The sequence below is a fragment of the Nyctereutes procyonoides genome, unplaced genomic scaffold (genome assembly GCF_905146905.1).
Source record: "Nyctereutes procyonoides isolate TBG_1078 unplaced genomic scaffold, NYPRO_anot_genome, whole genome shotgun sequence".
In the NCBI taxonomy this organism is placed as follows: Eukaryota; Metazoa; Chordata; class Mammalia; order Carnivora; family Canidae; genus Nyctereutes; species Nyctereutes procyonoides.
Window position 1 is genome coordinate 5,534,005 of NW_026575119.1, and position 72,089 is coordinate 5,606,093.

General features: G+C 38.7%; 1 protein-coding gene across 3 annotated transcripts; it reads right to left on the minus strand.

Moving 5' to 3' along the window:
* Window positions 1–5,830: 5,830 nt before the first annotated feature.
* Window positions 5,831–29,707, minus strand: AADAT (aminoadipate aminotransferase). 3 transcript variants are annotated; one of them, XM_055334553.1, is made up of 14 exons: window positions 29,347–29,705; window positions 27,918–28,155; window positions 27,485–27,653; window positions 26,166–26,298; window positions 22,650–22,724; window positions 17,886–18,095; window positions 15,985–16,050; window positions 14,508–14,590; window positions 13,947–14,043; window positions 12,668–12,729; window positions 12,105–12,169; window positions 10,473–10,579; window positions 7,154–7,255; window positions 5,831–6,201 (listed from the first exon to the last, which is right to left on the minus strand). In XM_055334553.1, exons 3-14 carry the CDS (start codon window positions 27,634–27,636, stop codon window positions 6,160–6,162), a joined length of 1,194 nt encoding a protein of 397 aa, XP_055190528.1. In that variant the 5' UTR covers window positions 27,637–27,653; window positions 27,918–28,155; window positions 29,347–29,705; the 3' UTR covers window positions 5,831–6,159. The 3 variants fall into 3 exon arrangements, with proteins under 3 accessions (XP_055190528.1, XP_055190525.1, XP_055190527.1); XM_055334550.1 differs by lacking the exon at window positions 27,918–28,155 and having other exon boundaries at window positions 29,347–29,704; XM_055334552.1 differs by lacking the exons at window positions 15,985–16,050; window positions 27,918–28,155 and having other exon boundaries at window positions 29,347–29,707.
* Between the last annotated feature and the right edge of the window lie 42,382 nt (window positions 29,708–72,089).

The following is a 72,089-nucleotide window of genomic DNA, read 5'->3' on the forward strand; positions in this document are numbered from 1 at the left end:
ATTCTTCCAATCCATGAGCATGGAATATTTTTCCATCTTTTTGTGTCTTTCTCAATTTCTTTCAGAAGTGTTCTGTAGTTTTTAGGGTATAGACCCTTTACCTCTTTGGTTCAGTTTATTCCTAGGTATCTTATGCTTTTGGGTGCAATTGTAAATGGTATTGACTCCTCAGTTTCTCTTTCTTCAGTCTCATTGTTAGTGTATGGAAATGCCACTGATTTCTGGGCATTGATTTTGTATCCTGCCACACTGCCGAATTGCCGTATGAGTTCTAGCAATCTTGGGGTGGAGGCTTTTGGGTTTTCTATGTACAGTATCATGTTATCTGTGAAGAGGGAGAGTTTGACTTCTTCTTTACTAATTTGAATGCCTTTTATTTCTCTTTGTTGTCTGATTGCTGAGGCTAGGACTTTAGTACTGTGTTGAATAGCAGTGGTGAGAGTGGACATCCCTGTTGTGTTCCTGATCTTAGGGGGAAGGCTCCCAGTGCTTCCCCATTGAGAATGATATTTGCTGTGGGCTTTTCATAGATGGCTTTTAAGATGCTGAGTAATGTTCCCTCCATCCTTATACTCTCAAGAGTTTTAATCAGGAATGGATGCTGTATTTTGTCAAATGCTTTCTCTGAATCTATTGAGGGGATCATAGGGTTCTTGTTTTTTCTCTTGTTGATATGATCTATCACATTGATTGTTTTACAAGTGTTGAACCAACCTTGCATCCCAGGGATAAATCCCACTTGGTCATGGTGAATAATCTTCTTAATGTATTGTTGGATTCTACTGGCTAGTATCTTGTTGAGAATTTTTGCATCTGTGTTCATCAGGGAGATTGGTCTATAATTCTACTTTTTGGTGGGGTCTTTGTCTGGTTTTGGAATTAAGGTGATGCTGGCCTCATAGAATGAGTTTGGAAGTATTCTGTCCCTTTCTATCTTTTGGAACAGGTTTAGTAGAATAGGTATTGTTTCTTCTTTAAACATTTGATAGAATTCCCCTGGAAAGCCATCTGGCCCTGGATTTTTGTGTCTTGGGAGGTTTTTGATGACTGCTTCAATTTCCTCCCTGGTTATTGGCCTATTCAGGTTTTCTTTTCTTTTTTTTTTTTTTTATTCAGGTTTTCTATTTCTTCCTGTTCTAGTTTTGGTAGTTTGTGGTTTTCCAGAAATGTGTCTATTTCTTCTAGATTGCCTATTTTATTGGCATATAGCTGCTCATAATACGTTCTTAAAATCATTATATTTGCTTGGTATTGGTTGTGATCTCTCCTTTTTCATTTGTGATTTTATTGAGTCTTTTCTCTTTTGTTTTTAATAAGGCTGGCTAATGGGTTATCTATCTTATGAATCTTTCAAAGAACCAACTCCTGGTTTTGTTGATCTGTTCTACAGTTCTTCTGGTCTCTATTTCATTGAGTTCTGCTCAAATCTTTATTAACTCTCTTTTGCTTGGTGTAGGTTATTTGCTGTTCTTTCTCCAATTCCTTTCGGTGCAAAGTTAGCTTGTGTATTTGAGTTTTTTTCCAGTTTTTTGAGGGATGCTTGTATTGTGCTGTATTTCCCTCTTTGGACTGCTTTTGCTATATCCCAAAGATTTTGAATAGTTGTATCTTCATTCTTATTAGTTTCCATGAATCTTCTTAATTCTTCTCTAATTTCGTGGTTGACCCTTTCATCTTTTAGCAGGAATGTCTTTAACCTCCACGTTTGAGTTTCTTCCAAATTTCTTCTTGTGATTGAGTTCTAGTTTCAAAGCACTGTGGGATGAAAATAGGCAGGGGACAATATCAATATTTTGGTATTGGTTGAGACCTGATTTGTGACCCAGTATGTCGTCGATACTGGAGAAAGTTCCATGTGCACTTGAGAAGAATGTGTATTCCGTTGTGTTCGGATGCAAAGTTCTGTAAATATCTGTGAAATCCATCTGGTCCAGTGTATCATTTAAAGCTCTTGTTTCTTTGGTGATGTTGTGCTTAGCATATCTGTCATTTGCAGAAAATGCCATGTTGAAGTCTCCTACTATTAGTATATTATCTAAGTATGACTTTGCTTTGGTTATTAATTGATTGATATACTTGGCAGCTGCCACATTAGGGGCATAAATATTCATGATTGTTAGGTCTTCTTGTTGAATAGACCCTTTAAGTATGATATAGTGTCCCTCTTCATCTCTTACTACAGTCTTTGGTAAAAACTTTATCTGATATGAGGATTGCTACCCCTTTCTTTAGAGGACCATTTGAATGGTAAATGGTTCTCCAACCTTTCATTTTCAGGCTGAAGGTGTCCTTAGGTCTAAAGTGAGTCTCTTGTAGATAGCAAATAGATGGGTCTTGCTTTTTTATCCAGTCTGAAACCCTGATTCTTTTGATGGGATCATTTTGCCCATTTACGTTCAGAGCTACTATTGAAAGATATGAATTTAGGGTCATCATAATACCTATTCAGTCCCTGTTTTTGTGGATTATTTCTTTGGGCTTCCTCTTTCTTTTACAGAGTTCTCCTTAATATTTCCTCCAGAGTTGGTTTGGTGGTCATGTATTCTTTCAGTTTCTGCCTATCTTGGAAGGTCTTTATCTCTCCTTCTATTCTGAATGAGAGCCTTGCTGGATAAAGTATTCTTGGCTGCATGTTCTTCTCATTTAGTGCTTTGACTATATCCTGCCAGCCCTTTCTGGCCTGCCTGGTCTCTGTGAAGAGGTCTGCTGTTAATCTAATATTTCTCCCCATATAAGTTAGGGATCTCTTGTCTCTCGCTGCTTTAAGGATTTTCTCTTTATCTTCGGGAATTTGTATGTTTCACTATTAAATGTTGAGGCGTTGAACAGTTTTTATTGATTTTTTTTGGGAGGGGACCTCCCTATCTCCTGGATCTGAATGCCTATTTCTCTCCTCAAATTAGGGAAGTTCTCAGCTATGATTTGTTCAAATATGTTTTCCGGCCCTCTGGCTTTCTCAGCGCCCTCTGGAACCCCACTTATACGTAGATTTTTCCTTCTGAGGCTATAATTTATTTCCCTTAAACTTTCCTCATGGTCTTTTTTTTCTTTTTTCCTCAGCTTCCTTCCTTGCCATCAACTTGTCTTCTATGTTGCTCACTCTTTCTTTCTTCCACCTCATTAATCCTCGTTAGGACCTCCAGTTTGGATTACATCGCATTTAATTGATATTTAATTTCGGTCTGATTAGATCTAAATTCTGCAGTAATGAAGTCTCTTGAATTCTTTATGCTTTTTCCCAGAGCCACCAGTAGCTTTATAATTGTGCTTTTGAATTGGCTTTCTGACATCGAATTGTAATCCAAATTCTGTAACTCTGTGGCAGAGAGTACTGTTTCTGATTCTTTCTTTTGTGGTGGGTTCTTCCTTCTAGTCATTTTGCTCAGTGCAGACTGGCTGTATGAGTGGGCTGAGTTCAGACCTAAGTAAATTTTACCCTAGATGATTGTGTAAGTAAATGACCTAAGTAAATTTTACCCTAGATGATTGTGTCGAGGTCAGAGACCAGAAATTGAAAAGAAAGATCAGAATGAAATAAAACAAAAGGTCCAGTGAAGTGAAAAACAATTTTAAGACAAATTAGTAAAAAATAGGTGGCCAAGAATCCCAAAGAAAAATAAAAAAGAAAAAAGAAGAGAAAAAAAGCAAAAATAAAGAGGAAAAAAGAGAAAAAGGGAAAAGAAAAGAAAGGAGAAGAGAAAAAAAGGGGGTGGGCTGGGAGATGGTGGTGGTGACAAAGTTGTAGTGGAGGGAGAAAATAGTCTACCTGACGGGTCCTAGAGGGTGATCCTCTTGGTTCTGAGTATATTAAGTTCTGTATGTTAGAAGATGAAAGCTGGGGATTATAAATCAATCTATAAGCCAACTACTCTGTTAGTGATTTTAAAAAAATGCAAGGCAAAATTTATACATTGATGGCAAAGAAATTTGGTATCTGGAACTATTGAATAAAGTAAGCAGAAGGCTTATTTTGTTTTTACTTTTATAAATCTAATATATACTTTTCATCTCATGGGAGTGGAATTGTTAGGTTCATCTTAGTGCTCACCCAGGCCCCATGTCTTCCCAGTCTCTCCTAAATAACTACCACTGGTTGTCTTAAACATAAGGACTTGGGCTTGGGCCAGCTGAGGTGAGCTTTGAGGTGAGAATTTTGCTCAATAAATTTAGCTGCTGGAAGATGTGACATCTCGTTTGTAACTATGGTGGGTATGCTTATACAGGCATACATTTTATTGTGCTTTGCAGATAGTGCATTTTTACACATTGAAGGCTTGTGGCAACCCTGCATCAAGCAAGTCTATCAGCACCATTTTTCCAACAGCATTTGGTCACTCACATTTTGCTATATCTCGTAATATTTTAAACTTTTATTATAATTGTTAGGATCTGTGATTAGTGATTACTACTTGCTGAAAGCTCTGATGGTGGTTAGCATTTTTAGAAATAAAGTATTTTTTAAAATTTAAATTCAATTAGCCTACATATAGTGCCTCCTTAGTTTCAGATGTAGAGTTCAGTAATTCATCAGTTGTAAAATAAAGTATTTTTAAATTAAGGCATGTTCATTGTTTTTTAGACATAAAGCTATTGCATACTTAATAGACTATGGTATCATGTAAACATAACTTGTATATGCACTGGGAAACAAAAAAAAATTTGTTTGACTCACTTTATGACAATATTTGCTTTTTTGGAGTGGTCTGGAACCGAACCCACAATATCTCTGAGGTATGCCTATACATGTAAAGGATGTCATAAGTGAAAGTGACTTCCTAATTTCTTTTTTTTTTTTAAATTTATTTGTGATAGTCACAGAGAGAGAAAGAGAGAGAGGCAGAGACATAGGCAGAGGCAGAAGCAGGCTCCATGCACCGGGAGCCCGATGTGGGATTCGATCCCGGGTCTCCAGGATCGCTCCCTGGGCCAAAGGCAGGCGCCAAAACGCTGCACCACCCAGGGATCCCGACTTCCTAATTTCTTAAAGGAACTTATAACTTTATAATTACTGGATCTTGAAATACTGTAGTAATTTGTTACAGACCACTAGAAAGCAAATATAAGGTATTTATGATACATGGTCATAATGAGATCCTACTCTTTTACATATAACATGCACATGCATAGAAAAACATCTAAAAGGATGGATGATAAATGCTGACAGCAGTTATCACTGGGGATGAGATAATGAGGTAGCTTTTACTTTATCGCTTATACTGACTGTATTGTTTGAAAAATTTTAAATAAGCATACATTAATAATCAGATGAGAAAAATATGTTAAAAAGTGAGAAAGTCATTAAAGAGTATTGCCTAAGTACCTCAAAGGGGTGTAGTAGATTTAAGTAATGGATAAGAATGTGTTTTTGTAAATTGTGTAGTATTATGAAAATACAGTGTAGCAAATTCTTCTAAGTCTCTTATCTCTCTTCCTTATTTAGAATTAATAGGCCTAATGCCTTTAGGTATGCTTAATTTCAGAATTTTATTTTAAAAGGATTCTATGGCACAACATAATGTTTGTGGTACTCTTACTGATAATCATTTATAATGGTCAAATTCTAACAAATTTTCCAGTAAGATTTCATTAAATTTTCCTAAAAATAGAAAAAGTTCACATTATATACCATTCTGAATTTATTTTCTTACATTTTCAAAATAATTTATTGTAAAATGTTAGTTTCAAGGAAAGTTTTTTTTTTAATAAATTAATTTTTATTGGTGTTCAATTTACCAACATACAGAATAACACCCAGTGCTCATCCCGTCAAGTGTCCCCCACAGTGCCCATCACCCATTCACCCCCACCCCCCACCCTCCTCCCCTTCCACCACCCCTAGTTCGTTTCCCAGAGTTAGGAGTCTTTATGTTCTGTCTCCTCAAGGAAAGTTTATGGGAAATCAGAAAGCAATTAGAGTTATTTATAATAAAATCCAGGATAAAAATAATTTTTGCAGAGTGAAAATTTATCAAAAGGTATAAGTGGATTATATTTTGTCAATCTGATGAATTTAAGGGCACAATTACTACAGATATGACATGATTGTTGAAATCCAATCTGTAAGTCTAATGCCAATAATCATTTCTTCTTGCTAAAACATAAAAATAATTTATCTGAAAAATTCATGAAAGAGTTTGATTTTTTCATAGTTTGATTTCTTCATAAAGATTCTTTAACAAGTTGGGCTAATCTCTGGAAGGCCTGAAATAGAAAAGAGATAAAAATGAATGAAATTAGGATGCTACTTAGGAAAAGTTTGCGATAATTTAAAAAATTCAAACAGAGTATTCATCTTAGGTTAAGATAAGGCAATGAAAAGTCAAATTTAACATCATTTTAATCTGAGGAGGATGCCATCAATGTCCACTAATATATGTAGCTATAAGCATATCAGATTCCCAGGACTTTATTTGTTCTTAAAGCCTTTAAGATCATTATTTTCCATTTTTCCCACAACACTAATTATTTTCTCATATAATCATTCACCTGCATATGCATTCTGTATGTTTCAATTGTCTAGCTCTCCTCATATGTAAAAGTAGAGATAACTTATGAAAAGCATATTTAATGAGATGAGAAAGCAAGTAAATAAAGAACATCAAGAACCAGTCCATCTGCAAGGGCAAGTATAGACTCTTCTCGAGGTTAATGGTGTTGTTCAATTTATGATTCTTCTATTTGGAGTCCCAGACATGCAGTCCTTAGGAACTTGTTTCTTTGCTTCTTGTTATTTTGGCTAAACCCAGACTATAATTAATTTAAGAATATTATTGCATTTGACCCTTGCTGATATATTTTTCTTCAGAGAAAGAGATTAATGGCTTTCATGAATTTGTACTGAATTTAGCTCATATTAATTCCAGGAAGGAAGGAAAGAAGTTTTCTTATATGTCAGTAATCTTCCCATACTGTTCAGCAAGTCTGAAAACAGTTCATGAAGACAATAAAATTTAACTCCAACTTGGTCTCATGCATTTGTCTATTTGCTATCATTAAAATATGTCTTTAATAGTAATTCATGACTTCTCACTTGATACTTATTTTTCAGAAAATTAAGAGGACATTAAATAATGTTATAACTCACAAAATGAACACATGCACCCCAAAAAAGAATTGGTACCTAGTGTTACTCTAAAGAGAATATTGTACTCACCATATCCATCTGTTCTGGAGAAGCTGAAGAGAAGGATGCTCTGAAGTAAGGACTAGGAGCTGAGTTATCGATGTAAAAAACATTTCCAGGAAGCATTAATACCTAAGAAAGTTTATCGAAAATAAGTGAATAAGCATTAAATAAAAACTAGAAGAAAATGTAGGTATATCCAATCTCAGACTGGGAAAAGACTTTTTACATTTAAAAACAACTTAAAAAATCATGAGAAAAATAATTTTATGTAAAATGTCTCTATGTCCTAAAATAAAAGCACAGAATCTGGAAAAAATTACTGTTTATAGTAAATATGGAAGTGCTTCATCTTCTTCATATAAATAATATACAGAAACTGAGAAGAAAAACACTAATATTCTAGCTTTGATGGGCAAAGGACAGCTTATAAAAGAAATAGAGAGGGTAATAAACATGAATAAATGGTTAGCCAACTAGGAAAGTAATATAAAGTCAAACAATGAGAGACCATTTTTAAGTTATCATATTTGGAAGTGGCTTTAAGCTGGGACTTGGATAATAAGTAGGTGTTGACCGAGCCAAAAGTGGGTGAAGAGTATTTTAGGGAGAAGATAGTGTAAAAGGCCTTGAGAGGGGAAGAAAATTGGTCTAGTTGAAGAACTAAAAGGAGGTAAATTTGATACATAACGTGAATGAATAAAAATGTTATGTAAGTATGTCAAGACAGAGTAGTGGGAACAACTGCTATTCTTGATGTGAGCACTATGGCAGATGACTCACTGATTGTGAACCCCATTTCCTCTGTTTCTTGGGTGTATGAATATTTTCTGTTTTCCAGCTTTTTTCTTGTTATGTGTGGCAATATGACCAAATCCTAGCCAATGGATGTGAAGTGATGCATGCAACTTCTAGGCCTTGCCCATAAAAATCTCCCCAAGTGTGACCCATCATCAGCTTTTCCCATTTTGTAGCCATTGTGGCATCCATGCATTGAAGACCAAATAGCAACAAGAAGGAAGGAACGAGAGTCTCTGATCCACTGGTTGGAGCAGATTTGCCTGCAGATCACATCTTTGGAAGTTTTATGTGAGTCAGAAATAAACTTTGGTTGTGTTAGGTCTTTGAGATTATAATTTAGTGTGATCATGATATTCAAAAGTATTCATTCTTGTTATGTGGTATAAATCTGGGCACTGTCCACTAAAAGAAGGTGAGTTGGGAGTGAAATGACTTGGGGCATTCTGGGGGAAGAGATTTCAAAGCAGAAGATGGGTTTCTGTCCTGATGCACAATAAAATGAAAACTATCACTTCTCCCAATATAGTAGAAAATATTGGGGGTGCACTACAAGCAAGGAGCTGTGAGAGAAGGAAGGGTAGTGATAACCTCTTTATAAGATGACCAGAATTGGGCTAAGGTTGTAGTTGTAAAGTGGAGATTATTTAGAAAAAGTTAAGGTTACATGCAAGAGGATACATGGGCTAGATTGAGTACACCAAAAAAATACAAGAAAGTCTAAAAGTCTATATCCTTAGTACCTACCTCAGAGATCCATACAAGTAACCACTTATCAAATGATCCTGATGATAATGGCATTGACAGAAAAGCAAAGAAAATGTAAAATTGACTTACTATACTAAAATGTATTTTTTTTTGACATAAGTATTTACTAAGTACCTACAATGTAGAATTGGTAGGATTAGAACAATGAATAAAGCATGATTCCTGCCCTCAAGTAAGGTGGTTAGAGAGGACACATGACGGCCTCCAGGTCTGACCTCCAGACATCAGTTTTATAGCATCCACACAATCTCATTTCTTGTGCTCTAGCATGGTCCTGTGCCAGCATCAACACAATCTGTTCCCTCATACTTACTGCTTCAAAACAAAGTGACCCTAGAACCAGATTTCAGTGTTTATAAAAGACTGGCAAATGTGACAAAAGAATTAATTCATGGAGAAAGGATACTCCACTAGGTAAATTGGACAGCTATACACCTACACAGAAAAAATATTTAGATTTCCCATCTTAATCAATGCCCTTGAATGATAACTAAGTAGATTTAAGTATGAAAGGAGAAAAAGAAAATCCTAAAAGAAATACTTACAGCCAATTTTAAGTGAAAGCAGGATACAAACTTTTCTGTGTAATTTTAACCATGAAAAATAACTGCACAGACAAAATACAACATATAGACAAGCTCTTCAAGAAAATATGCCACAGGGGGGATCCCTGGGTGGCTCAGTGGTTTAGTGCCTGCCTTTGGCCTAGGGCGTGATCCTGGAGTCCCGGGATTGAGTCCCACATTTGGCTCCCGGCATGGAGCCTGCTTCTCCCTCTGCCTGTGTCTCTCTCTGTGTCTCTCATGAATAAATAAATAAAATCTTTTTTTTAAAAAAAGCAAATATACCACAAATGGTCACAAAATCGGGGTGATGAAATGATGAGCTATTTAAAAACCTTCCATTATACTGTTATGAATTTACCAAGTTTGCTAGCATGCTTTACTTTCTTAATCAGGGAGAAAAAAAACCATCTGCTCTTAGTCACTAAACTAACCAGTAGCTGAGATGAATGACTCTATTTCTATTAATGTAGACCAGAAGAATTACTATGTAACTCAAAAAACTATTATGATTTTAAAAATGAGGTAACATAATTGGAAATGTAAGATATAGAAATATGAGATGACATCTGATATTAAACTATTATGGGTTAGGGTGGAGGGCAATGATGAACAACTCTTCATTTTTAAGTGAAAAATCATGTTAGGGGAACCTGGGTGGCTCAGAGGTTGAGCATCTGCCTTCAGCTCAGGTTGTGATCCCAAGATCCTGGGATCAAGTTCTGCATCAGGTTCCCTGCAGGGAGCCTACGTCTCCCTCTGCAGGTATCTCTGCCTCTCTCTGTGTCTCTCATGAATAAATGAATAAAATGTTTAAAAAAAAAAAAAGAAAAATCACTTTAAAGAAAAAGTATAACTCTACCCTTTTACCTCTCTTTTTTTTATAAATTTATTTTTTATTGGTGTTCAATTTGCCAACATATAGAATAACACCCAGTGCTCATCCCATCAAGTGCCTCCCTCAGTGCCCATCACCCAGTCACCCCCACCCCCTGCCCACCTCCCTTTCCACCACCACTAGTTCGTTTCCCAGAGTTAAGAGTCTCTCATGTTCTGTCTCCCTTTCTGATATTTCCCACTCATTTTTTCTCCTTTCCGCTTTATTCCCTTTCACTATTTTTTATATTCCCCTAATGAATGAGACCATATAATGTTTGTCCTTCTCCGACTGACTTATTTCACTCAGCATAATACCCTCCAGTACCATCCATGTCTTTTACCTCTTTCTCAATGGCTTTTTCTTCAATCATTTGTTTTACATCATAAATACCCTTAATTTTAACCCATAAAAACATTCCAGCAGCCGGGACATGCCATTCTGCCAAACCTACAAACCAAAGAAGAGAATAAATATCTGCTAAAGCCGTTTCTGATGACAGCAAATATACCGATTAATGACATAATCTCAGTAACTGTCAACTAGAATGTCCAAAAACATCCTTTCAGGGACAGCATTTTTAAAACACAGAATTCTATGAGCCCTGAAAATTGATGTTCTGAGTTTATTTAAAAATGAGAGGGGAGTGAAGGGAGGGAGGGAGACTCATGTTTATATTTCCAATTTCAGTCAGTCTTGGGTAGTGCAAGGAATCTAAGGCCTGTATCTATTTCTCTTAGTTAGAACCAGACCAAAGCCAACTCTGGCTCTTTCAACTACAGAAGATTCTTCGACTCCTTCTAGATTCTTCCAGTGCTTCAATAAATTCTGTCATTTATGTATTAGTTTGGAAGTCTGATGGATTAGTTTTTATAATGTGATTGATTATGAAAAGAAGTACTTAAAATTTGAGAATTTCAGATGTATTTGTAGCCTTTTTGTTTCATTGAGTATTAGGATAGAGAAGCCAAGAAGGAAAGACAATTATTTTCATTTTAATTATCTTTTAGTACTTGCTTTTGTTCAGAAACTTTTCTTTAGGGATCCCTGGGTGTCGCAGCGGTTTGGCGCCTGCCTTTGGCCCAGGGCGCGATCCTGGAGACCCGGGATCGAATCCCACATCGGGCTCCCTGCATGGAGCCTGCTTCTCCCTCTGCCTGTGTCTCTACCTCTCTCTCTCTCTATGACTATCATAAATAAATAAATTAAAAAAAAAAAAAAGAAAACAGTTTCTAAAAAAAAAAAAAAAAGAAACTTTTCTTTATCTCTGCTGTACAAAATGGAAGAATAGTACTCTTATTAAACTGGTAATTCGAAAAAAAAATAAATAAAAATAAACTGGTAATTCTATATTTACCAAGAATTTATAGGGAACAAATTATGACAGAAATAAGGAATTAGTTTTTGTTTACTATTATTTACACCAAAAACTTTTTTTAATGATATGATTAAAATCATGTAATTCATTAACAGAAAATTAAATAATCCTGCAAATTAGCAATAGGCATTATTAGATAAATGATGTTAATGATTAGAAGGCAAATAATTTGTAATGAGATAGTACTGACTTAGATAGTATTACTTTGTTTTTATGTAGTCTAATTAAAAACGGAGCATACCATTTGACAATTCCTCTGCTGTTTGGGGGAAATTCTGAAGTAACTCTAAAACCTTTTAAGTATAGGCATCATTTAGCTTAAGTTATTGCTAGTTGATTTTTAGACTAAAAGGTCTTCCCCCACCCCACCCTTTAAACCACAGATTATTTGCAGCAGACAGGCAAAATAGAGATAGAACAGTGCCATGGTTTGCAGACTGTTACTTCTGACATTACTTATAGGGTAACATTTCTTGACAAGAATACTCCTGGACTCTTGTTCCTTTTCTTGCAATATTATTAACACTATGCACTGTTTATCCCCCATTCATAAAAGTGCTAGTGACTATCACAGGATAGGATGTATGTTCCACTCACCACTTAACCATTTGTTTGCAGCTGCCAGTAATGCATCCTTCTGGTTCCTATAGAAATCAGTAACCCTAGAAGATGAAAACAATGAAAAGCATGTGTTTATTAGTTCATTGATTGAAGAAACCAGAAGGCTCTGGAGTCCAGTCTGTAAGAAACTGTTTTCTTTTTTTTTTAAGATTTTATGTATTTATTTGAGAAAGAGAGAAAGAGAGAGAGAGAGAGAGAGAGAGAGAGAGAGAGAGAGACACAACAGAGCAAGAGTGAGAGGAAGCTGACTCCCCCACTCAGCAGAGCCTGATGAAGGGCTCCATTCCAGGATCCTAGGATCATGACATGAGCCAAAGGCAGATGCTTAACTGACTGAGCCACCCAGGTACCCTAAGAATCTGCTTTCTATCTTGATTAAAATGTTGAATGATTGAAAAGGGAATAGAGCATGTTTATTTGACCTGTCTGGTGGCAAACTTTTTACCACTGCATTTTTTCCTTTATTTTGGAATAAATCTATTGAAAATTAATAAAGGGAAGTCTATTTCTAGTAAAATATGGAAACTAGCATGCAATACCTGTCTACATGAGCCAGGAAACCCTCTTCTCCCCATTGGTGTAGAAGCTGTGACACCAGAAGCTAAGAGAGAAAAGACAATAACAAATGTCATGGTTCACCCTCTTAAAATGTGTGGGTTTTTTCTGCCAAACATAAAAAGCAAATCATTCTTGATTACCTGTAAACCACCACAAGCTGAACCAAGCTTTACACAGTGATTTATAACAAATGTTAATTATTAACAATGACAATAAAATAACAAATGTTTATATAGTACTTGCTTTGTGCCAGAAACCTTTATAATACATTAGTATATTAATATTAGACTACTATTTATTTTTTACTGAAGAAACCAAGGCACAAGATTTAAATGAACATTCCCAAGGTCATACGGTTAGTCACAGACAGAGCCTGGATTTAAGTTAGACTGTCTAGCTGCAGACCCATGCCATTAGTTAGCATACTATATTGCTTCTTTAAATGTAAAAAAAAGATATGTAGTATGTAATATTTTCAGTGATTTTTCTATATAAAATAGAAGTTCTAAATGTTATAAATGGATAGCGAAGTTTTGTTGATAGGACACAAAAAATACGGGAAAAAAATCCCCAACTTGATAAAACATGGGGACATTTGTACTTTATGGAATGTACAATATCAAGTGTCCTAGCCTTAGTCTTCTTTTTCTATTGATTTTGAATTCTTAGGTAGCAATTCTACCCTTAGGATCTGATTCTTAAGATTGCATTAGGGATGGATCCAATAATTTCTCAAAGTTTGTGAGGAGTTTTATACATTCTCTAAAATTAATTTTACTTTATTGTTTATTAGCTAAAATACATAACAACTAGTGTCTTTAGCACATGTGCAATGAAGTCAAACAAGGAGTCACTAAACAGGGTTGAATCCTCATGCTCATTAGAGATTCCAGGACAATGAAGCTAAAGTTATATTACTTCGCCAAGCTCACTTCCATTTTCTTCAGTTCAACAAAGTTTTTATGGAGTTCCTGGGATAGATGCTAGGGACACAGGATGAATAAGATACCCTCCCTCTCAAGGAATTTGGTCTATGCTGCAAAGTAACACCAGGTTAATTTAATTCTCATTTGCCTTTTAGAGTAAACATCTGAGGTATCTGATCTTTTACTTCAGCCCATATTGGTACTAGAGATTCAGTATCAGTGATTTCCCTTCTTGCCACCTTCACTCAGTCTTTCTCGCTAACATCTCATACTTTTTATTTTGATATCTTAAAAAGAAACCCCAAATACCTCTTATTTCTGACATTGTCTTTACCTGTGTGAAAGTGCTAGGGTGCAGAGTTGAAACTTGTGTGTGTAAAACGACTCTCTCTATCAACGGTTTTGGACCCGTTATAAACCCTATTCGCAACCTACAAAAGAGCAAAGGCACAATACCAATACTATGTTAACAATTAATACATGTCACTTTATTGATTTCATTAGTAAGACAGGTGTGACCTGGGGACAGATGGGCCTAGACAATTAAAATATTCTAATAAAATTAGCTACTTATTATTTAAAATTCAGATTTAAATTTAAGCTTATGTTTAAAATAGAATGCAAGTCTGACCAAGTATTTCAAAATGTGTTCTTTCATATATAAAACCCAAAACCTGACCAGGCCCACTACAACTTTAGATTAATGCCCAAATATCTTTGATTACTGGAGATGGATAAAGAAAGAAAAGGCATATATTAATATTAATAATCAAACTGATGTTTTAAGGTAAGTAAGAATGTAAGTGTCTTAAATGAGAATTATTTGGACTAAAAAATACCCAGGTACAAACTATCTTTTTTAGATCTGGCCCTAAGGTAAGATACAAGGCCTTACCCAGAGGAGAGGACTTTTGAAAAGGAGTCCGCTCTGATGACTCGCCCATCGACATCCATCGAAAGAAATGTTGGTCCCCAGGGCTTGAAATGGAAAAAAAATACATATTGTTGTTTTGAGAACACTGTGAGTGACTGAAAAATTATTTTGTGTAGGAAATGGAGAGGACATAAATTCTGATAGCAGCAACACAACCATCTTTTCTGTTACCTTAGTCTTAAAATGGAATAAGAAACCGAGTTGCATGTTCTTTTATGAGCACCTGCCTATCTTCACAGTTTTTCTGTCAAAAACACACAGAAGTTTACTCATTTGCTTAAGATGCTATTACTATGAATTTAGAGAAACCTCAAATAGGCCCTCCTACACTCAAAGGTTGAGATTCAGGATTAACAGATTTAGAGGAAGGATTCAAGAAAAACTCATTTGGATTAGATCAAAATGAAGAGGGCCAGCAGTATTCTGGATTGTTTAGAGAGAGAATGCTGATCCTTAGAAGAGCTAGAAAGATAAAACAAGATGAGAAAGGTAGTCATACTGCAATATTGACTTCAATATTTACTTGAAAAGTATATGCAAAAAAAAAAAAAAAAAGAAAAAGAAAAAGAAATAAAAATAAAAATAAAAATAAAAGTATATGCACACAAGAAAAGAGGCCAGGTCATGTTGAGGGTAGGGAATAGGTAGGTAGATGTGATATTCAGCAAACCATATAGAAAAGTCCAGAGTTTTTGTTTCTTTTCAGTAGATTTAAAGGGAGCATTGAACCCAAGCATATGTTCTCTGCAGCCCTGGGAGGTGAATAAAGACAGTGTTTAGTTTTGAGAACCAGGCACAGATTCTCAGTGCCTGGTTCTTACTGCTATTAGGAGACCATGATCATGAAAAGTGGCATGCATACATAGTGAAAAAGATCCTAAAAATACATTATTCTGCTGGTAAGATCCAGGTCTTCAAAGACAGGAATGGTAAATATGTGGCATGCTGCCAGTAATGCCTTCTCTGTAATGGACATCACTAACTGAGCACGACCCTCTTTCTCTTTAAGTTCAGGCCTAGCTTTCAAATTCTTCTCAGATATCATTCCAGTCAGCCACTGCCAAGAGAGTATAGCTGATACCCAAAATAAAGCCTACTTCATATGATGTTTAATAAGCTATGAACTAGGATTTGGAGTTTGAGAAGACCATTAGCCCTGACAGACTCTGTTCACCCAAATGCATAGTATAGTGAGCCAGCTACTATTTTAAAGGTAAGTCATTTCTGGAAAGAGCAGTAATACCAGACATGAGAAGTATTAGTTCCATGATAAAACTGAAAGACTAAAGATTGAAGTGGTAGCAAATTACTAACAATTTTACTTAACTTCAATGTAAAGGCAGATTAGCTCCAACTCAGCAGCCAGGCTAAAGTCAAGTCAGTGTAATAACATACAATGTATCCTTTAATTGTGAAATAAGTTCACATCATCACTTACCTTGCTAAACTGGAGAAAATAGTAAGGATCATCTTCTATGATGAGGAAATCATATTTTCTTGCAAGCTAAAATGGTTGAAGTAGGATATTTAATTTTTAAGAACTAAGCTGAAAATCACTTGGAATCATAATTCTTTGTATTCATTCATTCATTCATTCATTCACTCAAGAAGCTACTAAGTGCCTCTTGTCCTAGACAATGAGGATAAAGAGATGAGCAAGGCATTCACTGAAGGCTCTTATTCGCATGGAACTTACATTCTAAGTTCTGGGAAAGACACTATATATAAGCTAATGGATAATGAAGACAAGAAATATTAAACAAGAGGTTTTAGGGGCTAGGCAGGGTGATAAGGGGTGATATCTGAGAGACAGAGAGGAGGACAGGGTAGTTATTTCATTGGGGAGCCCTTCCTGACAAGATAACACAAGAGCTCAGAATGACAAAATAGGTTGCAGCAAGAAGGAAGAGAAGAGACAATAAGGCTTGGGAACAGACTAGCAGGTCACATAGCTTTGTGAGGCAGATGAAGGAATTTAGATTCTAATTGCAAAGGGAAGCCACTAGAGGACTGCACCAGGAGGACCATGAGACTGGCTTCACATTTAGATTTTAGGGGCTGAAGGACATGACTGGCTACTGTGTGAAGAATGACTGGTTGGAGATTGAGAGTGGAATGTAGCAGGGGTCCATCGAGGAAGCTATCCTAGTAGACCAGTAAAGGAAGGTGGTGGCTGGGAAGATGGGTGGTGGGAAGGGCAGAGGAGAGAAATAGAGAAAGAGGTGGATTTGAATCCATTTGGCAGTGGAATCCATAGGATGGACTGGCTGTCGGGGGTGTGAGGAAGAGACAGAGAAAGAGAGGAATAAAGGGTGACTGTTCATGGACTATTTACAGAGATGGAGGGTTGGAGGTTGGGTGTGACTGGACTAAATCAAGAGTTCTATTTGGCCATTGTAGGTTGGAAATGCCCATCAGACATTCATGGTGGATGTTGGAAGGAGAAGTTGAATGGAGAAGTTGGATACAGAAGTCTAGAGTTCAGGGGAAAGGCATTTCTATTATTTAGAAGGGAATTTATAGCCATAGAACTGGATGAGACTCTAGTTGTAGGATGTAAATAAGAGAACTCAGGACAGAACTCTGGAGTATGTGAAAAATAAGACAATATTTTGACACAAATTGTGTGTGTGTGTGTGTGTGTGTACATATATACATACATGAGTGAAAGAAACTGATATCTTTATGATTCTACTGCACATTCTCTACATTTAATATGGCTTTGGTACTTATTTTTTAAGAAGCTATTTGTAGCAAAAGTCTAGGCAGCACAGTTGGTACATAAAAGAGACTTTACAAAAGGTACACTTCTCTTATTTTTCAAAGACTCTTGTATAGCTAGATATGTGTTTGATATTTTAAAAAATTGTTTATAGTGAAAAGTTTAGGCATCATAGTCAGGTACCTAAAAGAGAATTGAGAAAAGGAGCATGTCTCTTATATTGAAAAATTTCTTTGTAACCTGAAATGTTAAGGAGTAGGAAGGAAAAGAGATAAGTTGAAAATATAAATGTAAAATAATGAATCAAACCCCGTTTGATTAAATAACTGCATAAAATTTAACATTAGGTCAAAAATGCTATTTATTTTTAATGAAAATATCAATTAAAGGAAAAGAAAAATCTCATAGTTAACAAAGGATGGAGTACTTGTGTTTCAATTTATTAGGACCTTGGGCATAGATGAATTCTTTTTGTTAAAAATTATTAATAAATTCCTTTTATTAAAAATTACCTTCCTTGTAATAAAAAGAAATAAGAAAGGGAGCTTGCACAGTACTCTTCTCAAAAGTCAAAAATAAACAAGAACATAGCCGCATAACACATTCTTTTAAAATACCTCATAGATTGCCTTCTTGCGGTTACTTGTTAATGAGTTTCCTGTAGGGTTGTTGCCATTTGGGACAGTGTAAAGAAATTTGGGGGTGTTTTTCTTGGGATCCTTGGAGTCTTCTGGTTTCCATTTGGAAAGGACTTCTTTGAGGGAGTCTGGAATAATGCCGAATTCATCACTGGGAACATTAATAATGTTGCAGCCCAGGGGCTTCAGCTGTTGAGCACAAATAAAAAGAAAAGCCCAAGATTCATACAGGATTACAAAATGTGTCATTGGCTCTTCTTATACTAACCAAGAATGTTACCATTTATACCCCTTAAACATATAAATAAACCTGCACTCGTCTCTATACTTAAGAGGTTGAGGTTGTATGTTCTCATTTTATTGTTATCCTTTGGTAGATTCCATTATTGTTCAAAAATATCCCCTGTTGGTTCCCAGAGGAAGGAGTATACTTCCTTTCTCTTATATGTCAGGATTGGCCATATGTCTTGCTTTGGCTAATAAACTGTGAGCAGAAGTGATGTGTGTTTCTTCCAAGCAGAAGCTTTAAAATCCAGCTTGTGGTTCTCTATTTTCCTTTTCCCTTGACTATTGACTGGCAATGTTCCAGACAGAGGCTGCTTCTATCAGCTGGGGGCTTGGGATTGAGATGACATTGAACAGAGCAGCAGCTGCCTTTTGGTAGATATGCAGAATGTGAGAGAAAGAAACTTTCCTAGCCACAAGCCACTGAGATTTGTTACACAGCATCTCCTAACGTCTTCTGAATCATCTTTGGAATTATAATTAGAACTGGTTTACAAAGTAGATATTTATTAATTAATGCTTTTTTTTTGACAAAGTTAAACATAGAAAGAATCTGTTATGCTAATACCTAAAATAGTTACAAGCAGAGGTGACATTCAAAATATTTAACAAGTGGTATAGCATGGGCACATTAGAAACAGTTTCTAACAAGAGCAGAGTCTGGGCCCCCCCTGCATTAACTCCACATTATGAGAAGTTCAGGGTGGTCTTAGGACTGTGGTCAGGGAAGCAGGGGGTGAAGGGCATTGAGGGGAAAAGGGGCAGAAGCTTACCCAGGAGGATGGAAGTATTTCATATTTACCAAAGGCTAAGCCTGAAATCACAAGTAGTGGCCTTGTTTATGGACATACGTAAGTTTATTTTTATTTTTATTTTTGACATACGTAAGTTTATAAAAATCTTGTGGAATCTTATTCTTGGATGAACTTAAAGAAAAAAATTAGAACTTCAGAAATAACAATAATTGAGTGAGGCTCTCAGCCGAAAAATTTTTCAAAGGATAAACACTCTTTTAGCAAATGTGGAATCATGAACTAAGTGGGAATAATCCAGACAAATTTATGACAAATTTAAGAGTTCTTAGGAATTTAAGAGTTCTTAGGCTAAAAAAGTACATCCACCATGAATAAACAAATTAATACTGGGCCACAAAAAACACATAATCCTTACTAGCAAATTTCCTTATAGCCTGGCACAGAGTTTCTGTCTGGGTATGTGAAAACATTTACGTGTGTGTGTATGATGCTGTTTACACTGACAGTGGTTTTATATTCATAGGCATACAAGGAGTTTAGTAAAATAATTACTAATTAGTAACCAACCATTAAGAAAAAGGAATGATTTTACTTTAGTTTTTTATTGTGGTAAATAGATATATAACAAAAATGTTGCCTTTTTAAAAAAGATTTTATTTATTTGAGAGGGAGTGAGAGAGCACAAGGGGGAGGAGCAGAGGGAAAGGAGAAGCAGACTCCCCCACTGAGCAGAGAGCCTGCCTTGGGGCTTGATCCCAGGATCCTGGGATCATGACCTGAGCCAAAAGCAGATGCTTAATTGACTAAGCCTCCGAGGCGCCCCCAAAATTTTGCCATTTTTAAGTATACAGCTCATGGCATTAATCACATTCACAATGTGTGAATCAATCATCACTATTGATTTCCAAAATTTTTTATCACCCCAAACAGAAAATCTTTACCCATTCAGCATTAACTTTCCATCCCTCCACCCATCCCCCACCCAGGCCCTAGTAACCTCTTATTCTTTGGTTCTGAATTTGCCTGTTTGAGATTTAAGAAACAAGTAAGTGTAGTTATACAATATCTGTCCTTTTGTGTCTGGCTTCTTTCAGTTGGCCATAGTTTTCAAAGTTTATCCATGTTGTAGTGTGTGTTAAAACATTGTTCCTTTTTATAGCTGAACAATATTCCAGCATATGTATGTGCCACATTTTATATCCACTCACCTGTTGATGGACACTTGAATTGCTTCCACCTTTTGGTTATTATGAATAATGCTTTCAATAAACATTTGTGTACAATTATCTGTTTGAGCTCCAGTTTTCAGTTTTTGGGGTACAGACTTGGAGTTGAATTAATGAGTCACATGGTAATGCTATGTTCAATATTTTGAGAAACTGACAAACTTTTCCTCAGCGGCTGTACCATTTTACATTTCCACCAGCAATGTACAAGGGTTCCAATTTCTCCTCATATTCAAACTTGTTGGCTTGTTGTAAAATAACACTTGTTACTTTACATGAAAAAAATAGCTGTCCTAGTAGGTATAAGGTAGTATCTCACTGTGGTTTTGATTTGTGTTTCTCTAATGATTAATGATGATGTTGAGCATCTTTTCATGTGCTTATTCGCTACTTGTATTTCTTCTTTGTAAAAATGTCTATTCAAGTCCTTTGTCCATTTTTAAATTAGGTTTTGTTGTTGTTGTCATTGAGTTATAGCAGGTCCTTATATGTTCTGGATATTAAGTCCATATCAGATATGTGATTTACAAATATTTTCTCCCATTCTGTGGACTGTCTTTTCAGTTTCTTCATAACGTTTTTCAATGCACACAAGTTTTTAATCTTTGATGAAGTACAATTTATCTATTTTTTGTTCTTTTTGCCTGTGTTTTTGGTGTCATATCTAAGAATTTATTGCCAAGGTCATAAGGATTTGCTTTTATGTTTTCTTCTAAGATTTTGTAGTTTTAGCTCTTACATTTAGGTCTTTGATCCTTTTGAGTCAAATTTTTATGTGGCTCAAGGATCCAGTTTCTTTCTTTTGCATATGGAAATCCAGTTGTCCTAGCGCCTTATGTTGAAGAGATTTTTCTTTCTCTATTGAATGATTTTGGTACCCTTGTTGAAATAAAATGACCACAGATGCGTGGATTTATTTCTGGACCTGAATTCTATTCCACTGGTCTATAGGTCTATCCCTATACCAGTGCCACAGTATTTTGATTACTATAGCTTTGAAGTTGGTTTGGAAATTAGGAAATAGGAGTCTTCAAACTTTGTTCTTCTTTTTCAAGATTGTTTTGGCTATTTGGATTCCTTCCAATCCCATATAAATTTGATAACTGGGTTTTCTATTTCTGCAAAAAAAGTTACTGGAATTTGTTAGGGATTGTATTGAATATGTAGTTTGCTTTGGTAGTATTTTTTTTTTTTTTAGATTTTATTTATTTATTCATGAGAGACACAGAGACATAGGCAGAGAGCAGAGAGAGAAGCAGGCTCCATATGCAGGGAGCCCAATGTGGGACTCGACCCCGGGACTCCAGGATCATGTCCTGGGCTGAAGGGAGGCGCTCAACCGCTGAGCCACCCAGGCATCCTGCTTTGGTAGTATTGACATTTAAACAATAGTAAGTCTTCCAATTGATGATTAGGTGATGTTTTTCCATCTATTTGGGTCTTCTTTAATTTCTTTCAGCAGCCTTTTGTAGTTTTTGATGTACAACTCTTTTACCTCCTTTCTTAGGTTTCAGAGATTTTGTTCTTTTGGCTTTTATTATAAATGGAATTGTTTTCTTAATTTCCTTTTCATATTGTTCACAGGAAAAGCATTTTTAATGGTATCAATTTTATTTCTACTTAGTTTTGAGGAAACATGCCTTGAAGACTTATTGCTTTATATATTAATTTTTAAGATAATATTAAACTTGAAAAAAGAATCTGTGAAGTTAGAGTCAACAGAGCATAAAGTTCATCTCATTCATTCCCCTATTTTAAACTAGAATTACTTTTCTAACACTTGTGTTAATGACTACTGAGCAACTTTGAGTATCTGCAGTGATGGGCAGTGTTTTACCTTCTTAGGGAGTCAGGAGTTAGGTAAGGCTCATGGCTAGGAAGTTCTTATACGGAGTTGAAATAGTTTCCCCATAGTTTCCACCCTTTGGTGCCAGCTCTATTAACCTAAGAACATGCACATATCAGTCCATGGCAATCCTAAAGTATTGTGCCCCAAACAAACCTATAGCTCAGTGATGTGTTCTGACTAGTACACAGCAGAGCCAGATGATCACTTTCCTGATTCTGGATATTATAGTCCTATTAATACTGGAGTGGAAAGCCCTAATTATACCATATTGGTTTACAGTTATATTAAATTGACATATAACATGACTGTACTTAGACATATGGTAATAAAAGATACTTATGAAAAATAAGTTTTTGTAAACGAAGTTGCATTTCAAGTGAAATGTTAAGAAAGCTGGACGTGATTTTGTGCAGCTTCATTTCAGCACCTATAAACATAGATTTTGTAAAAGGACATGTATAAAGCAGAGGGTACATTTAACATATTTTGCTTATGCCACAAGATTTTCCTGCTTACAGATGGAAGATACAATTTTATCTTGCAGTGGACAGATAATTCTAAAGGTGTAATGTTTTCTTATTATTAATTATAAGAAAGAGGAGGCCCTTTTATAAAAATGTGTACTCACAGCTTGAAGTGTTCCTGAATAAATAGGTTCATTTAGCAGGACATTATCTCCAGGATTAATGATCATTTCAAACACCTAACAAAAGAAGCACAGATTAGTTTGGATATTATTTCCATTCTTCGAATCCCTTGTTAGTTTGAGCTCACTAGGATTCAAGAGTAGGAGTTGGCAAATTTTCTGTAAAGTGCCAGGTGGTACATATTTTGTAGGCCATAATATCTCCATTGCAACTATTTATCTCTGCCTGTATAGTGAGAAACAGCCAAAAACAATATATAAATCAGTGTGTGTGGCTGGGTTCCTATAAAACTCTATTTACAAAGTCAGGTGAGGGCTGGAATTGGCTCTCTAGCTGTAGTTTCCCAAGTTCTGTTCTAGGGTAAGATAATTGGTTTGGCTCCTAAAATTCATTTATTTCTTTGAAAATTTATTAAATATTTATTTACTATAAGCCAAGCCTATGCATGGTATGGAGACAAAATGACGAACATAGCAACATGGTTCTTATCTTCATGGAGCTACTAGTCCAATGGAAAAGCTAGATGCTAATCAAATAATCACTCAAATAAATGTATACTTAAAATAGAATGGTAAGTGCTTAAGTATAGATGCACAATGTTATAAGGGCTCATTGGAGGAGGACTTGGGCCTTCAGGGAAGCCTTCATTGAGAAGTTATGAGTTGGAATAGGCAATGACAATAGGTACAGTTTTAGAAACTGGAAGAATTCTGTGTCCTGAAAAGGAATGTAAAGAGGAGGGTGGAGTGAGATTAGACAGAAATAGGCAGAGAAATACCATGCAGGTATTCAAGCCACATGAGGACAGTTAAGAATTTTAGGTAGAGGCTGGGAAGGGGGAGTCACATTATCAGATATGCATGCTGGAAAGATCATTCTGGCTTCAATATGAAATAAAATATGAGTGAGAATATATGTGGAAAGTCTGGGAAATTTGGGGGTCACCTGGAATGTTTTTGCTGCAGTTCTGGGAAGAGATATGTGTATAGCATGACAGACAGTGATGATGGATTTGGAGAGGAGAACTGAGAGGCACTTAGGAAATCCAAACCAACAGAACACAATTATGGATTATAGGGGAATGAGGAAGAGGAGGCATGAAGAATGACTCTTAGATTTCTGGCCATGGAACTAGACAGATGGAGGGAGTGATGCTGTTCACTGAAAAACAGAACCACAAAGTTGTCTCTCCGATGGACAAGGTGATGAGTGTGTTTTGCTTTGAGATGCCTTTGAAACATCCTGTCATGGTGCCAGGTGGACAGATGGGACACATGGATTTGGAAGAAGCTTGGAAGTTACTAGCATATGATCGAGCACATGGGTGTGAGTGGAAGTATCCCGGGAAAGTATATGGGCTAAGGGGAGAAGAGTTTTGAGGACTAAGCCTTGAGGAACTCTGATAAATGATGGATGTGTAGACGAGGACACTGCAAAGGCAGGCCAATTGGGTCAATGAGGTGTTGAGAGAACCAGTGAAGAGTGTTTTAGAAAGGTTGGGAAGGTTAACAATGTTAAAGAATATTTAGAGGTTAGGTAAGACAGGCTTGACAAATCTTAGAGGAGATTCTGCAGACAACATGATCTAGGCAATAGATGCTTCTAGCCTAAATCAAATGGATCTATTATGATGACATCTTACATAATTCATGGAATCATCCTTTCTTTCCTTGTGGTGTGTCACGATCCTCAGTCTAAGGCCCCCCTTCCTATCACTTTAACAACCTTTATCTCATGACAAACAGTATGGCCATTATCAAATGAAGAAGATGTTCTTTTTTTTAAATTTTTATTTATTTATGACAGTCACAGAGAGAGAGAGAGAGAGAGAGAGAGAGAGAGAGAGGCAGAGACACAGGCAGAGGGAGAAGCAGGCTCCATGCAGGGAGCCCGATGTGGGACTTGATCCTAGGACCCCAGGATCACACCCTGGGCTGAAGGCGGCGCTAAACCGCTGAGCCACCCAGGCTCCTCTGAAGCAGATGTTCTGACTTTTGTTTCCTGATTTGGGTTAGGATGTTCCCTTCATCTTTTCCTTATGAGTTTTTGGCATTTTATAACAAATACTACGCTGCTCTGGAAAGTTTCTAAGTGATCCAGGCTTTACAGGACATCCTAGGACCAAACAAATTACTTGGGTGGCATGTTCACTGTCAATAAATTAAATGAAAACCTAATCACAGACATTTCCCATGTCAATTAAGGGACATGAAAATGTCAAATATCCTAGATGAAAAGAGGGGCTGGTTGTTATCTGGTAGCATTGTTTAATAGAGGTAGACAGAGACACAGGTGCTTAACATAATATCTATCTTGGAGAACAAAGTGGAAGGAAGAGTAAATCAGATTCCCATGAAAGCCTCTGTAATAAGCATGTCTATAAGTGCATTATTGGTGTATTTGGCCATCTATGCCATCTTCCTTTGTTATGATTGATATTGTGACAGATAAAGAAGAAACTGTCTTGAGCACTGTTCTGGAAAAAAGTTCATAGTATACCTTCTTAAGACAGAATTTAATTGAAAAAGAACTTTTTTCATATTAATCTATGGAATCACAGATGTTTCTCTTTACTCAAACAGTAGCTAATCCCCATTTTTTTCTCCAATTAAACACAGAAAGAGGGAGGAAAAATTATATTCTTATTTCAAAACCTTATTCTGTAATGATAATTTAAAATTCATTAAAGCTAACTGGACTGCAGCTTTCACATTTTCATAAAAAGAAAAACAAAACTACTTTGGCTTAAGATAAATGAGAGTCCTTTTTAGTCTAGATGGGAAGTCTGGATATAGAGAATCTTTATAGGACTATTTGTGAAAAAGAAAGGAAAAAAGAAACAGATGAAACTGAGAACCACTGGTGCAGTCTCTTGTGAGAACCCCCAGTGGTGGTTATGTCTGTCTGTGGACTCTCTGGAACCCAGGAAAGAGGTGGATGGAGTAACAGAGAGAAAGAGACACACAGAGAGTAAGAGGGAGACAACAGGAGAACTAACCCAGAGAGGTCAGAAGCAGACATACCTAGATCTACGAAGCATGTCCAAGAAGGAGACCGATGGAAGCAGTGGCAAGCAGAGATGATTACATAAGCAAGCATACAAAGGAATAATGTTTCATCTCAGGAGTTTCAGGATATACCCTCTAAAGAATTTTTTAAAAATCCCGAAATTTCGTAACTATATAAATCAAAATGTAATCTCTGAGCCAGATGAAATTAAGCAGTGCTCATTAAGCTTCTGGTAGGAGTTGAGTACTTCCTTAATAGGAATCTTGTTTTAATGACTCATAGCTCTGGGACATTAACCACATGATCTACATTTAAGAAAAATCAGGTTGGTGAATGTCTTTAAGTTCCCTGTTTAAAATTCTAGGTAAAGACAAGATAGGCTACCAGTAACTCATGAAACACGATCCTCTTGTGGTCAGGGGAGAGATGACTATATTGACCAACATACTGGATTTTTAACGTGGGGTTCCCTGTCCTTTCAGTCTTACCTTGCAAAGACCATCTTGGCTGCCAGATGTTATGCATATGTCCATTTGTCCTTGGTTGGTTGGGTAATTGATGGTGGGAGGATTATGCAATTTTACTTGTAACTGTTTTATCCAGGATAACAGCTCTGGGATTCTAAAGCATAAAATGTATTTTCAAATTTATTGTTTTAAAAATCATAATAATAATAGTAGACAAGAATTAAATGGTAGCTTTAGGCCAGTCACTTTATTCATTCAATCTAAAAAATCCTCAAAAAAAAAATCCTCAAATGCTTTTTGCCAATATTAATATCCTTATTCAAAAGACAAAGCAACAGACTTAGAGATTAAGAAATTCACATGAAGTCAATCAGTTCAGATTATGAACTGAGATATGAATCTACATCTTTCTTATTCTAAAGTCTATTCTCTTTTCCTTACACTAGAGCACTCACTGCACAATTGATTGTTCTCCTAGGAAAATTTCCATAGGCTACCTAGAAATCCAGTCTCAAGTTCTTTGTATCATGGAAAGAAAAACCTACATATATATCATTTATATACATAACGTGCTACATTTCAATACACTTTTTGGTCACAGAACAAAGAAAACTTTAATAAGGTATAATGTGTAGACACTCCATAAATTACCCTTTATCATTGGCTGAAGACCAGCTAACCAAAGTCATAAAGTATTTCAGCTTGCTTTTAAGAAATGAAAGACATCTGGGGATGTGTGGGTGGCTCAGCTGGTTAAGTGTCTGTCTTTGGCGCAGGTCATGATCTCAGGGTCCTGTGATGGAGCCCCATGTCCTGCTCCTGCTCAGTGGCGATCCTGCTTCTCCCCCTTCCTTTGCCTCTCCCCTCACTCATGCCCATGTACATGCTCTCTCCCTCTCTCAAATGAATAAATAAAATCTTAAAAAAAAAATCCAGGACATCTAAATGGAGGGACAAAGTATTTGCATAGTTGTCTGCAACTATTAAGGGAACATATTACAAAATTACTCCGCAGAATTAAAATTGCTGCTTCCTGCATTTTGCTTTTCCTCCTTCCTCCTAACCTACTTCTTCCCCTAGCTACCTCATTTTTTTCTTTTCAGTCTCAGCTCCAAGCTTCCTTGTAGAAGCCTTCTCTGAGTCTCCCCACCCATTAAGGTGCAGTCACTGGGGAGTGTTAAGCATTTAATAAACCCATTGGTCTTAATTATTCTTTAAAGACTCTTCCTCAAATCTTCCTACTTGTGGAATACCTACTTATTACATTATCAATGGGCCTTAGAATATTGCAAAAAAAAAAAAAAAAACCCAACAAAATTATGTTATCCGTTGATAACTACCCAGCACTTTGAGAATACTGAAGTGCTCTCTTCATCATCTCTTCATCAAATTGGATGGGCTTTCCATTTTCTATGGTGATAACAGCAGTCTTAAAGGGGAAGGTGTTGGGGTTTGGCATTCCAGCAGCCAAGGAGATTAATGATTTCGGCATCCTGCTCAATATCTCAGCTACAATAAATACAGAAGAGAAGAAAACACTTTCATTGAAGACTTTCATAAACAGAGATAGCTCAATATATTGCATTATGGTCAACAAAAAACTGTAAAGTTGAACAATTTCTAGTGATAGAATGCTGGTCTAAAGCACATAAAATTGCTTTTTCTGACCCTACCTCCCTGGTGGAGGAATTGAAGAATGGAGAAGGTAGAGCGATCCCAAAGGTAAAGCAGAGGGTCGCAATCACAGAAAACCCTCCTCCATTTGGCACCTACCTGCCTCTCGGGCTGCAGGGCTCACTCCTTTCTTTCCAAGTTACCAGGCCCTCCCCACTGCGCACACATTTGCACCCTGTGCCTAACATCTGCTCATCCTGCAGGGAAGAGCCCTTCTGGCAGCACAGCCTCTCTCCCCAGGACGTGTCCGCAGCAGCCCGTGTCTCTCTACTGCTGCTCCTGCTGCACTGGAGCACGGACCCCAAGTCCTCGCCTTCCTCTCCAGCCCGAGTCTGCCCTGTTTGAGGTCCGCGCGCAGAGCCGGGCTCACAGCGAAGGAGTGAAGGGAGCTCAGCGCCGCCCGCGGGCCCCGTCCCCGGAGGGCCCCAGAGAGACCCCCGCCCCGGGGGGGGGGCAAGTCCCGGGAGGGCCCCAGGGAGACCCCCGCCCCGGGGGGGGGCAAGTGCCGGGAGGGCCCCAGGGAGACCCCCGCCCCGTGGGGGGGCAAGTGCCGGGAGGGCCCCAGGGAGACCCCCGCCCCGTGGGGGGGCAAGTCCCGGGAGGGTCCCCGAGGGACCCCGGCCCCGGGGGAGGGCAAGTCCCGGAGGGCCCCAGGGAGAACCCCGCCCCGGGGGGGGGCAAGTGCCGGGAGGGCCCCAGGGAGACCCCCGCCCCGGGGGGGGAAGTGCCGGGAGGGCCCCAGGGAGACCCCCGCACCGGGGGGAAGTGCCGGGAGGGCCCCAGGGAGACCCCCGCCCCGGGGGGGGCAAGTCCCGGGAGGGTCCCCGAGAGACCCCGGCCCCGGGGGAGGGCAAGTCCCCGGAGGGCCCCAGGGAGACCCCCGCCCCGTGGGGGGGCAAGTGCCGGGAGGGCCCCAGGGAGACCCCGGCCCCGGGGGGGGCAAGTGCCGGGAGGGCCCCAGAGAGACCCCCGCCCCGGGGGGGGCAAGTCCCGGGAGGGCCCCAGAGAGACCCCGCCCCGGGGGAGGGCAAGTCCCGGGAGGGTCCCCGAGAGCCCCCGGCCCCGGGGGGGGCAAGTGCCGGGAGGGCCCCAGGGAGACCCCCGCCCCGTGGGGGGGCAAGTGCCGGGAGGGTCCCCGAGAGACCCCGGCCCCGGGGGGGGCAAGTGCCGGGAGGGCCCCAGGGAGACCCCGGCCCCGGGGGAGGGCAAGTCCCGGGAGGGTCCCCGAGAGACCCCGGCCCCGGGGGGGGCAAGTGCCGGGAGGGCCCCAGGGAGACCCCGGCCCCGGGGGGGGGCAAGTGCCGGGAGGGCCCCAGGGAGACCCCCGCCCCGGGGGGGGCAAGTCCCGGGAGGGCCCCAGAGAGACCCCGCCCCGGGGGAGGGCAAGTCCCGGGAGGGTCCCCGAGAGCCCCCGGCCCCGGGGCAGGGCAAGTCCCCGGAGGGTCCCCGAGAGCCCCCGCCCCGGGGAGGCCCTCCCCGCCCCCCTCCCCGCCCGGAGGCCCCGCGAGCCCGGCGTCCCCGCACTCACTGACGACGCGGATGGCGGACGGCTGTCTAGCTGCGCTGGCGGCGGTGACGAACCGCGCGTAGTTCATGTCTGACGGCCGAGCACCTGCGGCGGCCGCGGAAACACCGCACAGCCCCGAGGAGGACGGCTCGGAGCGCCGGGTCCCAGGCGGCCGGGGCGGGCGGCGGCGCGCTCGCGGCCCCTCGGACGCCCTCGGGGTCCCGGGGCCGGGCAGGCCCCGCCTCGCTCCCCCGCCCCGCGCCGCAGCCTATGGCCGCCCGCCGCGGCCTCCCCCACCCGGGTCAACGCCCTCGGAGCCCCCGGCCGGTGCCTGAGTCCATTTGGCAGGAGCCCAAGCCTTGACCTCGCAGCCGGAGTCGCCGCGAGGAAGAGGCCGGGTGGCCGGGCGGGTGGGCTGGAGGGTGCGGAGGGGGCGGGAGTCCGCCGCGACCCCCACGCTAGCGCGCCATCTGCTGGCCGCCGTGGTCCACTGCAGCGGGCTTCCTCTCTGCGTCCCGCCTGGAAGCCGCGCCGCGCCGCGCCGCCCCGCACCGCACCCACCGCACCGCTCCGGGCGGCCCGCGGTCCCCTCCCTCCTCCCGCGGAGCCCCTGGCGCCTTACATCCCGCAGACACTTGTGTGTCATGCTCACCTTTCATGACAGAGCTATAGGCGCATCCTAGGCCACCCAGATGATTCGCAACATCACTTTCTCCGAGATCTGAACATTTTAGAGTGAGGATGGAGTGTTGAAACACGTTTTGGGAGAATCACTGACCTCCTCAAATGTTAGTGTCTTCCCTCCCCTTGGATTTTCTGACGACTCATTATGGACTTAGGTTAGACTTAGGACTTAGACTCATCTCTGTGGGTCTATGCCCTGTTTCTCATAGTTCTCCCCACCTTCCACCTGCATGCACCCCCCTCCACCCCCAGTTTTCTCTGTGATTTCATCTTTCTGAGTCACCAAAATGGAATGCACAGTTTTCCGTGGGAGCACTTAATGAGAGAAGATATTGAGACAATTCCTCTTTTCTTATTCCTAGGTGAATAGAAAAGAGTCATTTGTTTTTAACAAATTCCAAACTGACTTCATTCATTCAGTAAACGTGTATTGAAGACTTCCTGGGTGAGAATTGACATACTGTCCAACTGCCCTCCTCTGGGCAGAAGTAGATTAGTCCAGGAGATACTTCTATCCTTATCCAGGTCCTGGCAACAAAAGAATGAGATAACCCAGTGAAATCTTTACGCCGGCAGCCAAATACCAGGAGGGAATTTCATTAGTAAAGCTGCATGAAACCCAAGAGGCGGCGGAGTTCTGGATTCAGAGACTTCAAGTGGTTTAAATCCCACTTGATGATTTTACAGCTGGATGTCTTGGGATAAGTTACATTTTTTGTGGGTTAAGTTTTCTCACAGGGCTGTTGGCAGGATTAAATGAGAGAATCCATATTAAGTGCAAAGCAGCCTGCACATTATAAAAGCACTCAATAAATGTTAGGCTCTTATTATGAATGCTTACAATGTTTTCACTAAAGTACTCAGCCTCCAAAAGTTTTTGGCTGGAGAAACGACTTGGCAATGTCTAAGGCTAGTTATGTCTTAGTTAATTCATGAATGTATGAAGGATCATTTTGAGATTGTCTGTTTTAAAAAGGGTTGCCCCTGAATGTTTTAAGAAATTAGTTCAAGAAGCTCTAAATACACCTGAATACAATGTAGACCGGGTTCATTACGAGATGTAAGTAGACTCCGGAGACTGCAGCTTCTTTTTGGCTCTAGTGAGTTCGATTCCCTCAGATACTTAACAGAAACCTAAACTTCCCTTTGATGGTAGGAAAGGATGAAAGCAGTTTGGAGTTTTGGGCCAAGAAAACACTCAAGATTAGCTTTTGGAACCACATTCATGGACAGGTCTGTGATTCTTATGACATCTATTATCTAGACATTAAAAATAGAGCAGAACTCACCCACTCCCCTGCCCCCATCAATCAGTAGAACACAATTCCAGGAAGCAAAGCTAAAGAGATGTAGGCCAACAGGTCATAAGATGCAAGTTCTCAACCTTAAACACTTTGCTGAACTTTCTTTTTTTTTTTTAAAGATTTTATTTATTTATTCATGAGAGGCACAGAGAGAGAGAGAGAGAGAGAGAGAGAGAGAGAAAGAGAGAGGCAGGGGAGAAGCAGGCTCCATGCAGGGAGCCCAACATGGGACTCGATCCCGGGTCTCCAGGATCAGGCCCTGGGCCAAAGGCAGGCGCTAAACCGCTGGGCCACCAGGGCTGCCCTGAACCTTCTTTTGGGCCTGCCCTGGAGTTGGATGGGTGAGATGGTTGAGGGTGCTGAACAGTTATAACTGGGGTGAAGATTGAGGCCAGGTACAAGGGCAGAGAATTGGCCCATGAGGGAGGACTAAATGGAATGCACAGGACCTTAGGATTATGTTCAGACAACGCAAGGAAGAAAATGGTGTGATGCGAAGGAACAGGCAAGAGTTAACTTAGGGAGAGCTTACCTGACCATCAGAAGCAGAAATCAAACAGACCAGACTCCGAATTTGTCAGGAGCAACAGCAGAAGGAATTCTCCGGAGGGAATAAGATAAATGAGGGAGATTCACAGCTCAGCACTGCCTTTTTAAAGTCTTGGCTGGTGTAGGTCTGCCTGAGGATAGAATTAAAGGGGACAGTTCTTCTGGATTCAGTCATTCTCTAAACATATACTGAGTGCTTTCTCTGTGCTAGGAACTGTAATAGATTTAAAAAGTATATATTTAAAAATATAACTGAGACACGTCTGGAAGAGCAAGTGTTTGTTGGTTGAGGGCTTAACAAATTCATATAATTCAGCATCCACAGCTGAGGTACAAGCTGCTGAGGAAAGAGAGAAGGAGGTGGTGGTTGTTTCCAATGGACTGAAGTTTTCCATTGGGTTAGAAGTGTAAGCCTTCTATTATGATCTTGGTCATGCTCATAGTCTAAGATCAAACAGGGTCACGCACAGGCTAATTGTCACCCTTTACCACTTTCACTTAAACGATAGAGGTCTTTATGGGAAGACTTGTTTCTCACTTGACATATTTATTCCATACTCTGTGAGGGAATCAAGTTTCAGAACACCAAATCTGTTCAAAGAGGTATTGCTGACATTTCTAATTTGCAGTACTTGTTGAAACAGTGGCAAATGGAAGTGGAAAAATGTGTGTGTTTGGGGGGCTGGTGTGGGAAAGTGTATTAGTATCTATTGTTGTGTGATAGGTTATTCCCAAATTTATCAGCTGGGTTGTTCTTCTGGGGTTCCCATAACAAAATACCGCAGACTGAGTGGCTTAAACAACAGATTATTTTCTCACACTTCTGGAAGCCTTGGTCAAGGCCAAGGTCAAGATGTCAGTAGAGTTGGTTTCTCTAGGGGCCCCCTCATTGGGTTCCAGATGGGCACCTTCTCCTTATGTTCTCACATGACCTTTGCTTTGTGTGTGCCCATCCCTGGTGTTGTTTCTTCTTCTTCTTCTTCTTCTTCTTCTTCTTCTTCTTCTTCTTCTTCTTCTTCTTCTTCTTCTTCTTCTTTTTAAGATTTTATTTATTTATTCATGAGAGACACACAGAGAGAGGCAGAGACATAGGCAGAGAGAGAAACAGGCTCCCTGTGGTAAGCCCAATGCGGGACTCAATCCCAGGAACCCTGGGATCGTGCCCTGAGCCAAAGGCAATGCTCAACCACTGAGCCACCCAGGTGTCTCTTGATCCTCTTCTGATAGGGGCACCAGTCATACTGAACTAGGGCCCCATCCTAACAGTGTCATTCAACCTTAATTACCTTTAAAGAGGTAATTTAAAGAGCCTTTAAAGAGGCTCTGCCTCCAAATACAGTCACTTGAGAGTTTAGGGCTTCCACATATTAATATGTGGTGGGGACACAATTCAGGCCATAACAACAGTTAAGACACCAAACACTTATAATTTCTGTGGGTCAGGAATTCAGTAGCCACTTAGCTGTCAGTTCTGGCTAGGGTTGACTCAGGAAGTGGAAGTCAAGATAATGGTTAGGACTGCAATAATCTGCAAGCTTGTCTGGAACTAGATGATCTGCTTCCAAAGTGGTTCATTCATATGATACGTTAGTTTCCTGCGGCTGCTGTAACAAAGTACCCCAAACGCTTTGGAACAACAGAAATGTATTGTCTCTGTCCTGGGGGCTAGAAGTGAATGATCAAGGTGTTGGCAGGATGGTTCTTTCAGAGAGCTGTGAGGGACAATCTCTGCCATGCCTTTCTCCAAGATTTGGGTGGTTTGCTGGCAGTCTTTCGTGTTCTATGGCTTGTACTAATATTATCTTGATCTCAGACTTCATCCTACATGCCATTTTCCCTGTGTACCCATCTCTTCCCGTTTTTTTTCTTCCCTTTTTCATAAGGACATCAGTCATACTGGATTAGGGCTCATCATAATGACTTTATTGTAACTTGATTATCTCCGTAAGAACTCTATTTTAGATAAGGTCATATTTTTAGGTACTGTGTTATGTAAGTTAAGATTCTAACTTATCTTTTAGGGGAGACATAATGGAACCATGACTATGGGCTGAAGACCTCTTGCTGGCTATTGGTAGGGGAAAGCTATTGCTTTCTACATGTACCTGTCCAAAGAGTTGCTTGAATGTCTTCATGACATGGACAGCTGGCTTCCCTCAGTTTGAGTGACCCAAGAGAGAAAGGAAGAGGCTTCAGTGCTTTCCATGATCTAGTCTTGGAAATCATACTGTCATGTTTGCTATATTCTGTTGATTAGAAGTGATTCTTTGAGTCCAGTCCACTCTCAGGGGGAGGGGAATCATGGTCTATGTTTTGAAGGACAGAATGTCATGAAATTCTTTTTTTTTTGGAAGATTTTATTTTTAAGTAATCTCTACACCCAACATGGGGCTCAAACTTACAACACCAAGACCAAGAGTCATTTGCTTTACCGACTGAGCCAGCCAGGTACCCCATGTTTTAAAACCACTACAGACGGATTGCAGGGTTAGGTCAATTAGGCAAAAATATTAGGGTAGAGGAATAAAATTAAGACAGGAATCAAGTTAGAGAGATTATAACTGTCATAAGTACTTTAGTACTTCAGCCACTGAACACTCAAAGAAGGAGGAACTGAGTAAATAGCTAAGGTTAGTTATCAGAAACTAAATAAAAGAGGTTATTATATATAAAAAGAGAAAGAATTCTTTTGAGGAAACAGTTGTACCTGCAAAGCTGCCTTTTTGATTTCAGATATTGTATTTTTCAGTTTTATAATTTCCATTCGATGCTTTAGAAAGTTTCTAGTTTTCTGTTGAGATCAACTATATTTTTCATCACTGTAAACATATTTTTGGAACATTCTAAGGCCAAGGAAAACACTAACAGTTGGTTTAGCACTGTTATTATTGTTGCTCTCAATCCTTTGTCCACTAATTGAAACATCTGGGTCATTTCCTTTGCCTTTTTTCCTGAGATGAATTCACATTCTTCTGGTCCTTCATATATTGAATATTTTTAAATTCACCTGGGCATTGTGAATGTTATGTGGAAAAGACTCTGAATTCTATTATATTCCTCTAAAAGTGTGGAGGTTTTTCTTTCAGCAGGCAGTTAACTTGGTTCAAATCAAAGTATAATTTCTATCTCTTGGGCAGTGGTTCAAATCTCAGTTCAGCGCTTTTATCTTTAGCTGGTTGCTTTGAGTTTTTTTCTGTGCATGCATGCTGCATGGTTCAAGGATTGGTCAGGGACTGGGGCAGAGAATACATAGACTTAAACACAGGATTTGTGATGTCCTCTCTCAGACTCTCTTTTCAGGGATTTTGCCCGTCATGTTTCAGTGTCTGTGGTTGCCTTGTAATCTTTTGTTCTTTAGACCAGAGAGACTGGTTTTTCCCCTGGAGCTAGCTGCCCCATGGGGTGTTGATTGTGACCTGTTCTTAGATTTACAACTGGAAGTTGCATAAATAGGAATCTCTTCTTTCAGATATAGATTCCCTCCAGATTCTGCAGGCTTTTGTTCACTCTTGAGACCCAAGTTTTCTTATTTCCCTCCCTCCCTCCATCTCTCCCTTCCTTCCTTCCTTCTCACATTTTTTTCAGAACCTAAATTTGTTATCTTCAAGAGGTTTGGGTCCCGTGGGAGCATACTTATTTTGTGTGTGTGTGTGTGTGTGTATTTTTTATTGGAGTTAGATTTGCCAACATATAGCATAATACACAGTGTTCATCCCATCAAGTGCCCCACTCAGTGCTGGTCACCCAGTCCCGCCCACCTCCCCTTCTACTACCCCTTGTTCGTTTCCCAGAGTTAGGTGTCTCTCATGGTCTGTCACCCTCTCTGATATTTCCAACTCATTTTCTCTCCTTTCCCCTTTATTCTCTTTTGCTATTTTTTATACTCCCCAAATGAATGAGACCATATGTTTGTCCTTCTCCAATTGTTTACTTCACTCAGCATAATACCCTCCAGTCCCATCCATGTCAAAGCAAATGGTGGATATTCGTTGTTTCTAATGGCTGAGTAATATTCCATTGTATACATAGATCACAGCTTCTTTTCCATTCATCTTTCGATGGACACTGAGGCCCCTTCCACAGTTTGGCTGTTGTGGACATTGCTGCTGTGAACATTGGGGTGCAGGTGTCCCGGTGTTTCACTGCATCTGTATCTTTGGGGTAAATCCCCAGCAGTGCAATTGCTGGGTATAGGGCATATCTATTTTTAACTCTTTGAGGAACCTCCACACAGTTTTCCAGAGTGGCTGCACCAGTTCACATTCCTACCAACAGTGCAAGAGGGTTCCCCTTTCTCCACATCCTCTCCAACATTTGTTGTTTCCTGTCTTGTTAATTTTCACCATTCTCGCTGGTGTGAGGTGGTATCTCATTGTGGTTTTGATTTGTATTTCCCTGATGGCAAGTGAACCGGAGGATTTTCTCATGTGCTTTTTGGCCATGTCTATGTCTTCTTTGGTGAAATTTCTGTCATGTCTTTTGCCCATTTCATGATTGGATTGTTTGTTTCTTTGCTGTTGAGTTTAATAAATTCTTTATAGATCTTGGAAACTAGCCTTTTATCTGATAGGTCATTTGCAAATATCTTCTCCCATTCTGTAGGTTGTCTTTTAGTTTTGTTGACTGTTTCTTTGGCTGTGCAGAAGCCTTTTATCTTGATGAAGTCCCAATAGTTCATTTTTGCTTTTGTTTCCCTTGCCTTCATAGGTCTATCTTGCAAGAAGTTGCTGTGGCCAAGTTCAAAAAGGGTGTTGCCTGTGTTCTCCTCTAGGATTTTGATGGATTCTTGTCTCACATTTAGATCTTTCATCCATTTTGAGTTTATCTTTGTGTATGGTGTAAGAGAATGGTCTAGTTTCATCCTTCTGCACATGCTGTCCAATTTCCCCAGGACCATTTATTGAAGAGACTGTCCTTTTTTCCAGTGGACAGTCTTTCCTGCTTTGTCGAATATTAGTTGACCATAGAGTTGAGGGGCCATTTCTGGGTTCTGTATTCTGTTCCATTGATCTATGTGTCTGTTTTTGTGCCAGTACTACCCTGTCTTGATGATCACAGCTTTGTAGTACAACTTGAAATCCAGCATTGTGATGCCCCTGGCTCTGGTTTTATTTTTCAATATTCCCCTGGCTATTCGAGGTCTTTTCTGATTCCACACAAATCTTAAGATGATTTGTTCCAACTCTCTGAAGAAAGTCCATGGTATTTTGATAGGGATTGCATTAAATGTCTAAATTGCCCTGGGTAGCATGGACATTTTCACAATATTAATTCTTCCAATCCATGAGCATGGAATATTTTTCCATCTTTTTGTGTCTTCCTCAATTTCTTTCAGAAGAGTTCTGTAGTTTTTAGGGTATAGACCCTTTACCTCTTTGGTTCAATTTATTCCTAGGTATCTTATGCTTTTGGGTGCAATTGTAAATGGGATTGACTCCTTAGTTTCTCTTTCTTCAGTCTCATTGTTAGTGTATGGAAATGCCACTGATTTCTGGGCATTGATTTTGTATCCTGCCACACTGCTGAATTGCTTTATGAGTTCTAGCAATCTTGGGGTGGAGTCTTTTGGGTTTCTATGTACAATATCATGTCATCTGCAAAGAGGGAGAGTTTGACTTCTTGTTTGCCAATGTGAATGCCTTTTATTTCTTTTTGTTGTCTTATTGCTGAGGCTAGGACTTCTAGTACTATGTTGAATAGCAGTGATGAGAGTGGACATCCCTGCCTTGTTCCTGATCTTAGGGGGAAGGCTCCCAGTGTTTCTCCATTGAGAATGATATTTACTGTGGGATTTTCATAGATGGCTTTAAAGATGTTAAGGAATGTTCCCTCTATCCCTACACTCTGAAGAGTTTTGATCAGGAATGGATGCTGTATTTTGTCAAATGCTTTCTTTGCATCTATTGTGAGGATCATAAGATTCATGTTTTTTCTTTTGCTGATATAATCTATCATGTTGATTGATTTATGAGTGTTGAACTAACCTTGCATCCCAGGGATAAATCCCACTTGGTCATTGCAAATAATCTTAATGTACATTTGGATCCTATTGGCTAGTATCTTGTTGAGAATTTTTGCATCTGTGTTCATCAGGGAGATTGGTCTATAATTCTCCTTTTTGGTTGGGTCTTTGGTTTTGGAATTAAGGTGATGCTGGCCTCATAGAATGAGTTTGGAAGTATTCTGTCCCTTTCTATATTTTGGAACAGCTTTAGTAGAATAGGTATGGTTTCTTCTTTAAACATTTGATAGAATTCCCTAGGGAAGCCATTGGCCCTGGACTTTTGTGTCTTGGGAGGTTTTTGATGACTGCTTCAATTTCCTCCCTGGTTATTGGCCTATTCACGTTTTCTGTTTCTTCCTGTTCCAGTTTTGGTAGTTTGTGGTTTTCCAGAAATGCATCAATTTCTTCTAGATTCCCTAATTTATTGGCATATAGCTGCTCATAATATGTTTTTTTTAAAGATTTTATTTATTTATTCATGACAGACATAGGGAGAGAGAGAGAGAGGCAGAGACACAGGCAGAGGGTGAAGCAGGCTCCATGCCAGGAGCCCGATGCGGGACTCTATCCTGGGACTCCAGGATTGCGCCCTGGGCCAAAGGCAGGCACCAAACCGCTGAGCCACCCAGGGATCCCCTCATAATATGTTTTTAAAATCATTTGTATTTCCTTGGTATTGGTGGTAATCTCTCCTTTTTCACTCATGATTTTATTAATTTGAGTCTTTTCTCTTTTGTTTTTAATTAGGCTGGCTAATCAAAGAATTGATTGAATTATGAATTCTTTCAAAGAACCAACTCCTGGTTTTGTTGATCTGTTCCACAGTTCTTCTGGTGTCTATATCATTGAGTTCTGCTCTAATTTTTATGAACTCTCTTTTTCTGCTTGGTGCAGGTTTTATTTGTTGTTCTTTCTCCAGTTCCTTTAAGCACAAGGTTACCTTCTGTATTTGAGTTTTTTCCAGTTTTTTGAGGGATGTTTGTATTGTGATGTATTTCCCTCTCAGGACTACTTTTGCTGCATCCCAAAGATTTTGAATGGTTGTATCTTCATTCTCATTAGTTTCCATGAATCTTTTTAATTCTTCTCTAATTTCCTGACCCTTTCATCTTTAGGCAGGAGTGTCTTTAACCTCCACGTGTTTGAATTTATTGCAAATTTCTTCTTGTGATTTAGTTCTAGTTTCAAAGCATTATGGCCTGAAAATATGCAGGGGACAATTCCAATTTTTTGGTAAGTTAAGGTCTCAGTTAAGACCTGATTTGTGACCCAGTATGTGGTCTATTTGGAGAAAGTTCCATGTGCACTTGAGAAGAATGTGTATTCAGTTGCGTTTGGATGTACAGTTTTGTAAATATCTGTGAAATCCATCTGGTCCACTGTATCATTTAAATCTCTTGTTTCTTTGGAGATGTTGTGCTAGAAACTCTGTCATTTACAGAAAGCGCTGTGTTGAAGTCTCCCAGTATTAGTGTATTATTACCTTAGGGCATAAATATTCATGATTGTTAGGTCTTCTTGTTGGATAGACCTTTTAAGTATGATATAGTGTCCCTCTTCATCTCTTACTACAGTCTTTGGGATAAACTTTTTATCGGATATGAGCATTGCTACCCCTACTTTCTTTTGAGGACCATTTGAATGGTAAATGGTTCTCCAACCTTTCATTTTCAGGCTGAAGGTTTCCTTAGGTCTAAAATGAGTCTCTTGTAGACAGCAAATAGATGAATCTTGTTTTTTTATCCAGTCTGAAACCCTGAGTCTTTTGATGGGATCTTTTAGCCCATTTACATTCAGAGCTACTATTGAAAGATATGAATTTAGTGTCATCATAATACCTATTCAGTCCCTGTTTTTGTGGATTATTTCTTTGGGCTTCCTCTTTCTTTTACAGAGTCTTCCTTAATATTTCTTGCAGAGCTGGTTTGGAGGTCACATATTCTTTCAGTTCCTGCCTGTCTTGGAAGCTCTTTATCTCTCCTTCCATTTTGAATGAGAGCCTTGCTGGATAGAGTATTCTTGGTTGCATGTTCTTCTCATTTAGGACCCTGAATATATCCTGCCAGCCCTTTCTGGCCTGCCACGTCTCTGTGAAGAGGTCTGCTGTTACCCTAATATTCCTCCCCATGAAAGTCAGGGACTTCTTGTCTCTTGCTGCTTTAAGGATCTTCTCTTTATCTTTGGAATTTGCAAGCTTCACTATTAAATGTTGAGGTGTTGAACGGTTTTTATTGATTTTAGGGGGGGATCTCTCTATTTCCTGGACCTGAATGCCTGTTTCCCTTCCCAGATTGGGAAAGTTTTCAGCTAGGATTTGTTCAAATACATATTCTGGCCCTCTGTCCCTTTCGGCGCCCTCGGGAACCCCAATTAAACGTAGGTTTTTCTTCCTCAGGCTGTCATTTATTTCCCTTAATCTGTCTTCATGGTCTTTTAATTGTTTGTCTCTTTTTTCCTCAGTTTCCCTCTTTGCCATCAACTTGTCTTCTATGTCACTCACTCGTTCTTCCGCCTCGTTAACCCTCGTCGTTCGGACTTCTAGTTTGGATTGCATCTCATTCAATTGATTTTTAATTTCTGCCTGATTGGATCTAAATTCTGCAGTCATGAAGTCTCGTGAGTCCTTAATGCTTTTTTCTAGAGCCACCAGTAGCTGTAGAATAGTGCTTCTGAATTGGCTTTCTGACATTGAATTGTAATCCAGATTTTGTAACTCTGTGGGAGAGAGAACTGTTTCTGATTCTTTCTTTTGAGGTGAGGTTTTCCTTCTAGTCATTTTGCTCAGTGCATAGTGGCCAAAAACAAGTTGTATTGGGAAAAGGAGAAAAAGAGAGGGAAGGAAAGAAAAGAGAAAAAGAAAAAAGAAAGGAAGAAAAAAGGAAAAAAGAGAAGAAAAAGAGAAAGAAAAAGAAAGGTGAAAAAAAAGGGGTGAGGGAAGCAATCAGAAATCAAAAAGATAAAAAAAAAAACAAAAACAAAAACAAAAAACACGGGGAGTATCTTCTGATTCTGTAGACTTTAAGTCCCCTGACTTCCCCTGGAACTGGTCCGTCCAGCTGGTCTTCTGGGGGAGGGGCCTGCTGTGCTGATTCTCAAGTGTTAGCACTTGGGGGAGCTGCTCTGCCCCTGCCTGCTGCAGGGCTCAGCCGGGGTTGTTTACCCCGTGAGGCCCCAGGAGGAACAGCCACAGTGGCTATGGCAGCTCTGGAAGCCTAGAGTCAGCCCCCGCAGGAACTACGGGGCTCTCGGTCTGCAGGGCCTGGAGGCTCCGGGGCGGGGCCGCTGATCTGCTCAGCTCGGGGCAGGAGCGTCCTCGCTGTCCTGGGCCCTCCCGGCCTCTGCCTGTCCTGGGGGGGAGGTCGGATCTTGGGCTGTGTCCCGGCGCCCTGTGCTCCCGGGCCTGCGTGAAGTTTTTATTGATTTTGGGGGGGGGACCTCTCCATCTCCTGGATCTGAATGCTTGTTTCCCTCCCCAAATTAGGAAAGTTCTCAGCTATGATTTGTTCATATATGCTTTCTGGCCCTCTGGCCCTCTCAGCTCCCTCTGGAATCCCAATTATATGTAGATTTTTCCCTCAGAGGCTATCATTTATTTCCCTTAATCTTTCCTCATGGTCTTTTGTTTTTCCTTCCTTCCATCAACTTGTCTTCTATGTCACTCACTCTTCCTTTTACCTCATTAACCCTTGTTGTTAGGACCTCCAGTTTGGATTACATCTCATTTAATTGATTTTCAATTTCTGCCTGATTAGATCTAAATTCTGCGGTCATGAAGTCTCTTGATTCCTTTATGCTTTTTTCCAGAGCCACCAGTAGCTTTATAACTGTGCTTCTGAATTGGCTTTCTGACATTGAATTGTAATCCAGATTTTGTAACTCTGTGGGAGAGAGTACTGTACAAACTTGAGCTGAGTTTACTAAGACAACACAGAATTCCTGTTATTGGTGAGCAAGTAAATATGGGTATATTCAGTGAGCCCTGTAAGTCAACAAATGATGAAAGAATAGTGTGAAAACTCCAAGGTGTCTGAGCAAAGTACATACATAAAGCACATAGATGGCAATGATTAATTTTAAAGGGAAGACTTCTCTCATTCAACATATTTACCATAGACTCTTATCCATGATCTGAGGGGGGTTTGTTTTAGACAAGTATACTGGTGAGCATTTTGGGCTTAAGATCTATAGTAAAGAAAGGTATATAATAAGAACTCACCTACCCAACAGTTAGAACTAAAATATGGACATAAACTCAGAAAACAAATAGAAAATTTTGGCCTGTTGCCTTTTTTCCCCCCAGAAAGAAGTATGCAGATGGCAGCTGAAGTAAGATTTAAAATAGGCAGCAAGGTATTATTTTTTTGGGCAAGTTGAAGTCCCCAGAGTAAGGGTTGATTTGAAAAATATTTGTTTGGCATTTCCTATATCCAGTATTTTAATTTGCACTGGGAAGGGTCGAGAAGAAAGACACACAGTGCAGTGACAGTATATGATGATGCAGTGATGTGGTCTTGGGGCTGAAGAGAGACAGTCTTCTGAGGAGGCGATATTTCCACTGAGATCTAAAGGCTGAGTAGAGGGGCGCCTGGGTAGTGCAGTCACTTAAGTGTCTGATTATTGGTTTCTGTTTAGGTCTTATCTGAGGCTTGTGAGATCGAGCCCTGGGTCAGGCTCTGCAGCATGGTGTCTGCTTGAGTTTCTCTCCCCCGCCTTCTCCTTCCTGCTCTCTCTCTATATATAAAATCAATAAATAAATCTTTAAAAAAATAAAGGCTAAGTAGAAGTAGGCAAAAGTAGAGTAGGTAAAAGAGCACTCTCAGTAGCAGAAATAGAATGTGCAATGTTTTCCTAGATAAGGAATCATGGTATATTCAAGGAAGTGAAAGGAGGCTAGAAATGGAAGTGTTGAGTAGGAAGAGATGCAGCTATGGAGACAGAGGTCAAGTCATACTGGTTTTTGTAGGCTCTAGTCAAAATTTTAGTTTTTATTCCAACAGTAAGGGAAAATGGCTGGGCTGGTAAATAAATACCACAATAAAGTGACTGAAATGAAGTTTTTGGTTTCCCAGTGCATATAAAAGTTATGCTTACACTATGTTGTAGTTTATGAAGTGTGCAATGGCACTATATATATAATATATAATATAACCTATAACATGATACAATAACATTATTATAATTGCATATTTATATATTATAATCATATCATTTATTATATATAAATATAACTATAAACATATTATATATAATTATACATACTATGCAACACAGCATATATATAAAACAATGTACATACCTTAATTTAAAAAATACTTTATTCCTAAAAAATGCTAACTATCCTCTGAGCTTTCAGTGAGTCATAATCTTTTTGCTGGTAGAGGATCTTGCCTTGATATTTATGGTAGCTAACTGATCAGGGCAGTGGTTGCTGAAGGGGGAATGCCTGTGGCAACTCCTTAAAATAAAACAACAATGAAGTTTGCTGCATTGCTTGACTCTTCTTTTCCCTAGGATTTCTCTGTGGCATGTGATACTGTTGCATAGCATTTACCCACAGTAGAACTTCTTTTAGAATTGGCTCTTGGGTGACCGGGTGCATTGTCAATGAGCAGTTCTATTCTGAAGGGAATCTTTTTTTCTAAGCAATAAGTCTCAACAGTGGGTTCAAAATATTCAGTAAACCATGTCACAAACAGGTATGCTGTCATCCAGGCCTTGTTATTACATTTAGAGAGTACAGACAGAATAGATTTAATGTACTTCTTAAGGGCTGTAGGATTTTTGCGTGATGAATAAGCATTGGCTTCAACATAAAGTCCCCAGCTGCATTAACTCCTAACAAAAGAGTCTGTCCTTTGAAGCTTTAAAGCCAGGCATTGAGTTCTCTTTTCCAGCTATGAAAGTCCTAGATGGCATCTTCTTCCAATAGAAGATTGTTTCATCTATGTGGAAAATCTGTTGCTTCATGAAGTATAAGAGCTAGAGCTTCTGGATAATTTGCTGCAGCTTTTACATCAGCACTAGCTGTTGCTCCTGCCCTTTTCTACTATGGAGGTGGCTTCTTTCCTCAAACCTCATGGACCAACAATGTCTGCCAGCTATCAGCTTTTCTTCTACAGCCACTTTACCTCTCTCAGCCTTCACAGGATTAAAGAGGGATGGATCTTGCTCTGAATTGGGCTTCGGCTTAAGGGAATGTTGTGGCTGGTTTGATCTTGTATCCAGACCATGCAAACTTTCTCTACCTCAGCAATAAGTTTGTTTTGATTTCTTATTTGTGTCTTCACTAGAGTAACACTTTTAATTTCCTTCAAGAACTTTTCCTTTGCATTCAAAAGTCTGCTAACTATTTGGCACAGGAGGCCTAACTTTCAGCCTATCTCAGTTTTTGACAGGCCTTCCTCACTAAGCTTAATCATTTGTAGCCCTTCCTTTCACTTGAAAACTCAGTGACCATTGTAGGGTTATTGATTGGCCTAATTTCAATATTGTTGTGTCTCTGGAAATAGGGAGGCCTGAGGATGGGGGAAGAGATGGATAACAGTGGGTCAGGGGGTCAGTCAGAACACATAACATTTATTAAGTTTGCTGTCTTGTATGGGTGCAGTTTGTGGCACCCCAAAAACAACCACAATAGTAACATCGAAGATCCCTGATCACAGATCACCATAACAAATATAATAACAATGAGAAAGTTTAAAATACTGTGAGAATTACCAAAATGTGACACAGAGACATGAAGTGAGCAAATGCTGTTGGAAAAATGAAGCCAAGAGACTAGCTTGATGTGGAGTTGTGATAGACCTTCAATTTATAAAACATGCGGTATCCATGACGCACAATAAAGTGAAGTGCAATAAAATGAGGCATACCTGTACTGAGTTAGAGATCATAGGAGATTAGACTTTTGTACTATTGTGAGTTTAGAAGGAATGACAGTGTTCCTACTAGTTTTACATATATCAGGATACCAGTGTACAGAATGGCGGACTTTGTAATCACAAGTGTATTGAATGGGTTGGGCGTGAATGTAGATCAGGGTTTGCATTAGTTTGTCTTGGTGATTGGGGCAAGTAATAGAACGGTGGCAGAGAAGGAGAAGGGAAGAACCACGACCATGTTTATTTGTGGAGATGAACTTCTCCTCCAGGCTACCAGTTGACATTAGTGTTTTTGTGAAGTACTTGACCAAATGGAAGGAAAGGGAAATGGAGCCGTGTAATCCCCTGTCAGGCTGAGAAATATTGACTTTGTTTCTCCTGTCCTTCTTTCTTGTCTTCGAAATCTCCAGGGTGTGACATCCCCCCTCAGAAACAGTTAAGATCTATGTTTCTGCTTGGCATTCTCAGAGCATGCTTGTGTACATGTTGAGTTTGAGGACTTGGCTTGAATGAAAAGGTCAGGTGATAATGACTGAGCATGTATGGAGTAGAGACAGTTCAAAAGTTCATTTTTGAAAAGTTCATTTTTTTTTCTTTTGCTGGTTGAATGAAACTTGATATTTATCCCACTAGAAGTACTGTTATAAATGGTGATTGAATTTTTCATACATTGTTTCTATTAAAATATATTCTGAGTTAAAACTTGGTTTTCTGGAAAAAATATATCTGATCAGGTGTGGTCTAATGTAACTTGAAGAATTTGATTGCATTCTGTGCCATTATTTCAAAAAGTGTTCACTGAGAACTTTGTATTTTTTAGGTATGTATTAGGCACAGAGTATATATACCAGTGAACATTGCATATATATTTCATGCTGTCATGGAGTTTACACATTAAGTACATAACTAAAAGTGTGTGAGTGATAGAAGGTAAGTAGGAAGAGGTGAGAAAACATGGCAAGGTTGAGGAACCCAAAGAAGTCCAATATAGCAGGAGTTGAAAGAATAATGAAGAGGGAGCCAAGTGTTGACTTTGGGGGCCAGGCTGGTGAGATCACAGAAGTGTTTGTTTCCCATATTGAAGATGGTGAACCTTTTCCTAATTCTACCAGATATGTTTATTAAAGAGAGTGGCGTGTACATATTTATATTTTTGAGGTCACTTGGGCTACTGAGTAGGTTTGAAGAAGGGCAAAAATAAACCCATTGAGCCAGTTAGATGTTTTTTTGTTTTTGTTTTTTTGTAATAACCAGGTGAGGGATGATAGAGGCTTCTGTGAGATGATGGGAGTGGGAATGCAGGAAAGAAATAGATTTGAGAGGCACTGGATGGCTAGAATAGAGATTTGTGATGGATTCACATGGAGAGGGAGGAGCCAAAGTTGAGTCAGGGTATTAATTTCCTGGTACTGCCATAACAAATTACTACCAACCAGATGGCTGAAAACAACAGAAGTTTATTCTCTCCCAGTTCTGGAGGCTGGAATTCCAAAATCAAGATGTCAGCAGAACCACAGTCCCTCTAAGGGCTTTAGGGAAGAATTTGTCCTTGCTCTTTCTAGCTTCTGCTGGTTGCTTGCAATCTGTGGCATTCTGTGGCTTGTAGCTATAAGTATCTGATTTTTGCCTCCATCCTCACATGGTCTTCTTTCCTCTGTGTCTCATTTTCCATATGTGGACTTTGGTTATTGGATTTAGAACATACCCTAATTCAGTATGATTTTTTCTTAACTTGATTACATCTGCAAGGACCCTTTTTACAAATAAGGTCACATTCATAGGCTCTGTAGACACGGATTTTAGGGGATACTATTCAACCCACCATAGCCAGTGACTAAAGGAGCCTAATATATAGGGATAAAAGGACAACAAAGGACAGAAAATGGTGAGAAAGACAACAGAGAAAGAGTGTTGGGCAGCCCAGGTGGCTCAGTGGTTTAGCGCTGCCTTCAGCCCAGGGCGTGATCCTGAAGACCCAGGATTGAGTTCCACATTGAGCTCTCTGCATGGAGCCTGCTTCTCCTTCTGCATGTCTCTGCCTCTCTCTCTGTCTCTGTGTCTCTCATGAATAAATAAATAAAATCTTTTTTTTTTAAAGAGAGAAAGAGTGTTTTGAGAAGGACTAATCACTCTGAGAGGAATAATATATCTCTAACCTCAAAACAACATATAGCTATATATGTCCCTCAGTCTCTCCCCTAGGATGCTTTTCAAGCATCTCAAATTCAGCATCTCCAAATGTGTACTGTGCTGCTTTCCCTAAACATGTTTCTCCCACTGTTCCTCCTCGTAGGAAATGGTACCACTGTGTAACCAATTGGTTAGACCAGAACATTCTCACAAGAGTCCTCCTAAAATGGTATCTTGAAAATTTGCATCGATCCAGCTACTGCCAACAGCCTATAAAGCACCCTAAGTCACTTTCTTAGCCTTGAAACCAGCCTCCCTACCTCCACTGTAATCACCCTGCAGCCAAAGTAAACTTTTTAAAATGCAAATTTTAAAATGATTTTTATTTATTTATTCATGAGAGATGCACAGAGAGAGGCAGAGACAGGCAGAGGGAGAAGCAGGCTCCCTGCAGGGAGTCCCATGCAGACTCCATCTCAGGACCCCAGGACCATGCCCTGAGCTGAAGGCAGACACTCAACTACTGGGCCACCCAGGCATCCCTATAATGCAGATTTGATTGTATTTCTGTCTACTTAACGTCTTTCAGTGACTTCCCTAGGAATTCAGACTAAAATCTCAAGGTCAAGAGTTAAATGCTTCAAGTGGCCTTTGAGAGTCCATGTCATGTAGCCCCTGCCTGCCCCTCCAGGTTCTTGTCACACTGCTTTCTCTCCCACTTTCCAACTCCAGCACAGTGGCCTTTTAGAAGACCTTCCACTATACCATGCTTCTTCCTACCTTGGTGCTTGGCATATGTTGGTTCTTTCCTGGAAACTCTGCTCTTTGCTGAGCCTCCTGCTCCCAGCATTTCCTTTAGAATGCTATTCCCAGCTCTAATTGAGTAATTACTTTGGAAAGTATTTGTTTATGTTCATATTTCTCCCTCAAACCAGTAAAGCCTATGAGGGTAGGTATCCCTTTTGTCTCTCTGAAAACCACTAAACAGTGCCATTGCCTCACATAGCATTCTAGATGAAAGGTGCCATCTGGACTCATGCAGAGGAGTGGCCCTGCCACTGAATTCTCTCACCGTCTACAGTGCCTGTCCCATTGGGGCTGCTCATAAATATTTTTGGAGTGACTGTATCAATGAGAGGATACTAGAAGCAATAGAATTACCTGAGCTCTACAGGGAGAAAAGGACAGAGCCTTGAGGTGCTCTTAATGTGAGGGGCATGTGGAGTTGAGAATGCTAGCAGAGAAAATGGGGTTTTGCCAGTGAAGAAAGTCAGGCACAGACAGTAAAGAGAAAAAGAACTCAGAGGAGGGAGAGAGTGGTCAAGAATGTCAAATGTGCACAGTGTTCAGTCAAGATAAAACAGAGAAGTCTTCTTTGAATTTAGTGAGGAGAAGTCCTTGCTGAACTCGACCTGGATAATTTTATGGTATGTGTTGTAAAAGCAAGATTGAAGTGGGGTGAAAATGAGTAGAATAATAGGAAATGACAGTGAGTAGTTAATAGAAAGGGAGGGGATTGAACTGTATCTATAGGTTGATGTGGGGATTGAAAAAAGTTTTTGGTTCAGAATAAGATGATCTCAAGTGGAAGGTAGGATGATTTTTGTTGGGAAAGGCAGTCACGCACAATTTGTAACCTCATGCATGGGCTAGATATAAGATGGCCTTTTGCCTGGAATGTTTCCTTTCAAAGAGATAGAGAACTCTCAGCCTGTGCTGGGCTTGTTGCCTTGTGAGGAAATAGCTTCCCCTGATGTGAACCGGAAGTAGACTCCTTTGTTCTGCTTACACATGTGCATTAATGGCCTGCAGGCATGTCTGCAGTGTTCTGTATTTCAGACCCCAGAGAGGAGGACTCAGCATCCTTCTACTGTAGCATGAAGAGGGTTATATGCAGTCATGCTGTCCATATTAGACTGCAGGTTGGATGTGCTGGCCATCAGGGACCAACACATTACAGGGGGCTGGATCTTGTGCATTCTCTCCTCTTGCTGTAAGGAAATGCTGAACCCCTTGAGCCTGATGTGCACATTGTCTATGCTCAGCAATGTCATGTTATGCACTGATCTCTTCCTTGAGTGACACTTATCCACCTTTTAACTTTGGCTGCACAGCCTGACCACCCAGTGAACAGTGAAACATGTTTTCCTTTGCAAATGAGTGTGGTAATAGGAGGAAAGTATTGATGCAGATAAAGGAGGGCTTATCTATTTGTTTTTCTAAAGACCTTATGCTGAGAAGAGGGGGGATGTGGAAGGATTGGGGGTTTGATGAGAAGGAAGTATACCTAAATATATTTGTTATGGAGGATAGAGAAGCATTATAGCCTTGCTGATGAGTGTTTTGGGCCTGTTTGAGGTTGGTAACTGTAGATTGGGACCAAACTACTGTTAGTGAGATTTATTTCTATCAACATTTAGCACCTAGAGTGCAAAGACAAAGGAGGAGTGTTTGGTTCACCTAGGGTAGGAGTATTTGCATGTGGATGCAGTGAGAAATCTGTGGAGCAAGAGACTTTAGAACATTAGAGAGAGTGGGGCTGTGATTGTACCTAAGAAGAATTAAGGTGGAAGTAATGAAATGAAGCAGCTAATAGAGGAAGTCAAGGGTTCTATGGACTGGAGTTGCCCTGGAAGTTGAAGAACCTATGTGGTAAGAGTCACTAGTGAGTGAGCTGGGAAGATGGGAGCTTGTGGGCTGAGAGTGAGATGTCTGAGTTAGTGTATTAGAGATAGAGTGCTTCCAGGCGATAAGTTTCACTGCGTTTCTGTAGAGTGGTAGCTGAAGTGATGGAAGAGATGACGTCAAGAACATGAGAAGTCAGGGAGCTAAATCATTCATCCACGTGGACAATAAAGTCATTCAGGATAATGGCACGGTTTGGAAATAAAGGAATATTTGATTTGGGTGCCACTGGCACTGAGGGAGCTTGGCAAATAACAGTGGCAGGAGGGATGCCTGGGTGGCTCAGTGGTTGAGCGTCTGCCTTGGGCTCAGGGTGTGATCCTGAGGATCTGGGATCGAGTCCCACATCGGGCTTCCTGCATGGAACCTGCTTCTCCCTCTGCCCATGTCTCTGCCTTTCTCTCTCTGTGTCTGTCATGAATAAATAAATAAAATCTTAAAAAAAATAACAGTGGCAGGAAAGGTGGAGGTAGTGTATGCTGGCAGATAAAATGTATAACCAAACTGCATGAGTCTCAAGGAGGCAGGAACTTTTGTAAGAAGGTGCTGGAATAATAGTATGGGCATGGTTTTGGGAGAGAGGAGGATACCAACCTCATTTTCCAATTGCAAGGTAAGTGAGATGTAGGAAGATGAGCAGTTTTTACTTGAGAGAACTATAGGGAAACCAGTATCTTCAGTGGGTAGCCAGGTTTCAGTAAAGCCAGGGTTTGGTAAAGCCACAAAGTATGGAGCATAGTTTAGAGGTCTAAAGGAGTTAATGATAACCCGGTTATTCAAAAAGCTTAGAAGAGGGAAGGAGAGATTGTTTAATCAAGGAAGAAGTCAAATAAGACATTTGAATAATGAGGATGTTGGAGAGTGTAAATAATTAATTTAGGACAGGAACCAAGAATAAAGGATGTGTTTCCTGGTCAGATATTATTTAGAGATTCCTGAAGCAGTGTTTTTCCAAATTAGTCTGTAGGCCACTTTCATCAGAATCACCTAGGGGTTTATTATAAATTCATAATTCAGGGCTTTGCTACTTTCTAACCAAATTTGAATCTGACAAGAGGAATGGGGTGAGGAAAGTCGGGGAGTTGGTAGTGTGATGGGAAGATACTTGGGGAATCTGTATTTTCTTTTCTTTTTTTTTTTTTTAAAGATTTTATTTATTTATTCATGAGACACACAGAGAGAGGCAGAGACATAAGCAGAGGGAGAGGCAGGTTCCCTGTAGGGAGCCCGATGCAAGACTTGATCCCATGACCCCAGGATCACGACCTGAGCCAAAGACAGATGCTCAACCATTGAGCCACCCAGGCTCTCCGGGAAATCTGTATTTTCTAAGCTCCCTTTTACAATGGAAGTAAGAGAACCAGGGTTCTGGGAGATAGTGGGCACATAATTCATGAAAGGGTGCTTGGACCACTGGAGTGGAGCAGAGTATTCCTAAGTGGTGAGCCAGGGAATGAATGGAGTCATCCCTGATATTAAATGGCCATGGATCAGGCCTGCTCACACTGGATTGGACAAGATTGGAATTGTAGTTATACTACACTAAACTTTCAATGCTGAAAGTGATCTTAAAGCTGTAAACGACCAAAAGCTTTTGGGATCTGCCCCAGATATTGTGAAGGGGCAGAGGAGAGGGATCCCACAAAGTCTATTTGAGGCAGTGGAGGGAGAAGAAGAAATCTACTTCCTAAATGTAATCCCATCAGGTTAAGCCCCTTCCATAAAACTATTTGCACTTTCTTTCCTTCAGGATCCCGTCTATCCTTAGTTCAGTTTTGATCAGCAATTCTGTTACCAGTTGAAAAATTTCATCTTATTCATGATCTTTCCAGAAATTCAGATCTCAATCTTTTACATTTTATCCATCTTGTAGTAGTGATAGACTCACATCAGTCCAACTCTCTTATGCTGGCTCTTGTTGGTTAGAGGGTAAAGTTTGTGGATTCTGGGAACTTCCCATTTCCTGAACTCAAGGCAACAGCAAAGGATATTCCAGTTGGAGCTTTACACGATTTTGTTCCGTCTTCTCCACTATCTCAGCTGTTGATGGTCCAGTGTGACACTTCTCTGTGGTGGTGTATGGAAACCTATCTCTTTAATATCCCAGAATTTTTATTAGTCCAAAGATTGGAGAGGGGACAAGACTTCTAAAAGGTGATAGGTAGGAAAAAATCCAGCTGTACTTGAGATGCTAATGCAGTGTACACACAGTGGGACACACAGGAGTTGTTTACTATTATGTAACTATTCTGTAGTTACAACATGATTACTTTAGAGTTGTAAGTTTTACACAGGAGAGCTCATCTAGGACACTAAAAATTTGGTAGCTTTCATAGTATTAGCACTGTGTTATGTGTATAGTATACTCTTAGACTGGAGCAAGGACATTTCTCTAGTTTCTCTCTAGATGGGCATAGATTCTTAGAAGAATGGTACATAGAAATGGAGAATATTTCATTTCATGCAGCTGTAAGGAAGAGTCATTAAAGCAAAGTTAGACCCAGGGAGCTGGAGAATTAAAGTAGTGGTATTGATTTTAATGAGGCTCTTAAAAACTAGTCTTGGGGATGTGTAACAGGTAACTGTTTGTCATACGTTCTTCCCTTCTTCTGGGGGCATATGGTGAGCCAGTTTTAATTCTATTTTCCAGCTTCCTTTGCAATGAGGTATGGACATGTGACCAAGTTCTTAATAATGGAAGGTAAACAGATATTAAAACAAAAATTGCTTAATTTTTGGGACACCTGGGTGGTTCAGTGGTTGAGCATCTGCCTTTGGTTCAGAGTGTGATCCCATGTCTGGGGATTGAGTCCTGCATCGGGCTCCGTGTGAGGAGCCTGCTTCTCCCTCTGTGTCTCTTATGGATAAATAAATAAAATCTTAAAAAAAAATTCCTTAAAACAAAATTTCTTGCTCTAGACTTGCTCTTTTTAATTTAAATTTAAATTCAGTTAATTAACATATAGTGTTATTAGTTTCAGAAGTAGAGTTCAGTGATTGATCCATCTTATATAACACCCAGTGCTCATTACATCACATGGCCTCCTTAATGTCCATCACCCAGTGACCACATTCCTCCACCTCTCCCCTCCAGGGACCTTCAGTTTGTTTCCTATGATTAAGAGTGTCATGATTTGTCTCCCTCTCTGATTTCATCTTGTTTTATTTTTTTCCTCTCTTCCCCTTCTCTTCTGTCTTGTTTCTTAAATTTCACATATGAGTGAGATCATATGATAATTGTCTTCCTCTGACTTATTTTGCTTAGCATAATACCATCTAGTTTCATCCACATTGTTGCAAATGGCAAGATTTCTGTTGTTGGTTTTTTTTTTTTTTTTTTGGATGGCTGTCTGGCCCCCGTTTTGCTATGGTATGCGCTAGGTCATAGATATGCCTGTGACTCACTTTCAATCATGCAGATGGGGACAACCCTCTCACACAAGGGTCTGAAAACTTCAGCCCATAGGATAAATCTGGTCTTGTTTTTAAAATTGGTTTTCTATCTTTAAGTGGTTGAAAAAATTCAAAAGAAGAATAATATTTCATGACCTGAGAAAATTATATGAAATTCAAATTTCCAGTGTCCATAAATAAGTTTTATTGGAACATAGCCATGCTCATTTCTTAAAACTTACTGTTTATGGTTGCTTTTGCAGCAAGATTGGATAGTTACAACAGAGATTGTATGGCATGTAAAGCCTAAAAGATTTGCTATCTGGCCCTTAGAGGAAAAGATTGCCCACTTCTGCTATAGCAAATGGCTAAACAAAATAGGATGAATCTGGGACTCTGAATGTCCTGAAGGAGCAAGGTGCCATACCACATGAATGGCCAAACCATTATCTTTAAGATACTATGTTAGAAAAAATTATGTCAGCCTATTCTTTTCTCTAATATAGAAATTAATACTGGAAGTGGAGTGTTGTTATAACAAAAATCTAAGATATATGACATCGGTTTAATGGCTGAGCAGTGAGGAATAGATTATTTTTTAAAAACTGGAGATAGGTGACCTTTGTCATTTGGTGAAATCCTTCTGCCCCTATGCTAAGAGTAAGAATGTTGGCCATTTCTCACTACTTTTATTTTTCTTATTTTTTTAAAGAGATTTATTTATTTATTTTTAGGGAGAGAGAGTGGGGAGGAGGGGCAGAGGGAGAGAGGCAGACTCCCCAGTGAACACAGAGCCTGTCATGGGACTCTTCACAGGGCTTTACATGCGGCTCTCCATGGTACTTGATCTCATGACCCTGAGATCATGACCTGATCTGAAACCAAGAGTTGGGTGCTTAACTAACTGACTGAGTCACCCAGGTGCTCCTGTTTCTTGCAGCTTTTAATAAGGTACTATAAAAATGGGATGAACTCAGGAAAGCATTGGTAATTTGCAAATAGATGAAAGCAAATAGACTTCATGTGAGAAAGACAAATTCATCCAAATTCAAAAATTGAGGCAAAATTTGCTCAGTGTCTTATTAGCTAAATAAAAGGTCCCAGCTGCCCAACTGAAGCCCACTGTCTCAGATAATACTGGGGGCTCATAAATGAGGGAGAAATTCTTGGGCAGAACAAGGAAGCCAGTAAATAACAGCAGGTATAAACATTAGCTTCAGAAAGTAACCTTGGTTAAGGTTACCAAGACAGAGAGCTGATTAGAAGTCAAGTGAGAAAAATTTCAAAGTTCCGAAGGGAATATTATTGCCAAAGAAACCACAATACCCGCCTGGATAAGCCCTAAGGTGCCTCTAACATGAACTAGCAGTGAGTACATGAAAACCCTACAGCACTGAGGACAGCATACACTCTAACACCCACTTCTGCTGTGGGTACTGGGTATGAGGAACAGGAAGGATCTCCTGGGGCTGAAGTAGGACCAGGGAACACACTGCAAGGAATTTCTTCCAACACACACAACAGGTCAAAGAAAGAACACATTCCAGGATAAGCATAAGATTTCACTATTGTTAAAGTATTACTTTCAAAAAGGTGAAGTTGTGAAACTCATACACATGTAAAATGAGCACACATAAAAGATGCATTTAATTCATCATGAGAGAACCTGTAAAACATTAAAATGGGTCAAATTGATGATTTATCTTGCAGAGGCTTATCTTTTATACAGGGACAAAATTCATTTGCATTACCACAAACAGTGATATTTTTCATTGATATGGATTGGAAACATTTGCATCATTTTCAGCTTTGTATAATTTAAGTTCTGTCTCTATAGGTTTATAAAAAGCCCAAAGATAGTCCAACATGCACATGCTTATAGAATCTGATGATCACAGGAGGGCAACTATACCACTCCCACTGAAAGGACACTCAGTAATCTCTTTGGCCCATTTCCAAATTTTTGACAGATTTTTTTCCTGACATTATAGAATTCTGACTTTTGTGTGTTTCTCAATTTTTCATTTTCTAAATGGGAGTTTTATTGTAGTGTTTCTTATCCAGCTCCACCATTTGTGAATGTATGGAGGGCAGATTACTTTTTTTTTAGTTTATAGATCATTGAATTGCATATTCCCTGGACTTTGAGCTACATGTACAGCTGGGATCCTGGGTTGTGTCCAAAGGGCAGGTGTTCTGTCTAGAATGTGAATAACTACAGGAATTAGGTGGCCAGAGAAACAGACAGTGGCAAGCTCCTGGCTTTCACCCAAGTTCTGTTCTTTCCTTCATCGTGGACATGTGGCTGCCTAACTAGAGACTACTATCCAGTCTTTTATGCAGGTAAGTATGGCTTGGTGATTGAATTCTCATAAATTAAATGTGAACAAATGAAATGTGAACAAAGAGGAAATAACGGGCCATGGACTCCTTTCTTTTCTCTTTCCTTGAGGAATGAGGGTTCCTTTTTCTCTATATCCTTGTCAACACTTATTGTTTATTGTTTTTGATTTTAGCCATTCCGAGTGGTGTGAAGTGATGTTTCATTATGGTTTTGATTTGCATTTCCCTGATGATGAGTGATGTTGAGCATCTTTTCATGTGCTTGTTGGCCATCTGTATGTCTTCTTTGAGAAATGTCTCTTCATGTCTTCTATTTTTAAATTGGATTTTTTTGGTGTTGAATTATATAAATTCTTTATACTTTTTGGATATTAACCCCTTATCAGATAAATAATTCATGCAAATATCTTCTCCCATTCCATAGGTTGCCTTTTTGTTTTGTTGATGGTTTCCTTTGCTGTGTAAAACTTTATTTTGATATAGTCCCAGTAGTTTATTTTTGCTTTTATTTCCTTTGCCAAAGAAGACATATTTAGAAAAATATGTCTGTGGCTAATGTCACAGAGATTACTGCCTGTTTTCTTCTAGAAATTTTATGCTTTTGGATATCACAATTAGATATTTATCCATCTTGAGTTTATTTTTGTGTATGATGTATGAAGGTGGTTCAGTTTTATTCTTTAGAATATAGTTGTCCAGTTTTCCTAACATGATTTATTGAAGAGACTTTTTCCCAGTGCATATTCTTGCCTCCTTTGCCGTAGATTAATTGACTATATAAGTGTGGGCTTATTTCTGGGCACTTTATTATGTTCCACTGATCGAGGTGTCTATTTTTGTGCCAGTACCATATTGTTTTCATTATTATAGCTTTGTAGTATATCTTGAAATCTGGGATTGTGATACCTTCAGTTTTTTTTTTTCTTTTCAAGATTGCTTTGGCTATTCAGGGTTTATTGTGGTTCCGTACAATTTTAGGACTATTTATTCTAGTTCTATAAAAAATGCTGTTGGTATTTTGATAGGACTTATGTTGACTCTGTTGATTGCTTTGGGTAGTACGGCCATTTTAACAATACTTGCTCTTCCAATCCATAAGTATGGGATATTTTTCCATTTGTTTTTAGTGTAATTCTTTCATCAATGTTTTATAGATTTCTGAGTATAGATCTTTTACTTTGGTTAAGTTTGTTCCTAGGTATCTTATTTTTTTGGGTGCAATTATAAATGGGATTATTTTCTTAATTTCTCTTTCCAATTCTTCATTATTAGTATATAAAAATGCAACAGATTTCTGTATGTTGATTTTATATCCTGAAACCTTATTGAATTCATTGATCAGTTCTAGCTGTTTTGTTGGAGTCTTTAGGGTTTTCTACATATAGTGTTAGTTATCTGCAAATAGTGAAAGTTTTACTTCTTCCTTTCTAGTTTGGATGCTTTTTATTTCTTTTTCTTGTCTTATTGCTGTGGCTAGGACTTTCAGTACTCTGTTGAATAAAAATGGTTAGAATGGACATCCTTGTTCTGGTCCTGATCTTAGAGTATAATGTTAGCTCTGGGTTTTTTATACATGGCCTTTATTACGTTGAGTTATGTTCCCTCTAAGCCTACTTTGTTGAGGGTTTTATCATGAGTGGATGTTGTCCTTTGTTAAATGCTTTTTCTGCATCTATTGAAATAATTTATCCTTTTTCTTGTTGATGTGATGTATCATATTGGTTGAAATACAAATATTAGACATGCTTGCTTCCCAGGAATAAATCCCACTTGATTATGGTGAATGGTTTTTTAAAAAATATTTTATTTATTTACTCATGGGAGATACAGAGAGAAGCAGAGACATAGGAAGAGGGAGAAGCAGACACCCCACAGAGAGCCTGCTGTGGGACTCAATCCCAGGACCCTGGGATCATGCCCTGAGCTGAAGGTAGACATTCAACCACTGAGCCACCCAGGCATCCCTGGTGGATGATTTTAAAAAATGTATTTTTGGATATAATTTTCTAGTATGTTGAAAAATTTTGCATCTTTGTTCATTATAGATATTGGCTGCAGTTTTCTTTTTTTGTAGTATCTTTATTTGGTTTTCTTATCAAAGTAATGTATACCTCATAGAATGAATTTAGAAGCTTTTCTTCCTCTTCTATCTTCCAATAGTTTTGAGAATAATAGGTATTACTTCTTTAAATGTTTGGTGGAATTCACCCACAAAGCTGTCCAGTCCTGGACTTTTGTTTGTTGGGAGTTTTTGATTACCGATTAAATTTCATTACTAATAATCGGTCTGTTAAAATTTTCTATTTCTTTTCAATTCAGTTTTGGGAGGTTATATGTTTCTAGGAATTTATCCATTTTTTCTAGGTTGTCTAATTTGTTGGCATTTAATTTTTAATAATATTCTTTTATAGTTCTTCGTATTTTCATGGTATTGGTTGTTATTTCTCCTCTTTCATTTCTGATTTTATTTATTTGAATCCTCTCTCTCTCTCTTTTTGATAGACCTGGCTAAAGGTTTGTCAATTTTGTTGATATTTTCAAAGAACCAGCTTCTGGTTTCATTGGTTTGTTCTATTTTTTTAAAAAGTTTCTATTTCATTTATTTCTGCTCTGATCTTCATTATTTCCTTTCTTCTACTGGTTTTGGGCTTTGTTGCTCTTTTTCTAGGTCCTTTAGGTGTAAGGTCAGGTTGTCTATTTGAGATTTTTCTTGCTTCTTAAGGTACTCCTGTGTTAATACAGCTTTTGCTGCATCCCAAAGATTTTGCAACATACTGCTTTCATTTTCATTTGTCTCCATGTATTTTAAAATTTCTTCTTTGATTTCTTGGTTGATCCATTCATTGTTTAGCAGCATATTTTTTAAACTCCAGGTACTTATGCTCTTTCCAGATTTTTTTCTTGTGGTTGATTCTAGTTTCATAGCATTGTGGTAAAAAATGATGCTTGATATGATTTCAATCTGGAGAATGTTCCATTCTTGAAAAAAATGTGTATTTTGGTGTTTTAGGAGGGAGTGTTCTGAGTATATCTGCTAGATTCATTTGGTCCAATGTGTCATTCAAAGCCACTGTTTCCTTGTTGATTTTGTTTGGATGATTTATCCATTGAAGTAAGTGGGGTATTAATGTCTCCTGCTATTATTGTATTGCTATCAATTTATTTTGTAATTTTGTTAATAGTTGCTTTATGTATTTGGGTATTCCTATCTTGAGTGCATAAATAATTATAATTATTGTATCCTCTTGTGGTATTGTTCCCTTTATTATTATATGGTGTCCTTCTTTGTCTCTGTTGTCTTTGTTTAAAAATCTATTTTGCCTGTTATAGGTATTGCTACCCCAGCTTTCTTTTCATTTCCATTGCATGATAAATGCTTTTCCATTCCTTCACTTCCAATTTGCATGTATCTTTAGATCTGAAATGAATATCTTGTAAGCAGTGTATGAGTCTTTTTTTTTTTTTTTGTCCATTCAGTCACACTATGTTTTTTGGGTTGGGCATTTAGTCCATTTACATTCAAAGTAATTAATAGGGATGTACTTATTGCCATTTTTTAAAAACTTGTTTTACAATTGTTTTTGTAGTTCTTCACTTCCTTTCTTTTCTAGTCTCTTCTCTTATGGTGTAATAGCTTTCTTTGGTGATATGATTAACTTCCTTTCTTTTTTTATTTTTGGCATATCTATTACAGGTTTTTGGTTTATGGTTACCATTAGGTTTATATATAAAATCTTGTGCATATAGCAGTCTATGGTAAGTTGATGGTCACTTAAGTTTGAACCCATTCTATAAACACTCAGTTTTACTCTCCCACCACCCCATGTTTTAAGTATATGATGTCATATTTTACATCCTTTTATTTTGTGAATCCCTTGAATGATTTTTATAGATATACTTGATTTTACTGCTTTTGTGCTTTGACCTCTGTACTGGTTTTATAAGTGATTAATCTACTACTTTTATTATGTCTATATGTATCTCTGAAGTTTTTTCCTTTCTTAGTATTTTACTCCTGATTATTGCCTTTCCTTTCAACTCAAAGAATCCCCTTTAACATTTCTTGTAAAGCTTATTTAGTGGTGATTAATTCCTTTAACTTTTGTTTGGGAAAATCTCTCTTCCTTCTATTCTGAGTTATAGCCTTGCTGGATAGAATATTCCTGGTTGTAAGTTTTTGTTTGTTTGTTTTTTGTTTTTGTTTTTGTTTTATTTTGTTTTCCAGCACCTTGAATATATGATGCCACCCTCTTATGTCCTATAAAATTTCTGCTGAAAAACCAGTTGATAACCTTATGGGGTTTCCCTTGTATGTAACTGTTTTCTTTTCTCTTTCTGCTTTTAAAATTCTCTCTTTATCACTACATTTTGCCATTTTAATTGTTATGTGTTTTTGTATGGACCTCCTTGGGTTGAAATATTGGGGAATCTCTGTACCTTCTGGATCTGGATTTCTATTTCCTTCAGGGTTGGCTTCTAAGAGTTTTTCATGCACCCTACTATTATGGTTGAGCCACATTTGCCTTCAGTCCAGTCATCTGTAGTGGTCTTCTTTGCCTCTTGTGGGCAAGGTATGGTCCCTATGCTGTTAAGTGTTCACTATGGGGCCACCTTGGCCTTGAGTTGGGTCAGACCAGATGTCTGCCCTCAACTTGTTTGCCAGAGCTACATTACACAGAAGTACAGATACTCTCTCAGTATTGTCCCCTGAAAGACTTTGGTTGGTTGGTGGAGCCTGCAGTTAGACAAGATATCTACCCCCACACTGTCTGTTGGGAGTGCAGTGACCCTGAGCTACTGTGCTCTCTCTTTGTGCTGCCTCCTGTGAGGTTTCTTTGGTCGACAGGTCTGGCAGTCAGATTAGATATCTGTCCCCAGCGCATTACTGCGGCTGTAGTCAAACTGGTGTTTGTGGTTATCTTCTCCTCTCTCCAGGGGAGGGCCTTCAGAATGGTGCTGGCCACTGAGGAGATTGCTTGCACAATGAGACACTTGTGGAACTGACTTTGGAGGGACTCTTGCCAAGGAGGGGTTGGATGGGGTGGGTCCACAGGAGAATGTAGAGATTAGGTATACTATTATCAAGCTAGGTGGTAAGTGTTTGGTCTGGTTCCTGCAGGTTCCTGCAGATTCCTGCAGATTCCTACAGGTGTTGGGCAAGGAGAGAGAAATGGAATCAGACAGCTCTTTGTTCTTGGAGATGTCTTGCAAAGATTCCTGCCCCTCCTGCATGTGCTCTGAGACCAGCCAATAAATCTGCCTCTCATATACCCCAGGTGCCTCTCAAACTCCTGCTTCTCTGTTGTATCTTGATGAGCTTGTTTGTTATGCTGTATCTTTAAGGGCAGAGACTCAGTCTCCTATTGCCCTTTGGCTTTCCAGAGCTGAGCCTAGAGATGATTTTCAAGTTCCTGGTGTTAAGTCCCATTAGATTATAAAAATTTGCAAGGTTAAGCACCTCTAGTTTTCAAAGCCAAATATTATGGGGATTTGTTCTTCCCAGTGTGGGTCTCCTATGCTTGGGGTGCCTGGTGTGGAGTCCTCTCCTCTTTCTTCTCCATACTTGCAGTGTCCTTCCCTTCTGAGGTCAGTCTCTGGGGTCAGCTTTATTCTCCCATCGTGAACTTGCCATTAACCTTCCAACTAATGGTTTCATCCATTTTGTCTATTTTCTGAAATAAGGATTATGTTAGAGGTTGCAGAATGGTGATTTTTCTAATTCCATAATTTCTTTCCATTTATTAGATGGACTCATTCTGTGATGAAGACGTTTACTTCATTAACTGGAGATAATTGGTTATCTGAAATACAGTTTGCAAAGAAATGACAATTTATTCATTCCCTTTAATTGCCAATTTTCAGATGATGGAATTGATGTCTCAGTGAAGGATTTTTCCCCCTTCCCTTTGTGTTGAGTATCATTATTATGGACAGAATAATGAACTGATAAAGATTCCATGTCCTAAGTCCCAGAACCTGTGACAGTGTTACTTTTTATGGCAAAAGTGGATTTTGCAGAAGTGACTAAGTTAAGAATGTTGAGGTGGGAAGACTATCCTGAATTATCTGGGTGAGCATAGTATAGTCACATTGGCCCATATTAGAGGGAGGAAGGAGTTTTAGAGGCAGAGAAGGAGACATGATGTTGGAAGCAGGGGCCAGAGACAGAGAAATATGAATACTACTCTCCTGGCTTTAAAGATGGAAGAAGGAAAGGTGAACCAAAGAACACAGGCAGCTTCGCAAAGCTGGAAAAGTCAAGGAAACGGATTATCCCTTACAGCCATCAGAAGGTACATAGCCTTGCTGGTATCTTGATTTTAGGACTTACCTGTAAGATAATAAGTTTGTGTTGTTTTAAGCCATAGAATTTCTGGTAATTTGTCATAATTCAGCAGTAATAGGAAACCAGTGAAGTTTGTACATATGCAATGCTTTTAATCAATTGTACTCATTATGCTTGATGTTGTCCTATCTTTGGTCAGTGGGAAGATTTTCCAGATGTGTTCTGGAACCTTTGATATGACCCTATTTTGAGAACATCTGTGCTTTCTGGTCTTACAGAGGGCCTATGCTCATCTTGATATTCCTTGCCACAGAACTGAAATGAGTGATTTCTTTAAGAGACCTGATTACTTTTAGTGGGAAATAATATTAAAAGACTAGAATTTGGGAACTTGTTGCCCCTGTTGTCTTTGCATCCAAACTTGTTCAGAGTTCAGAGTACAGAATTGGAATTTTGTTTTCAGCAAATAATATTCTTCATGGTTTATTATTGAATATATGTGCTATTTGAAAGAAATTTGGGTAATACAGATACATATCAGGGATTTAAAAAGTCACCGATAATATTTGGCTATCATTGGAAATACATATTTTTGGAATAAGTTAATATTGAAATGAGTTTCCATGTCTAATTTACTATCTGGCCTCTACTTAAAATCTTTGATTTTATACTTGTAACTTTTCTTTATGCATGGACACTTTTGATTGCTAGTAGTATTAGCATAATAACTCATTTGCTTTATTCTATTATGTATTAAATAATTCCAAGAAGGCTATTGAATGTAGGTTAAGATATCTTTGTAGTTTTTTCGCCCCTAGAATATTATAGTATGGTTGGACAATCAAAAATACTAAATGTTAGGCCATGAACTTGATATGAATTAGGTGTATTCCTTTCTGTGTTCAAATTTTAGGGATTCTCTTTAAGTTTCTTTTAAATATTAAAACATTTATAGAACTCAAAGTCAAAACCTATGTTGACTAACCTTATGTTTAAATCATTTTATATTCTTGCTAACTTACTTTTGGGATAGATTCCTAGAAATGGAATTGTTGGTGCAAAGGCGAATTTCTAAGTAATTCTGCTAAACATTCTTAAATTTCCCTCCACAGAGGTTATGCCAGTCTGTATTACTACAAAAGTATGAAAGTGCTCTTTTTCCACAGCTTTGCCAATAAGGTACCTCGATAAACTTTTGGAAATTTACCAATCTAATGTGTGAAAAATACTATCTCCTTATAGTTCTAATTTGCATTTCTCTTTAAATATCAGTGTATAATTTTATTAGCTTCTTGTGATATTGAAAGAGAGAAGTATCATGCTACTGAAAGTATCATGCTATATGAAAACAATGAAGGTGACCCCTGAATTAACCCATATGGTAATCAAAACTATGGAATTAACAGCATGTTTCTACCAAAATTCTTATATATTTAGAAAATTATAGTTTTGAAAATCAGTGTTTTAATTTTCTTCTCATATGCATTGTGGAAAGTAATAATTCCCATTTTTTTGTATATACAGAGAGTAGTTTTAAAAAATACCTTACATAATATTTTAAATTTGATATTTCAACTGATCATTCTTAAGTTAATTTTTATTTTTAATCTTCATAATACCATAATTGCTGTGCCTTTATCTCTGGCATACTAGCAAATAGTTCAAAAAAGCACTTTTAGAATGTATTTATATACCCTCATTTGCATTTAAATATATGAGTTGAAAATTTGAAAGGAGTCTTGCTTCTTACAGTAAAAGAAATTCTACCATTTACTTGCCTTTCTGTGAATTAGTACTTACTCTAAAGAATATTATTCAAATTTCTCATAAAGAATTATACACTAAGAAAATGAAATCCTATTTGCTTATGTTATTATGACTAGAACTTATCATGAGGGGGACATTTCTAATGTCCTTAAGAATTTCTAGATGTAGCAAAAATTACCATAAATCTTCTGATTTGATTTACTTGTGTTTCTGCTTGTGCTGATACAGCTAGAGATTATTTGTTTAGTCTGCTATCATTGATCTCTTGGTTCGTTCAATCAAATAATTTTGGAAAACTTTAATAAAATCAAGCTTTTTTCAAGTTGCTGATAGTTTAATTATTATAGATAGCATTATTGACTGAAAGACATTCAGATAATTGGGACTTTTAATAAATAGCCATGCTTGGAAAAAGGTATTTAGGAAAGGAGTCACAAAATTATTTGTTGCCTATTAAGATAGAAGATAGATCTAGATAGAGGGGAAAAACCAGATGCTTAAATGAAATATGGGAAGTTGCTCTGGCTATCTATTGCTATTTAACATAAAGACTCAAAACATAGTAGTTTTCCAAAAAAAAAAAAACATAGTAGTTTCAAATGCAGTTTATGATTATCTCACACAGTCCTGTGGGTTTGCTGGCCTCCAGGGTTGTAGTCTATGGAGGTTGGGGATGGAGTCATTGAATGTGGGGCTGTACTGGACAGCCAGGATAGCTCTCTGATATGGCAGGCAGTAGATGTAGGCTCTAGGCTGAGAGCCTCACTGGGGCCATGGAAAGAAGAGCCATTCTATGTGGCCTAGGCTTTGTGTGCATAGCATCTTCCAGGCCAGTTCATGGTTACATCTGAAGCTGACACAGAGTGACTTCTGATCTTACGTAGTCTAAGCAGTCATAGAACATATTTAAATTCAACAGGATGGAGAAATAAATACTCATTGATGGAGGAGTGCAAAGCCACATCATAACAGACCATGTAGAATGGGAAATATAGTTGAGGCAATCTTTGGAAAATACAGACTTCTCCATTACTATTTTTTTTAATGTGCAGTCAAACTGACACCATGAATTACCCACCTAAGACTAAGAAAAGTCTAGCAAACAGATTTCAGTTCCTAGTACTCAAGCTTTTCATACTTTTACAGATAGTACAGGTTTTTAATTTTTAATTTTTTTCCACCTAAGAGTTAAAATCAAAATCTCTGCTGAGGACTTTTTCTTCAGGTTCTGGCTTTTCTTTTTATTTTATGAAATCCATTTTCTGACTTGTCTGATGTAGTCAGCATAAATATTCAATTCTAGTGCATAAGATGAACTTTGCTGCTTTGCTAGGGAATTTTGAGGTAGATTCTATATAGAATTGATCTCATGATCCTTACTTATTATGGGACAGGTTAAAAGTATAAAGGGATTTTTTTCAAGGTACTTTTTTACCTTGCATCTGTAATGAAAATGATTTCTTGGCCTCATTTTGGGTTTACAGTTCTTGCTGGTCACTATAATGTAATAATAATTGCTGATATCTATGAAGTGCTTACAGTATGCCAAGCACTGTGCTTAGTGCTTTAAATACATTTTATTTTATGATATATATAGCTTCCCAGATGAGCAAACTAAGGCTTAGTAAAGTGAAATCCTTGACCTGAAACACACAGCTTGTATATAACAAAACTAGGATTAGAATCTATTTCATATGAGAATCTGATGCCTTCATAGTCAGTCTACTTAGTTAGACTAGGCCAAAAAACTCTGGTCTGGATTTGAAAACTAGACAAATGATTTCCCCAGTGCAAGGTTACTCTCACTTTGATTTAGTATAAAAATAGTGAACAATATAAAGGATATATATATCAGATATATATAACATAAAGTGAAGCCCTCAGAAATCAAAGGTCAATGTAGACAATGCAGAGGAGCAGAGAGGTACAGTTTTGCTGCTTGGCTTCATTATTCTTCAAGAAAGGGTTTATCTTATTACCACAGAAGGTAATTCCTCACCATGCCACAGATATTAAACCTCTGTGCTATAGAAAGCCTAGCCATGATTGACCATAGATGAACCTCAGTTTCTAAAAAAAATCAAATCTTTACTCTTTGGGCTGCAGTTCCACTTATTTTGATTTCTGATGACTTCTCAGAAAGAGAATATATAGGTGGGAATAAAACTATATGGGTACAACTAAATGCAAATGACCAGTGTATCCACTTTCTAATGTTTGGCACATACTAACACAGACCTATACACATCCCAAAAACTACCCTTAGTGGCTAAGTTGACATATCTACCCTACTCTTGTAACAGGGGAAATTGCTTAGGTTCTTGGCCTAAAGAAATGACAGGGAAATATATGAGCATTAGATAAGAAAACAGGAACGGACCGTTCCACAAGATGTTTTCGTATTAATAATGTCAACTCCCTGTCTAGCATGCCTCTTTGTAATATGACTCAATTTTGTAAACAGCAGTAGCCAATGCTAAATTTTCCCTCCTGCCTAAAGTCTTGATAAGATCTGATTTTACTATTTCACCTTTATACCCCTTGCAGCAAGAGAAAGAGAATTCTATCATAAACTTGGGATGAAGAGTTAAAAAGCGACTGGTGCCTATCATGGGCTCTAGTCCTACAGAGACTTAAAAACTGAGCTAAATGAGGAAACTGTAGTGGCTACCTGGGTCACTTCTTCATCAGATCACCAATGTTTGTTTTTCCTTTCGTGGATGTGGTCAAAGGATATTGACAACTGTGTAGCAATGGTAACAAAAGGACATTCTTACAGGTGGAAGACAATACTAGTTTGCTAAGTTGGAACCCATCCCACCCCTATATTAGGTGGGATTCTGTCAGGAAGTAGATGAAACACTGAGATATCAGCAGTATTTATGGAAGTATAGCTTACATGTGGAGGAGCCACTAAGAGAATCCAGCACTTTGTAGCCACACCACTCCTAGGCCTACATAGGTGAGGAGAGAGGAGTTGTATGGGTAGGGCTTCCTGGCAGGGGCTGCCACATGGGGTAGAGGCAGCCAGGCAGCCAGTCCAAGGCCAACCCAAAAGGAGGAAGCCCAAGGACTAACACACCAACCTCACTCTTTTCTTTCCTTGATCTTTTTCTGGGGACCTTCTATTGACTGAGCACAACTGGAAGCAACAGTGCAAGGGAGCCTGTTGATAAGTCCAAACAGATGAGCCTCTGTGGTCTCAGGCGGAGTAGGGAAGCAAGAGGAGGGTGGATCTGGAAAGGCAAATGGAAAAATAATCAGCATGTTTTCGCGTTCTTATGATAATTCTTTCATGTAAAGTGCCCTTTTAAAATTTTTTTAAAATTAATTAATTAATTAATTTATGATAGAGAGAGAGAGAGGCAGAGACACAGGCAGAGGGAGAAGCAGGCTCCATGCACCGGGAGCCCAATGTGGGATTTGATCCCGGGTCTCCAGGATTGCGCTCTGGGCCAAAGGCAGGCGCCAAACCGCTGCGCCACCCAGGGATCCCCTAAAGTGCCTTTTTAATGAAAATTAGTAAATTTCTTGTAAGCAGAGCATAAATGGGTGATTGCTTTCATTTTTGGAAAACCGATAAGGGAAGAACAAACCTACATCAAAAGGGATTTTGATTTTTAACTGTGGGGCCATGAACAGGTTCAAATTCTAAGAGTTAGGGTCTTTTTGTTTCGAAGTGAAGAAATTAATATTTACTAAAGGCAAAGAAGGAATTTATCAGAAATACACGCAGAAGTGCTGAAGGATAAGTCTGAGAGAGGTTGGCTTCAGGGGCAAACTATTTAATGATCTTATCTAGGAATCATCAAGGGGATAAATAAATTCTGATGTTTTTGTTTTTACATCACTCCAATACAGATGCAGAAATCCAGAATGAGTCTGATTGGCATAGCTTTGATCACAAAACTTGATTTACAGGTCTATATTCATAGCCCTCAAAGGAGCAAAACACATTCTACAATGGGTGCAATTTTTAGTAGGGGAATCAATGCTCAATCAAAATATATGGAGCCAAATCTGGGACTGGCCCAATACAAGACTACCTGAGCAGAGAAATATTGATAGAGTGAGTTCTGCTAAGCTTATAGAGGCAAAGGAAGGTTTAGCACTTGGTAGAGAATCATGTACCCATGAGTTTCAACAGCAATGGCATTTGTTTTTCCATGCTCACCACCTCTTATGACTAGATTATTACCAAGGAGTAAAAAGGAGTGGGGCAAATGGTGGCAGTGGCATTGTGATACTACAAATAAGTTAAAAATAAAAAGTTTATGGGGAGCACCTGGGTGACTCAGTGATTGAGTGTCTGCCTTTGGCTCAAGTTGTAATTGTGGGGTCCTGGGATTGAGTCCTATATCGGGCTCCCTGCAGGGAGCCTGCTTCTCTCTCTGCCTTTGTCTCTGCCTCTCCCTCTGTGTCTCTCATGAATAAATAAATAATATCTAAAAAAAAAATGTTGGGCTGAGGTGGCAATCTTCAGTAAAAGCAGGTAGTATGGCTGTGTTAGGTCAGAAAAATTGTAAAATCATAAATTAACTTCACCGGAATACTGGAATTAATAGAAACTTCAAGTTCTTCAGTGAATTGGCTTTTGCCCTAAATCTAAGGAAGAAGCAATTTAAGCAAGATAAGAGTCTCTCACAAAAGTAACTTTGCAAGAAATATATTAAAACCCGAAAGGTAAGAATCAGAGTATTGTTTCTTAGAGTTTGTAACTGTAAAAGATGTTTTTGTGAAAATGTATCTAATCTTCTCCTTTTAATTGGGAGTTTTACTTTTAGGATAGGAACTTGATTTGTATGTGAGAAATACTGAGATCCAGTTGGTTAAAAATTAGGGTTCAATGCTCAACTCTGTGAGATAGGTACTATTATTGGCCTTGTTTTATAAATTGGGAAATTGAGACATAGAAATTCATATGTATGTATGTATGTATGTATGTAACAGAGCTATGATTTGAACCCAGACAGTCTTGTTCAGAGTCCATGGGCTTAACCACCCTGATGGAGTATTTCTTATTTTATTTGCTGTGTTTCTCTAGGCAAGTGCAAACTTCCCAATATACAAACTTACACAAAAATTCCAAGCCAAGTGGCTGCCATTAAGTTTTATCTAGCATAACATATTGATATGATGATGGGCTTTGAGTGGATGGATGACCGGTTGGTGATAAAACCTCTGTTAATGATAAATTTTCAGCTTTGATGAGTAGCCAAAAAGAGTGATAGTGGGATTATGAACCCAGATAAAATTAAAGATTCTACAATCAGTGTTAGGTTTCTTGGGTGGGATGGTGGATGGGAACATATCAAGGCATTCTTATAGGAAGTCATAAGTTAGCCTTTTCCCTCTAACCAGTAGAAGTAAATCCCAATTGCTATTCAGTCTAATTGGGTTCTTTCACTAGCCTATGCCTCATCTGGGGATAATTGTGAGATTACTTACATGTGAACTTGAAAAATTGCTATCTTTAATTGCTACTTGGCCCCAGGAAAATTCTTTGAGTTGGGGGAACACACCTGCCTTGTGACCAATATATACCAGATGAAGTACATATATTGGAAATCTCAGTACTTAAATGCATCTTGGAGTTTACAGGAGAAGCACAAAAATAGCCCTTGGGCCCTGGTAAAGACAGAAACTTAGAGTTATCATCATCACCAGTAAATATTATACCCAGCAAAGCTGTCATTCTTAAAAGAAGGGATAAGTAAAGACTTTTTTGAACAAACAAAACTGAGGAAGTTCATCACAACTAGACCTGCCTTACAATAAATGCTAAAGGGTGTTCTTTAAGTGGAAATTAATGGTTACTAATTAACATAGAAAAACCATGAATGTATAAAACTCACTGATAATAGTAAAATATAATCAAAGTCAGATTTTCTAACATTTTAATGGTGCATAATTCACCTACAACTCCAGTTTAAAAGTTAAAAAAATGTATTAAAAATAACCATAATGACAATAATTTATTATGGATACAGAATATTAAAATATGTGAAAGGTAACACCAGTAACCTAAAATGTGAATGGGGGAGAAGTAAAAGCATAAAGTTTTTGTATGCTATTGAAGTTGAGATGTTAGCAGCTTAAAATGGCACATTATAACCAAAAGATAATTTATGTAAGCCTAATGATAACCACAAAGGAAAAACTTGTAGTAGATATACAAAAGATTATGATAAAGAATTCAAACCATACCACCAGAAAAGTCATCAAATCACAAAGAGGATCAAATCACAGAAAAGAGGAAGCAGGAAACAAAGTGTCTACAAACAGTTTGAAAACAATGAGCTATATGGTATTAGTAAGTTCTTATTTATTTACAATATTAGTTTAAATAGAAATGGATTATTTTCTTCAATAAAGAGACAGAGAATGGATTAAAAAACAAAAGCCAATGACATGCTGACCTCAAAATATTCACTTTTAAGGACACACATAGGCTGAGAGTGAAGGAATGGAAAAAGATATTTCAAGCAAATGGTAAATGAAAGCAATCAAGGGTAATAATACTTAGACAAAATAGACTTAAAGTTAAAAATGGTCCAAGAAACAATGAAGGTCATTATATAATGGAAAAAGAGGTCAATTCATATATCTTCATCAAGGATATATAACAATTGTAAATATTTATGCACCCAGTTCATCAAGAAGATATAATAATTGTAAATATTTATGCACTCCATCAAAGCATCTAGATATATAGGCAAATACTAAATAAAATAAAAGGAGAAATAAACAGCAATAAAATAAGTGTCAAAGATTTTAATATCCCATTCGATAGACCATCCAGAGAGAATCAATAAGGAAACAGCAGATTTGAAAAACACTACAGACCAATGGACCTAACATATATATGCAGAACATCTTATCCAAGAGGAGCAGAATACACATTGTTTTCAAGTGCACATGGAAAATTTTCTAGACTACGCCTTATGTTAGGCCAGAAAGTAAGTCTCAACAAATTCAAGAAGATGGAAATTATACCATATCTTTTCTGATCATAATTGTAATGAAACTAGAGATCAATAACAGGAGGAAAGCTGGAAAATTCACAAATATGTGGAATTCACAATTATGTGTTCACTATTGAACAACCAATGAATCAAAGAAGAAATTAAAAGGGAAATAAAAAAAATCTTGAGACAAACAAAATTGGAAACAGAATATACCAAAACGTATGAGATGCAGCAAAAGCAGTTCTAAGAAGAAAGTTTATAGTTCTAAATGCATATCTTAAGAAAAAAGATCTCAAATAAACAATCTAACCTCACACTTTAAAGGAACTAGAAAAAGAAAACAAATTAAGACCAAAGTTGGCAGAAGAAAAAAAAATAAAGATTAGAACAGAGGTAAATGATATAGAGAATAAAAAAACAATAGAAACTTTCAACAAAACTAAGAGTTGATTCTTTGAAAAGATGAACATAATTGACAGGCCTTTAACATGGCTTACCAAGAAAAGAAGACAAGGGCTCATTAAAAAATCAAAAATAAAAGAGGAGACACTATATCTGACATCACCAAAATACAGAGTCATAACAGACTTCCATAATTATACACCAACAAATTGGATAACCAAAGGAAATACATAAATTCTGAAAAACATGCAACCTACCAAGGCTAGATCATGAAGAAATAGAAAATCTGAACTGACCAATAATGACTAATGAGATTGATAAAAGAAAAGCCCAATAGTTCATTTTGCTTTTGTTTCTCTTGCCTTCATGGATGTATCTTGCACGAAGTTACTGTGGCCAAGTTCAAAAAGGGTGTTGCCTGTGTTCTCCTCTAGGATTTTGATGGAATCTTGTTTCACATTTAGATCTTTCATCCATTTTGAGTTTATCTTTGTGTATGGTTAAGAGAATGGTCTAGTTTCATTCTTCTGCATGTGGATGTCCAATTTTCCCAGCACCATTTATTGAAGAGACTGTCTTTTTGCCAGTGGATAAGTCTTTCCTCCTTTGTCGAATATTAGTTGACCATAAAGTTGAGGGTCCACTTCTGGGTTCTCTATTCTGTTCCATTGATCTATGTGTCTGTTTTTGTGCTAGTACCACACTGTCTTGATGACCACAGCTCTGTAGTACAACCTGAAATCTGGCATTGTGATGCCTCCAGCTATGGTTTTCTTTTTTAAAATTCCCCTGGCTATTCGCGGTCTTTTCTGTTTCCACACAAATCTTAAGATGATTTGTTCCAACTCTCTGAAGAAAGTCCATGGTATTTTGATAGGGATTGCATTGAATGTGTAAATTGCCCTGGGTAACATTGACATTTTCACAATATTAATTCTTCCAACCCATGAGCATGGAATATTTTTCCATCTCTTTGTGTCTTCCTCGATTTCTTTCAGAAGTGTTCTGTAGTTTTTAGGGTATAGATCCTTTACCTCTTTGGTTAGGTTTATTCCTAGGTATCTTATGCTTTTGGGTGCAGTTGTAAATGGGATTGATGCCTTAATTCCTGTCTCTTCAGTCTCATTGTTAGTGTATAGAAATGCCACTGATTTCTGGGCATTGATTTAGTATCCTGCCACACTGCCAAAGAAGCATTTGCACAGCAAAAGAAACAGTCAACAAAACTAAAAGACAACCTAGAGAATGGGAGAAGATATTTGCAAATGACATATCAGATAAAGAACTAGTATCCAAGATCCATAAAGAACTTATTAAACTCAACAGCAAAGAAACAAACAATCCAATCATGAAATGGGCAAAAGACAT

Bases quoted from the DNA above. Each gene is read 5' to 3' on its own strand.
- AADAT (XM_055334550.1), bottom strand. From the start codon at position 29,413: ATGAACTACGCGCGGTTCGTCACCGCCGCCAGCGCAGCTAGACAGCCG. The intron at 14,044-14,507 runs GTAAGGCCTTGT...GCTCTTTTGTAG, and splicing joins TCAAAAGTCCTCTCCTCTGG to GTTGCGAATAGGGTTTATAA. The intron at 10,580-12,104 runs GTGAGTGGAACA...TTTGGTTTGTAG, and splicing joins TGCAAACAAATGGTTAAGTG to GTTTGGCAGAATGGCATGTC.